The sequence below is a fragment of the Primulina tabacum genome, unplaced genomic scaffold, assembly GCF_025594145.1.
Source record: "Primulina tabacum isolate GXHZ01 unplaced genomic scaffold, ASM2559414v2 Contig587, whole genome shotgun sequence".
Taxonomy (NCBI): domain Eukaryota; kingdom Viridiplantae; phylum Streptophyta; class Magnoliopsida; order Lamiales; family Gesneriaceae; genus Primulina; species Primulina tabacum.
The window spans coordinates 4997-77085 of NW_027459795.1; the positions used below are offsets into that span (position 1 = coordinate 4997).

The window sequence follows — 72089 nt, forward strand, 5'->3', positions numbered from 1 at the left end:
ACATTGTGGATTTGAAATGACGTTCATTTTGGTTGTATTTCAAATCCATCATAATCCTCATCGCATCTAAATAAATTAAGAAAGAGATGAATTTGAGATCCACCTAATATAAATTCATCTTAAGTAATTTCTCTACTCAAAAGTCCTTGACTATTGCTTTAGGTTTGGAATGCTTGGCGCTCGGGTTCCCCATTCCGAAGTGGTATTTATCATAATATTTTAATAGTATGTTCATTAGAAGATCAATACGGTACAAACCTAATTTCCGAGGCTGTATTTGAATGAATGAATTTGATGTTAAATATTTCAAATTAATAACAATAATTTTATTAATTTGTTTTGGCAAATCCACTTGATCATGAATTTCAAATAAAAATAGTTATTTTTCGAGTAATTGTGTTTGATTTCAAATTCATCCCAATAAGCAATCATTTTAAATCATCTGCTCAAATATTCTCTCCAATCCAAATCTTTCAATCCAAACGCAATCTTAGAGAAATGACATGAGTGATTTAATTTGGGATGATTGAGAATAATGATATGCATACCTAAATATCAGTCACTTATTGTATGAGATTTTATGGAAAAACAAGATAATTTCGAAATTTTAAATAATCCTATTTAATTAAGTTTGAATAGATTTCTTATGAGACGGTCTCATGAATCTTTATTTGTCAGACGGGTCTGTTGACAGTGAGAACAAATATAGGAACTCGTGTTTTACAAAATGCGTTTTTACTTCTTTAGTGTAGTATAAATACCTGTACACATTGGACTCAAGATTTTCTCTCTGAGTTTCTGATATAAAATTTCTTCTTTCTGGAAGTTCGGCTATGGATGCTTCTTCTTTCCGCGAAATCCTAGCTCACTTTAACATGGTATCAGAGCCATCGATTGAGCTTCTGCCACTCCAATTTTGAACTTGTTGTATCGCGATTCAGTGCAGGAAAGTGGATCTGTACGTGAGCAACTTCAATTGAACTACTGGAGTTTTTTTTTTTTTAGCAGGTATGGCGGTTAATATTGGATTCAATGATCCACTCTACATTCATCCATCTGATACTCCTGGTATGTGTCTTGTTACTGATCATCTATCTGGAATTGACAATTACGGAGTATGGAGTCGAGCAATGCTCATTGCATTGCGTGCGAAGAACAAAACTGGTTTCATTGATGGAACGTGCAAAAGACCTCCCCTGGATCAGCCTACTTTTCATCAATGGGAGCGTTGCAATGCATTGGTGCTCTCATGGATTATGAATTCAGTCTCGAAGGAAATTTTTGGGGGAATTGTCTATGCACTTGATGCGTCTGTTGTTTGGACTGATCTCAAAGATCAATTTGATAAAGTCAATGGTTCGAGAATTTTTGCTCTTCACCGAGACATTGGAAGATTAACACAAGCTAACAACACGGTGTCGAGTTATTATTGTAAGTTGAAGCAATTATGGGACGAGTATTCATCGCTGGTTGTATTGCCTTCATGTGCATGTGATACGGCAAGGCAATATATTGCACATGATCAGCAGCAGAAACTTCTACAATTCTTAATGGGGCTCAATGACAGTTATGCCCAAATTCGAAGCCAAATATTGATGATGAGTCCTCTGCCCTCAGTTGGTCAAGCCTTTTCCATTATATCTCAAGAAGAGACACATAGGTCACTTTCTGTTGTGGAAATACCATCAAGAGCATTCTTCTCTACACAAGGCAAGTTTGGTAATCAAAAAAAAGATGTATTAACTTGCGATTATTTTCATTTGAATGGCCACAAAAAGGAATTTTGTTACAAACTTATTGGTTATCCTCTGGGTCACAAGCTATACAAAGTCAACAACAACAAGAAGGGAGGACAAAATGGCAGATTTTACAAGGACAAGGATTATTCAAAGAAACCATATGCTAACTTGACAGATACCACACAAGTTGAGATTTCCACTCTGCCATGCACAGAGGATTTTAATGCAGCCACTCCTTCAGTCTTCACACCTGCTCAATATGCCGAGATCTTGAAAATGCTGGGAACGCATAAGACTCTTTCTGTGGCAGAACCAGTGGTGAATATGGCAGGTATACCTGATAACACAGATCTCTCATCGCATTGGATAATTGACAGTGGTGCAAATGAACATATGGTTGGGAATTTAAAAATGTTGCTAGGCTCTAGATCTGTAGCAAATTCCCCTAGGTCCGTGAGGCTGCCAAATGGTGCCAAGGCTAATGTCAATAGAATAGGGTCTGTGTTGTTCACTAATTCCATTACTCTTGACCATGTATTACACATGCCAGACTTCAGCTTTAACCTACTTTCAATCTCTAAATTCACCAAAGATCACAATTGTTTTGTCACATTTTATCCCCATGTTTGCCTATTTTAGGACCTCAAGACTGGGAGATTAATGGGGATTGGTAAAGAATTCAATGGACTTTATCATCTTGACACAAGATCCTTCTCAAGCTCTAGCTCTAATCTAGTACCTTCTATTCCACTTCATAATTCTGTCTGTAATAGCATTGTTGATAATGTCAGCTCATTGGTTACTGCATCTGTTGATCATTCTGTTTGGCACAAACGTTTAGGACACATGTCCGTATCTAGAATGCAAATGCTGCCTTTTCTGCCGAATTCTGTATGTCTTCCTCACTGTTCTGTTTGTCCAATGTCTAAACAAACAAGAATTCATTTTCCTTCCAAAAGCTTATCTAAATCATCTTGTTGTTCTTCCTTAATTCATGTTGATATTTGGGGACCTTTTCATACCCCCACATATAATGGTGAGAGATATTTTCTCACCATCGTGGATGACTTTTCCAAAGCGACATGGGTTTACCTAATGCATTTTAAGATTGATGTGTTACAGATTCTGAAAAATTTCTTCCAAATGGTGCGTACTCAATTTTCTGTAATTGTGAAGATTATTAGAACTGATAATGCGAGTGATTTCTTTAAAAGCACTTGCACTTTGCTGTTAAACTCTTTAGGAATCATACATCAAAGTTCTTGTCCTTATACTCCACAACAAAATGGAGTGGTTGAACGCAAACATAGACACATACTAGACATAGCTAGAGCTCTCCGTTTTCAATCCTCATTGCCATTAAAATTCTGGGGAGATTGTGTCTTAACTTCATGTTATCTCATTAATCGTACCCCTAGTCCCTTAATCAAAAGCAAAACACCATATGAAATGTTGTTCCATAAATCTCCAACTTTTGATCATCTTCGTGTATTCGGGTGCTTGTGCTATGCCACCTCCCTAACCCTTAAGGACAAGTTCTCTGCTCGAGCAATTCCTTGTGTATTTTTGGGTTATTCCAGCACACAAAAAGGATATAGGGTCATGAGTTTGGGTGATAAAAGGTTTTCGGTGTCAAGAGATGTGGTTTTCTATGAAAATCTCTTTCCCTTTGCCACTTCTGATCCGCTTTTACCCATTTTCCCTTCTCGTAATGCAGACAATTCTCCTTCATTTCAGTCAGATTTTGTTGAAGATATGGCTCATGATCCTTTGGAATTTGTCCATCCTCCAACCGAACCTCCTGTTGTTCATGAGGTCCCATTGGTTTCTCAGCCTCAGAAAAGATCTTCACGTGTTTCTGTGCCTCCTGTTTGGACCAAAGACTATTCTTGTCCTACATTGTCTCATAGCCACTTAGCTACTTCCAAATATCCCATCACCCGGTATCTAAATTATGCCAAGTTTTCTAGACCTTATCTGTCTTTCTTGGCCCGAATTTCTGTTGACAAAGAGCCTACATCTTATCAGGAGGCTGTCTTGGACCCTAGATGGAAGGCCGCTATGGATCTAGAATTGGTAGCATTGGAATCTAATCATACGTGGGATTTGGTACAACTGCCTACTGGCAAACGAACCATTGGTTGTCGATGGGTTTATAAGATTAAACGTCACCCCGATGGTACGGTCGATCGTTTTAAGGCTCGTCTTGTAGCAAAAGGCTATACACAACAAGAAGGGGTGGATTATCATGACACCTTTTCTCCTACCGCTAAGATTGTTACCATCAGATGTTTGATAAGTGTTGCGGCTGCGAAACATTGGCCTCTTTACCAAATGGATGTGACCAATGCTTTCGTCCAGGGTGACTTGGATGAAGAAGTGTTTATGCAGGTACTACCTGGACATTCTCTTCAAGGGGAGCAGCGTGTTTGTCGACTTCTTAAGTCTCTCTATGGCCTCAAACAGGCTTCACGCCAATGGAATGCTAAATTTGCTAATGTCATGCGATTGGCAGGCTTTGTCCAATCACCCCATGACCATTCTCTTTTTACTAAATGTGACGATCTGCATATCACTCTATTGTTAGTCTATGTGGATGACATTGTGATCACTGGCAGTAATGAGCAGGCTATTTCAGATCTCAAAGTGTTTTTACATTGTCATATTCATATTAAGGACCTTGGGTACTTGCGTTTTTTTCTTGGCATTGAAGTGGCACGGTCCAGGGAGGGGATTTATCTGAATCAACGGAAGTATGTGTTAGATTTATTAGCAGACTCTGGGTTGACAGGTGCTAAGCCATGTGATACACCTGTTGTGCAACATCAGAAGTTCACCAGTCATGCCATGGATGAGTTTATTCGGCAGAGTTCTGCTCATGATCTTGATGATAGCTTACTGACCGATTCTTCTGCTTATAAAAGATTGGTTGGGAGACTCATTTACCTTACTATCACAAGACCTGACATTTGTTATGCCGTGCAAGTTCTTAGTCAATTCATGCATGCGCCAAAGAAATCACATATGGATGCTGCTTTACGTGTGCTTTGCTACCTGAAATCTGCACCAGGTTTAGGCATCATGTTGTCAGCGACTAATAATTTCACGTTGCATGCTTACTGTGATTCTGATTGGGCAGCGTGTCCGATGACACGTCGATCAGTTACGGGTTATTGCATCAAGTTAGGAAACTCTTTGATCTCCTGGAAATCTAAAAAGCAAAGCACAGTGTCACGTTCGTCGGCAGAAGCGGAATATCGAGCAATGGCGAGCACTACATGTGAAATAACTTGGATCCTCGGGTTATTAACAGATATGGGAGTGACATTATGCACAACACCAACCTTGAATTGTGATAACCAGGCGGCTTTACACATTGCGGCTAATCCGTTATACCATGAGCGCACCAAACATATAGAAATCGATTGCCATTTGATTAGGGAGAAGATCAAGAATGGTGTAATCAAAACGGAACACGTTTCTACTACCGAGCAACTTGCTGATATCCTTACAAAGGGTTTGAACCGAGAGCAACATTCTTATTTGTTGTCCAAGATTGGTGTCTTGAACCTACACCAATCTTGAAGGGGAGTGTTGACAGTGAGAATAAATATAGGAACTCGTGTTTTACAAAATGCGTTTTTACTTCTTTAGTGTAGTATAAATACCTGTACACATTGGACTCAAGATTTTCTCTCTGAGTTTCTGATATAAAATTTCTTCTTTCTGGAAGTTCGGCTATGGATGCTTCTTCTTTCCGCGAAATCCTAGCTCACTTTAACAGGGTCAACCCTATCGATATTCACAATAAAAAATAATACTCTTAGCATAAAATGTAATATTTTTTTATGGATGACCCAAATAAAATATCAGTATCACAAAATAGGATCTGTGAGACCGTCTCACACAAGTTTTGTCATTAAGTTTATAGCTAAAACACCACAATCTGACAAATATATTTATAACAGTATATACATTATACTTTTTATAGCATATTAAACATCCCAAATACATTTTAAACATATTTGGTGAAGTCAAAGAAAAAAACATACATAATGTTTTACATTTAAAATACTTTAATTTCGATATAATTTTGTGATTAGTTGCTTAAATATGCCTACCGCAAATAACATATTTGATTTAATAATTAGGAGTTTTAGTTTGTTAATTAACTAATAATCCATGAAGGCTTCAGCTTTTTAATTTGAAATTATGGAGGATTTTTAGCAAAATTTGAAAACTAAAAGAAATTTTTTTGTAGTTTAATTTTCCAAAATTCACCTGATATGATTTACAGTGTGTTTGGTTATTTCAAAAACGAGATTATATAAATTGATTGTCTTGATGTCTTCAATATTGAAATTTAGAATCACAAGGTTTCTTGAATTTTCCAAAAAAAAAAAAAAAAAAACGAGAGAGAGGCCTGGTGATGGAGCAAAGAAGTATATTAACAAACACATCGAAAGTGCAGTGAAGCTTGCGTGAATCATGCTGACTTCCCCAAATCAATTTCATTTGGATAAAAAAATAATTGTATGTTTTTAAAATCCAAATTCCACCAAATCTTATCAAATTTGATGGGATTTGGATATGCTCATTGAAATCTCATGAAATCCCATGAAATTCTAAACAGATCCGAATTCTTTTTTTGAATCACCTTGCCAAACAGTAAAAATAGGATTTTGAAATCCAAATCCCATGAAATCTTCTCAAATCCTGGTTGCCAAACACACTGTTAATCGAATTAAATATATATAGCAAAAATAAAACATATTTACGTAATTAATAAAAAAAAAGGAATATACGACATTTTGAAGTGACACAAACCGTTGGAACCCAAGTACCATTTTTAAAATTAAATAATATTGGATTTAGCACTTGAACTTGGTCAAAATCTCGGAGGCATATTAACTCAAGCTTTCATCTCTAAAAAAATTACAATAATTTCTTACGACAAAAAAATCGATAAATAATTTAGATATTATTAAATCATGTCAATTTACGTTTTCACTATTTTGTTGGGAACTAAAAATATATATTAAAAAACTATTATTTTGTCATAAAGAATAAAAACAAAGTATTTTTAATAATAAAAAAATAGTCCTACCAACCAAGGTGGTGGAAGTGGGCCTTCAATGGTGGAAAGAGCGTTAATAACGATTGGTACCCACTAACCACTTCGTATGGGCTGGCTCACTTCTACATTTTGCTTTTCTTTTTGTACGTATATTGATATTCAATGCTTCAAGGACAACTAACTTTTTGTATGTATAATATAATGTGTATATATATTGAGTAGGTCTCTGTCTCGCGAATCTTTATCTGTAAGACTGGCCAACCCTACCCATATTCACAATAAAAAATAATACTCTTAGCATTAAAAGTAATATTTTTTATGGATGAACCAAATAAGATATATGTTTCACAAATTACGATCCATGAGATCATCTCAGATAAGTTTTTGCCATATATATTTTGTTACTATCATTACATTTTTTCAAAAATATTTGCCATGATTATTCGAAATTTAGGTTTTTAACTTATGTCTTATTGCTGGAACATGTTTTTGAGTTCTGATTTGGTCGGATGTTGCACATTTACCTAATCTTCGATCACATTCTCAATGAAAAGCTAGCGTTGAGTAATTTTACTTCATTTGATCCAACCTCATGCACAAAGTTTTGTGCGATTCACATCTTTCTTCAAGTAAAGGTACTATTTCTTTACATTCTCGTGGTAAGCACAAATGCACAATCACATTGTTTACATTCCTCAAGCATACCTACTTAATTAAATAGTGAAATATATATTATCGAATTTCAGTCTTATATTTTTCTTTTCCCCTCTCAATTTTGGTTCATTTTCCGACATAACGTGGACTAGACGTTGACATGACATTCATATGTGCAGTGCCTCCACATCAGCACCCCGATTAAGGACAAAAATTGTGTTTAAAAAAACTAAAATACAAAACAAGAAATTATTTTTGACAAAACGGAAGACACAAATTACAAATTCAGAAACATATATATCATGGAAATTGTAATTTTCCCTAAATTTTACCTAGCTTCTACTTAGCTTAAATTGAATACAACCCACATTTTTCCATGAAAAACAATGAAACTCATTATTTTGTAACAATAATAAACCATAACAAAGTAAAAGAAAATGAGCAAACAATTGTAGTAAATGTTGGTTATTTGATGGCAATAAAAGTTAGGCCCAAAAATACAGGGACCAGTTCATTGGGATTCGAGTTATGATCAAAATATAACTTTCTTACATGTAAAATTGGACTCTTCTCAATCCACAACCAAAATATATATATTTTTAAATATCTTATTAAGTTAAAATTTGAAATTATTCACTTGAAAAATTTACAAACTTTTTTTTTAAAAGAATTATAGTTATATTTTTTAAAAATTAAAATTAGTATAGATATATCTTGCACGATATTAAGAATGGAACAAACTTGTATGTATCGACTAGAAAGGTATATTTGAATGAAATAAATGATTCAGATTAAAACTTCATGATCGATGATTGCCCTAATAAAGCGTGTGTATGCGTAAAAGAACTTTCAGGTAGGTTTATCAAAATTATGTCATATTTTGTACCAATTGGAACAAATAATTTTGTGATTTTATATATCGTGTCGAAATAAACTTTGTATTCTCATTGAAAGATTGCATAGAATTTATATTTCATAAAAATTTTATTGACATTTTTGTAATTGAAATTATATAAAACCAATCATATCGCGAGGAAAATGTTATATATATATATATATAATTTTGATATTCTGCTCAGTAATAGTCACTGAGGTCACACTCATCTATTGGACGTGATAAATCATATTAAAATCGTACATCTATTATGTGAGTGTCACATCAACTATTGACACAGAATTAGATACACTTAGTGAATAATATAGCAAAATGAGTAGGTCTTTTGTGAGACGGTCTCATGAATCTTTATCTGTTAGACGTGTCAACCCTACCGATATTCACAATAAAAAGTAATACTCTTAGCATAAAAAGTAATACATTTTCATGGATAACTCAAATAAGAGATCCGTCTCACAAAATACGACCCGTGAGACCGTCTCACACAAATTTTTCCTTATCAAAATTGTACATCTACTTAGAAAAAATGCTTTGGAATAAAAGAACAAGGAGAGAGGTGATGAATGGGCTTAAAAAGAGTGTGTATGTGAAAGAGAGAGAATTACAGGTAGGGATATGATTAGAGTAACATGTGCTAATTTGGACCACCCCATACTAATACTTGTGGGTTTACACTTTGCTTTAATGTGGTCCAACAAACGTATCATTCAGAAAATTCGAACATGACACAAGGGCGGGTTTCATCAGTACTTTGGTGTCGTCGTCATCGTCGTCGATAGGACGATGATTGATCGTTCAACTCACACTCAATCTATTCACCACATAAAAATATAATCAACGACAAAAAATAGATTATCGATATCTATCAGTCTTATTACATATATCTTTTCGTCCAAGTGCGTTTGATATCTTTGAATAACCATTGAGCAATCTTAAATTTGTTGTACAAGTCTCCAATTGGGCATTCTGTTATATTGTAACATGTACAAACGTAATTTTTACTCACTCCTTTTCTGGTGTTCTACTGTGGAAAAAAAATGTTTGTTATCCTTTTAGGCATAGTTTGGTACACATGATAGGATAAACATACGATATATAATATAAGGATAAGTTAAGGATAAATAAGATGTCGGATATTATATTTAATGTTTGGTATGATTTTAATAAGAGTGATTAAATTTATATATTAGATTGTAATGACAAAATTAAACTTATCATAATAAATTTTATAATTTCAAAATTATTGCTTGATTTCATATTTCTTATCTGTTCATGCGCCGACAGTGCTTGCATGATTTATTTATTTTTACCTAATTTTATATATTACATAAATATGATAATTGAGTCTTTGATTTTGATAATTTTATTGAGATTATAAAAATAATTTATATAATTATTTCGAGTTCATTTATATAATTATCATAATATATAATATATAAAAGTAAATAAAAATATTTGATAGGGTTTAGGATTTTTATATATTGATAGCAATTAAGTCATTTGTGGTGTTTTTAATCATTAAATTAAAATTATAACATCTCATAAAAGAGATATTTTATCCTTGTATAAAAGTATTTATCATCATGATATTATCATGGGCTTTCTAAAAAGGTACCAAACGTGAGATAAAGAATATTATTTATCAATATCTCTTTATACTGCCAAACTATACCTTATGGTACTGTGTATGTATAGATAGAATCTTAAAAAATAAGTGGTTTCAGATCAGGTGAAATTTGGGTTGGGCTTTGTTATAAAAACTAATCGACCAAGTCCAAAATATTATTGGACTTTTACTGTATCTTGTTCATTTTTTGAAGTTTATATACCACCAAACCAAAATTTAAGCTCGGGTTCGACTGGATCATATCCGTTATTCGAACAAGGTAGATCCATTATACTCGTCGGACAATTATATTTATAATATTTTTTGACATAATTACTCCACAAGAACCAAGGAACACCATATCACTAAAAATATTAACATATTATACATAACATATCAGTACTTGGAATCTATCATCCTTCTCAACTCATCCATTCGGTTACCCAAAAACAAACCTGAATGAATTCCAAACATACGCATCCTATGAGAGCTAGAAAATAACTCTTGATACTTCAATTTCTCCATTTCATTGAGGATCGTATATTCTAAAATAGCAAACAGCTTCCCGATCACCGGGAAAAGCAAAATGGTATCAAGCTACAGAATCTGGCCTTACGTTTCAAGATAACAAGAAAACTCAGATGGAAAGCGGAAGTCTCAGGGAAGTATAGTTCGCCTGCGGTTTGAAGAGCTAAAGTATAAAACTAAAATGGTTGGTTTTCAAATGATACACTTAGAAATTTGGTGTTACCATGTTAAATATACACATCTTTCACTAAGTTTTCTAAATGAATCAATAATCTATGATCAGGCGCATAAATGTATCTGACTGCCAAGAATTAAAGTTGAGGAGGCAAGAACCATCTAAAATATAAATAATCAAGTTCATCATGTAACTTTCAAGAGAATCACAGAATTTCAAACAAGTGTGCAGCTATATTCGTATTCCCTCATCAAAGTAATCAAGCAATGACCAAAAGAAAGTTCAAACAAGTTAACATAAACCAAAACCATTCTCTAAACTTGCACAGAAAATCTGGGAATAATCGATGGCTTCTCATAAAAAGCATGTAAGAAATAAAGAGTACCGCCACCCGTAGCTTAAAGAAAGGAATGAAGTGTGAAATGAGGAGAAAGCCTTGCAACTTTATAGATGAAAGACCCTATATACTTCCAATCGTTGTATAGTTCAAGACACAAAATATCCATGTGCATATTACATGAAGCTCATGTATTTTGTGGGTAATCCAATATTCAAACTTACACAAGGTATGCTTCATCTCGCATGGCTTCTCCAAACAAACTGATCAGAAAATTCGTTACCGATGTAATTTGAATCCCATCCACCACACATGATTCATCCTTGTGAAACAGAGATCACAAAAATTGAAACTTGAGTCGAACCTTTCTCTTATTCCACGTGACTATAAAACATGAAATGATTGTTTATGGTTTTCAACTTACACAGATGTATATTCACAAAGCTCAAGAGAGTAACTCTAATAAAAAGAAACTGTTCCATTAACGCAGAATAACAATTACAATACTATGCGTATCAAAACTCAAATCTGCAAACGAGATTTTGAAAACCCAGCCAGGCCAAAAGCTCAGAGCGAATCAAAATCAACCCACTTCCAGTAGTGTTTTTTACAAGAAACAGCATCACTACTTGTCCCATTAGAATCTCCATACTCGTTCACTTCCTCGGTAGAAAACTCGCCTGCTGGCAAGCCAGCTACCTCGGCATCTACTGTATGCAATAGGTAACAAGCTGGAAGCCCAGGATACGAGGCCGAAACTCTCTCCTCCACCTTCTTCACGTATGATCCAGGCAAAATTTTTATGATACCACTAAAATTGTTAGAATCTTGATCATCAACAAGATTTCCCATATTAGAATTTCCAGAATCCGTGGACTTTATGATGGAGCCCAGCTCCTCTTTCACTGCACGAAAAACAGCGGCCTCAACAGATTCTCCAGGCTTCATTTTCTCAGATAAGGGGCGGGATCGGTACCTGACGGCGCCGTTCGAAAGCTCTTGATGAGATTCAACGAGCATTTTATCGTCACTTCGGATGATGCGGACAATCACAACCTCAACCGTCCGAACCGGCGGGGTGGAATCAGCTAAAGAAGTCTCCCCTTCAGCAATTTCGAGCCAGAGGTTATGAACATTCTTAGTCCCCGGCTTGACACCCCAGGAAGCGAATGAATCGGAGGGTAGCCGCGGCCTGAGCCACTCGGATAGAGACTGCGGCGTGGCGAACGGCGGCGTGGGGTGGCGACTAGGGTTGGGGGGGTTACGCAAAGGGATGGACATGTTGTGTAATTTCAGATACTTGCGGGGGTTAAACGGGAAAGCGAGCTTGTTATTAGGGACGGAAAAAATCGAGGTTGGTTTGGGGGAAGTGGAGAAAAGGATAAAGAGAGAGAATGCAGCGAAGATGACGTCAGGCAGTGACGTCTGATTCTTCAGGTGGTGATGCACCGGATAAATTGGTTCATGAGGCGGCGGAGACGGCGGAGGGAGCATCCTCAATTACGGGTGACGAAGGTCGCAGGGAGTCGCATGTCGTATGGATGTCACCAATTTTTGTTTTTGGAATTGGAATAATAAGAGGTGAGAATTGGAGGTTTGTTTCTGATCAGATATGGGAGGTCTTGGATATTTCGAGACTACTAAGTCATTTTAAAGCATATTTCGAGTTGGGATATTAAGTGATCGAACAAATTGAAGAAAAATGATATTTGAAGAGAATAACTTTCGTCGTTATAAAAATGATTTTTGAGTATTTTCATATCATATACATTAGAATATGTGGTGACTAAATAATTTTGGCCCGTTTCACAATAAAATGCCGAGTATGTCTCTTGTGAGACGGTCTCACGAATATTTAATCTGTGAGATGAGTCAACTCTACCGATATTCACAATAAAAAATAATATTCTTAGCATAAAATGTAATACTTTTTCATGAATAAACCAAATAAAAACATGTCTCACAAAACACGACTCGTGAGACCGTCGCATACAAGTTTTTTTTTACATAATCCACACCTCAAACCTTGAGCATCTGCATCTTATTTTCCAGGGCAACAGCAATCCAGTCAGGCTGCGCCGCCGACCAGTGAAGCTGATTGATCTCCGAGCCTGCCGAGTACATATACATGGGATCAATCCCGTTCGTCCCAGAAAGAATCGGCAACTCCCAAAGAAAAGCCTGCCCATCATCCCCACCAGAACTTATGTGCCTACAACTCAGCGGGGCCCAAGCAATTGCATTTACACACCCCTGGTGCCTTTCTAATTCAGCGGCAGCCACTGTAGGATACCTCGTATCCAGTATCAAAATCTTATTGCTATTCATCAAGAACGTCGCCATGTACCTCAAATCTTGCTTATTCCAAGCCAGCCTCGATAGCGGCGTTTCCGGCTTCGGGCTTTCATAAAGAATTGTGGAGCGCTCCTTATGCCTTAGATCGAAAAGCCTGACCGATCCGTCTCCTGAAACTGATCCAAAAACTCCTGCCTCGCGCCAGGCAATATCGTACACTTCTTTATCGTGGGAAATCAGTTGGGTTTCCACAACGCCCTTTTCCACATCCCATATGGTGCAGGTAGTGTCGATGCTTGATGTTCCGATTCGATGGGGCTCCACCTCATTCCAATCGAATGAAGTTAGAGGAGCACAGTAGTCGCTAGTTTTGCTGTTGTCGAGCGTAGATATGGGTTCGATTGAAGCATCCCGGATTTCCCAGAGGCGTAGGTAGTCTCCGGAGGAAGCAAGGAGGTTGCCAGTAGCTGGTGAGGGGTGAAACATGAGTTTAGTTGCGGGGTAGGGGTGAGGGACCGATAGTGCAGGTATAGGCTTGATGGAATAGCATTCATCGTCGAAGCAGAGAATGTCGACGCGGTTGTCGAATTCTTCAACGAAACTCCCGACGGCGATATGGCGGCGGTCGGCGGCGGAAAACGCCATGGCGTAGATGGGAAAGGGTGAGTCATACGTGACGCAAGTTTCGGATCTGAGGTGGGATTCTTGGGTGGAACTACCCATCGGAATGGCTTCAAAAAATGATGAAATTAATTATGGGATCGCTGGGGACGAAGAATCTATTAATTATAACTATTTCACGAAGATTATTCTTCCCATGGAATTTCAAGTCTTCATCACACCATGCTCTGCAGCGGAATTCACACTCATCGAAATTATTCAATGCCGCGTTTCACACTTCAAGAATTTGGCCAGACGAATTTCTCGCATGCACACCATGCGAATTGATTGGAGTCAAACCATAATTGCCACTAACTGAATTTTTTAATTCATTTAAATTTGACTTAAACGAGTTTGATTAACTTGACCTTTAATCGGATAAACCCCTGCCAATCTTTATATTAACTAGTATTGCATGTTTGTGCTATAATTCATTTGCTTTATATTTAAACGTGGATCAAAATATAATTATAGAAATCCAGAACTTTAATCAGTGAGTCAGAGGCGACTTGATGTATGTTTTGGAGAGAGATTATATATTTTCAGAAAAAAAGGGTTCAAAATTTTCATTCGGATGAACCCTCACAGGTCAGCACACGTGCATTTCGTTAAAGAGTAAAAGCAGGAACCTGGATAAGATGGAGCATCTTCAACATGGGGCAAATCAAAATTGGTGCCCTTGAAAGGGAAAGGTGATATCTTCTAATGATTTTCTAGCCTAGTTTAAGCTCATATAAAATTTTATATCTTAGGCTTAATGGCATTATTTACCAACATGAGAGTTCTATCATATCATCCTGTGACAAGTTTTTCTTGGCAAAAGCCTGAGTGAGCTGGTCAAGGTTAAAGGATGGAGCGGGTATATCGAGAGTCTTTTCAGCTCTTGAAATACACCCATCTCGTCTCCCAGCTGGGACGTCCCACCCAAGCCCTTCTGGTTGTAGTAAAATAAGTCGATGCCACCGGATATAAATATTAAGTCATGTCATTCAATAGGAATTGAACCTAGCTAATAACCTATATTTACTTCTGGCAAATAGATGAATTTTTTTTGTCGGGTTTTAGAGGTTAAAGGTTCTAACATTGACAACAGAGTCCCTTGCTGCATATGCCAAAATATCAGCCCATGAAACCACCCCTCTTCATTCTAGTTCTAATCTGGCTTTAGCACTGTCAATCGCCTCAAAACCTCGAAGGGTACCCCCATTTGGAGGGCCATCCTCCTCTGCCTTTTTCCCCGGTGTCGTTTTTAAGGGGATGGATACATCACAGCCCTGATAATATAATCATAATTTATAAACAAATTAAGGAATAAAGTTTTAAGACACTGATGTTTTGCATAATTTGCATTACTATTACCCTAACAAAGCAGTCATGAAACTGCATTCTAAGTTCTAACTAGACCAGGAGCAATCCCTTCATCTCTGAAAAATGGCCCTTTAACTTCCTCCCATATAATTGATTCCGCATTTGGATACGTATTGTTATAGAAATCCACTCGAAGCTTAGCTTCAACTGGAAGCCACGCAGGGTATAACGATACCAAGATCAAAACTTTTGGTAACATTATATATAATTCTTTTTCTGGTTTTGTCTCCCAAAAAATCTCAAGCATGTATTTATAAGAAAAACATAATCTCGACGAAGCTTGAAACTGTCTATTTATATGGTTAAATGTTATGGCCTAGCACAAGTTGCAGTACTGAGGAAACCGATTTCTCCTCAAGACCTGCAGAAAAACTTGCAGAACATTATACCGTGCTAGGAATCTAAGAGATGAAATATTTTTAATGATACTATGGTCATATTTTTCAAAGAAATCCCAACTGAAAAGAAAGTTCGTTAAATTACAATAAAGAATAGTGCAGGTGAATTTAATTTTTTCCAAGTTATGGCCTAAATTTCAACCTCCAATGCCTGATGATCATTAGAGTTGTTTCAAAACTCGCTGACTCTTGATTTTATACCTACGTGCGTGGTCATGGCCGGAATGCTTGTGAGCGTAGATACAGGTATGAATCAAACGCAAATTCATTCAGGATATGCATATGCTTTAACTAATCCAGCTATTTTTAATATACAATAACATGACAATAATTAATTCCCGCATTATTCCCAAAGCACGCGCTTAGCTAGTCTTTCGTGTATATACGATGCTTTATTGAAATAAGGCAAAAATGAAATTCAGTTTGAAAGAAGTAAAAGTACATCATTTTTATTGTTGGTTTCACAGAGAATGAGAAGGTAATAGAATGACTCATCCCAACTTGATTACAAGTTTATGAATGGTAGTTCAAAAACAATGATAATAATGAAATTAAATAATTTTTAATGACCGTAAAGCAAATGAGAAAACCATAATGTCAGTCTAAATAATAACCATCAAAGAAAAATATATACAAACCAACTGCCGCAGAAGTCTCTGCAAGTATGCAAATATCACACACTATGTTACAGTAATCACAAAGAAAAGATCCTGATATGCAATATACACCGATATGTTATTATTTTTATTTTTTTGAAATGGTGTATACGCCAATATATTCTAATATCACACATAAAGATATTATCTTTAAAAAATATAAATAATGTTGTGCGGAAAGCTATCATGATGTCAACGCTCGATATCCTCTACGTGAAAAGTAGCTCAAGATCTCTAGTAAGTTGCCATCTGAAATTGGAAATATCCGAATATTCCAAGCAGTAGCGCAATAAGACTGAAGGCCACAAGCACCTTTTGCATGTAAAGAGAATATATAACTGAAGGTGTGGTCGTGTATTTAGAAGTGGAAGATGCAGTGTCTACAAAGATGTTTTTAGGTAAATTGATGGCACTCGTATGATGGGATAGCGAGCTGTTATTTGACTCGTCGCATGTGGACTCCTCCTCAACTAGTGTTTGTGCATTCGTAGCTGTGTCACCCTGGAAGTTCAAACCTCGGAAATTTAGAATCTTTGAGAGGCTCCTATCTTATATTATGCAAAAATCTTTTCAGGCAAAAATAACTCACCTTGGGCAATTGTGGACTCCCTTCATGAATGTCATCCTCATTTAAAATCTTGGGAAGATTACACTGAACTGATCCAACTCCACATTTAATCTGCAAACGAATTCTCTTAGGGGCGGTTCCATGTGCTTCATAGTGCTGGGTACTAAGTTGATATAATGGTTGGCGAGTCCTCATCTTGATTCCTGTTCCAATGGTTTCATTGCCCACTGCAGGGCTAACATACGAACGGGACACATCAACAGCTGCAACTTCAGAAGTAACTTCACTCTGGAAAGGAGATTCTTGTTTGTCATCATCCTCAAATAATTCACCTTCTGGAACACTTGGATATTTCTAGATTAAGATGAATAAGATCGGGTCAGTTCAATTGTAAATAAACAAGTAAATATATGCCGTACAAAGATATACTGCTCGAGCATAGAGTTGGGTAGCGACAACATTGTATTGTTAGGCTACCCAAGTGACATGGATAAAAAATTGGTATTTCGACTATTGTACAGGTTAAAAGATTTTCAGGTGTCTTGATGCTACTAAATAGAACTATTGGTTCAACCGGGAGGGGAGACTCTGATGCATTAGATAGGGTCGTTCAACTGTAAATAAACAAGTAAATATATGCCGCTCGAGCAGAGAGTTGGGCGGCGAGAATATTGTATTGTTTGGCTATCCAAGTGACCCGGAGAAAAATTGGTATTTGGACTATTGTACAGCTTAAAGGATTTTCAGGTGTCTTGTTACTACTAAATAGAGCTATTGTTTCAGCAGGGAGACTCGATCCTACGCCAAGTTCACTAATAGATCTCTGAAAGTGATGTAAACTCCATGTACCTGGCAAAGGGACATCTCAGCCTCCGATTCACTACTTGAGATGCAATCTTTATCTAATTTCAGCATGTTTACGTACTTAGTACTTTCAAGAGATGATACTTCATACAGACCACCAGATATCGAATTCAAGAAATCCTCCATCATTTCATCAGCAGTTGTCCCATATTGAAAAGGGGTATTACTTTGGACGTTGATGTCGTTATTGTAACCACTATAACAGTATGGATTCCCAAGCTCTGCTTGCACCTGTGAATGTAATGGAGAGAAAAGCGCCCCTTGCAGTGGGGAGGAATATAAATTTTCAATCAACTTTTCCAGTTCTGGGTCATGCTGCAATGAAAAGGAAAACAAAAACAAAATGCTGACAAATAAATATAAACATAGAGAAAGAAATTAAAATTTCGGAAAATGGCACAATGAGTTCAATTCTTTCATCTCACAGGAGGAGACACTGTTCCTGAAATATCATGTTCCAATTTGTCAGCAATGAGACCACATTCCTGCTGATAATTAGGCACAGGATTTTCCACCATATCTTTGTAGGAATTCAAAGTCGGAAAGCTTTCAACACTTGACTGTTGTATTTTTGAAGTTCCATTGTGCACCGGAGTAGGCGTTTCAAATAGGTCATCTTCAACAGAAGGGGGGTTAACGACAGTGGGAGATGATACAATCCCTTCAACTTCGTCAGAATTTGAACTCTCGGTGATTCCATCTTGTTTCAAATCAGTCTTCTTGAATAGACGGGAGAGAACAAAAGCAGTCTGGTTAAAAAAAAACCCATCACAACATTGTCAAAAAGGAACAAAATGAACTTCCAAAATTTGTACAACTCTCTGCGGATGAAAATAATTCAGTAAATAACCAATTTGCTACTTCTATACGGTCTCTAGATCATGTAAATTAAAGCCACTATATATTAAAATTAACTCGTCATCAATAAGAACAAGCATTCACATAAATACATAAATGAGGTAACTTTTGCCCAATCAATTCAAGTCTTACGGTTTCCAAAAAACAATAAATCAAACAATCCAACAAAAACCAACAAAACAAAATTACACAAAGATTGCGAAAATATTAGTTACAGAGATCCCAACCTGACCGGGATGGGTGCCATCCAGCGATTTATCAGTTGCACGATACTCATGGATGACCCAGTTAGTTCTCTTGCCATCCGGTGCACGGCCAGTGTAAAAAACTAAGGTTTTTTTCATCCCAATTTTCACACCCTTCCTCGAAGTAATATTTCGATCTTTACCAGTAGCTTTCCAGTAACCTCTCTGTGTTGCACGGTTCAATCTCTGGCCATTTTGATACTTCCGATCCTTGGGGCAGAAGAAGAACCATTCGTTGTCAGTCGATTCTACCGCTGACAAATCTGCGAAAAAGGGAAAAAAAAATACAACATTCAACACCCTTCACTTCAAAATCAATACATATTTCCCTAAAAATCGACTCTTTTTGGTGGGAAATATCAAAGGGAAACTCGATTTCAGATCATCGACAATAAATCAACTGAACGCAATCAATTACCAGGTAAATCCCAGGGCTCCCATTTACAAACATCGATTTCACGTATGACACTGACTTCTTTATCTTGTCTGTTGATCTTGTGTCTCAAATAGTGATCGATCAGCTCCTCATCTGTGGGGCGAAATCTATAACCCACCGGTAACGCGTTCACGGGGATCACAGCCATGGGAACAGTTTTCTTTAATTTATGAAAACAGAAAGGTAGGAAGAAAATTATGAATATAACAGAGAGCAACGGATAATGCAAAAGGGGGGTGCTAAAGTGCTGTATAAACCCTAGAGTGAAGATTCATGGAAATTCAGGTGGGGCTTGAGTTATGTTGGAAACTTCTTAGAATCTCTCTTTGCCACTTGCCGGGAAAACCACGGATGGTGGTGGTGGTACTATCCATTTAACTATGGGTAAATTAATTTATTTTAAATTTCACGAAAAAACTAAAATTCGTATTATTTGTGCATCCCAAAGAAAAATATATTTTGCATTTCCTAATCTTATATAACTTTTTCGGAAAAAAATCGACACGCAATATTAAAAATATAGTATTAATATATGATATTTGAGTGCCAATTATTTCATATCTGAAACATATATTAATAACATAACTAAAACAAATGATATTCAAATATCATATATTAGTACATATTTTAGTATTACGTACTGATATTCATTCATGAAAAGACATCTGAGTTCAAGAAGTTCAAATACATTTTTTCTAACACTGTTACATAAAGCAAATTTTTTTTTTATTTTTACGGATTTCTGAGCAATTTAACGTTAAAACAATATATAATTAATATATATCTTATGAGACAGTTTTGTTTCGTGAGTCTATATATGTGAGACGACTCATTCCGATCCGATCTATAATTTTAATGAAAAATAATATTTTTGGGTAATTTTATTTATCTACATTATTTTTGTATTTAAGTTTTTTGTTTTGTGGAAAAGAAATTGTAACAGTTGTCATATAATTGCAAAATTTATAGTTTTGGTTTTCCTGGTACTGACGCCGGATAACCTCTCAACTTCTTCTTTCCCTTGAGCTATGGGACCATCGAGAGTGTACGAGCTTTAATAATTGCAACAACTCATTTTAATATTTGCAATTGTTCTTTACCAAAAAAATTATGTATATTTGTTTTAAATATAAATATTATATTATTTTCATTTGCCTCAAATATATATTCTAATATCTATATTTAATATTATTTTATTTACTATTTACCAATTTATCTCTTTTCAATAATAATTTTAATTAATTTCATTATTTTTTATATCATATTAAATATTAAAACATTCACTAAAAAGAGAAATATTTTCAATAAAACTTATATTTTAATAATTTTCTTAAGACAAAAATTTGTGTGAGACGGTCTCGCGTGTCGTATTTTGTGAGACATATATCTTATTTGGGTCATTCATTATTGAAAAATAAGAGTACTAGTTTTTATTGTGAATAACGATAGAGTTAATATGTATCAGAGATAAAGATTCGTGATACCATCTCACAAGAAACCTACTTTTTTCTTAATACGCGTGAAATTTCAAAAAGTCTAAGCATATGAGACAAATGAGATAGTTATTAATAATAGTACCAATTTTTATTCGGTAAATGAAAATATTTCATGTTTGAAAGTGTTTCAAATTATCTGTATTAACTGATATATCATACTCGACTATGGCACATAATGAATGAGCCATACTGACACTGGATTTATTCCTCCCAACTTCCAAATATGTTTATGATGATGCCCTGGATTGCCCCGGGTCAGGGATAGGCCCTGGGACTTCCCGGGCCATGGAACATATCCATGGTTGGTGCCCGGGCCAGGATGGGATGCTCTCAGGCCAATAGCATGACAAAATGGATTAATGTCCCGATCCATTGGACCACCTGGGACATGATTTCTCCAAGATGTGGAATACCCGAGCTCTTCTGTAATTAACCTGAGAGGCATTCTGCTCGGTCACCTCGATATGAGTGAAGTATTTAATGCCGCCGATAAACAGTGTGTATAGCCGACCTATCTCCGACACTAATGCAAGTGGTCAATGAATCAAGTAGTCTGGATGTGACAAGTGTGCGATTTGACACGTCAGAACAATAGGGTATAATCAGCCACCCTATTATAATTAATGCTCACACACAAAAAACGAGGTCATCATTGCATCCTCTACTATAAATACCAGGTTCTTTACTTGCATTTACTCTGAATTCAGAAATTGAATACAAATTAAATACTCTCATTTATTGTTCCACACCAATTTCACAGCCATCACTTGGCTACATTGGTTTTATTGCTTGAGTACCCTGCTGACTTAAGCATCGGAGTGGTCACGCCGGACACCCCTCCGGCGCCCATTCACGTGGTCACTTTCTGTTTGCAAATCTCACAAATCGAACCGAGGAGTTGCGAGATTCAAGCCAGGCGTCCAACTCATATTTCCTTTGATATTTTGATAGTTTACCCGGCAGATTTCCCGACCCGACTTGTCCATTTCGCCCGGGTTGCATCATTGGCGCCGTCTGTGGGAAATTCTGAGTTCTAAGGCGTTGATATGGCCCCTACTAGAAGAGCAAACCAAGACACTTCTCGAGTCCAGGAGGAGAACAATACTCGTCTTTCTGGTGCAGGTGGCCCTCTCCCTAATGGTCCTCAACCCACCATTCATTTAACTCCCAAGGTGTCAAAAAAGATTATAAATGATGCTGTTAAGATGGCTACGGCAAAGAAGGCCACCACTCGTCATTCCAGTCATCCTGAGCAGCAACGTGAGCAGCCACAAGAATAAGAGAGAAGGGAGGAAGAGAGGGAATCAAGCGCGGGTTCTAAGTCCCCCACCGTTGCGGAATAATTAGGGGAATTGAAGAAGAAAGTCAAGATATTGGAGGGACAAGTTGGTTCTAAGGGCAGTGCTCCAGTTGTAAAAGGTTGCCCGTTCTCAGATATCATTGTCCGGGAACCACTACCCGGGCATTTCAAGTCAGCCAAAATCAAGGACTATGATGGGAGTTCCGATCCCGAGGAGCACCTCGCTCGTTTCGAAAACATGTCCATGTTGCATTGCTATGGATACCAAATTAAATGTAAAGTGTTCCTCACCACCTTAGTGGACTCCGCACAAAGACGGTTTGAAGGGTTGACGCCACAAAGCATCAATTGCTTTGAAGATTTCCAAAAGGTATTCTTGCATCAATTTAGCAGCAGCAAGAAGTACAAGAAGACTGCTTTCAGTTTATTTGAGGTAAAGCAGAGGCAAGATGAAAACCTAAGGGCGTATCTCAAAAGATTCAACCGAGTGGCCCTGGATGTGCCGACCTGTGCACCCGAGATGAAGACTACAGCGTTCATGCAAGGGCTGTGGGAAGGGGATTTATTCCGATCCTTAACTAAGAAATTGCCCGGGAACTTCGAAGATCTCTTATCCCGAGCAGAAAAATACATTAATATGGAAGAAGCGCAAAATCAGAAAAGAGAGGCCTTGAAGAGATCAAGAGGAGACCGGACTGTCAAACCCGAAGAAAGAGCTCCCAAGAAAAATGGCCCGGGACATTTCTCTCATGTACCTCTGAGAATTGCCCGGGACCGAGAGGTTCAAGAATGCAGCTCGGATGTAGCCCCGCTTCCCAGTCCTGTGGCGAGAGCGTCAAGGCCAGAGCAGAAAGGGTACTGCACCCTCCATAAAGATTGTTCCCATAACACCAATGAATGCCGGATCCTGAGGAAGAAATCCAGTATGCACCCTTATACCAGCATTCCATCCTCCTCGAGATAAGTCTAGACAGCCACCTTGGTTGTCTAGACGTCCCGGACCGAATGTTCCTCCAAAGTCAACAAACATCCCAAGCGAAAGTAGAAGGGGAGAAGTAAGTTCTCGGGAAGAAAGGGCCGACCAGTAGAGAGGAAGGACCCTTCCCAAGCCGAGGAGTAATAAAAATGATCTCGGGAGGGTCCACAGATGGTGATTCCAATCGAGCCCGGAAAGCAAGGAGTAGGAGGGAGTGTTTGGTGGTCGATGGAGGGAGGAAAGACGAGCCAGTCATAAGCTTTGGACTAGAGGACCTCAGAGGAGTTGGTCTACCTCACAATGACGCTCTTGTCACTCAGGCCCGAGTGGCTAACTATGATGTGTTGAGAGTATTTGTTGACAATGGCAGCTCGATCAATGTCATCTTTAAGGAGGTGCTGGTCCAAATGGATTTACAAGAATATCAATTAGAGGCGGTTGAGACTGCCTTGTTTGGTTTCGCTGGACATGCTGTGTACCCTGAGGGGGAAATCACTCTACCCCTGACCCTGGGCACAGGAGACCTGAGGAAGACAGTGATGAATGTTTTTACAGTGGTGGATGCCCCATCCTCGTACAATATCATATTGGGAAGGCCGGCCATGAATGAGATGAGAGCCGTGGCCTCCACTTATCACCAGAAAATCAAGTTCCCAGTGCGAGGACAGGTTGGAGAAGTTAAGAGAGATCAGCCCTCTTCTCGGAGGTGTTATGGGGAGACAGTCCGGGTAGATCAAAAGAAGGCAAAGAGGGAAGGGAAGGAGAAAGAATGTCAAGAGGGGGCCAAGGAGAGAGAAGTGCACTTTGACGCTGAGGAAGAACAAGAAGTGGTGGAAATCGAGCCAGGAAAGCACGTCCGGGTGTCCCGAGACATCCACCCGGGTAAGTCTCTTACAATGTTTGAAAACTAACATCAGTGTTTTTGCCTGGTCTCAACAGGAATTGGCCGGGATCTCGCCCCAAGTGGCCGAACATAAATTAAATATCCTCCCGGGATCCCGGCCCGTGAAGCAAAAGAAGAGGCATTTTGGCCCTGAAAAAGATAAAGTAATTGAAGAGCAAGTAGGAGAGTTGTTAAGGGCCGGGCATATCAGGGAAGTCCAATTCCCTAACTGGCTATCAAATGTGGTTCTCGTCCCAAAATCTACTAGGAAATGGAGAATGTGTGTGGATTTCAGGGACTTGAATAAAGCATGGCCCAAAATATTGTATCCACTCCCCCGAATTGATCAGCTGGTAGATTCACTTTTGGATGCGAGTTATTAGCTTTCTGGATGCATATCAGGGATATCACCAAATCCCCTTAGCTCTGGAAGACCAGGATAAAGCCAGTTTTATTACCTCCGGGGGCACCTTTTGCTATGTCGTTATGCCTTTTGGATTAAAAATGCGGGGGCTACGAACCAACGCTTGATGAATCTTGTCTTCCAAAAGCAAATAGGTCGGAATATTGAGGTGTATGTGGACGACATTCTAATCAAAACCCGGGAAGTCTCCCACTTCATTGATGATTTAGCTGAAACTTTCACCACTTTAAAACAATATGGAATAAAGCTCAACCCGGGCAAGTGTGTGTTCGGAGTCAGGAGTGGTAAATTTTTGGGTTCTTGGTAACTGACAGGGGAATCGAAGTTAACCCTGTGAAAATCAGAGCAATAATGGACATGCTTCTCCTCAGTCTGTCCGAGATGTGCAGAAATTAACCGGGAGGATTGCTGCCCTGTCGCGCTTCATTTCCCGATCTGCCCATCGGAGTTATCCATTCTTCCAAGTCCTAAGGAAAGCGCAGGAAATTTGGCTTGGGACAACAAATAGTGAACAAGATTTTTAGGACTTGAAGAAGCACCTGGCCGATTTGCCTATTTTAGCCAAGCCCGAGCCCGGGGAAAAATTATGGGTCTATCTCTCCGCCACTGAATTTGATGTTAGTTCTGTGCTCATCAAGGAAGAAGGAGCCGATCAGAAACCAATATATTATGTCAGTCATGCCCTTCGAGGGGCAGAATTAAAATACAGTGAATTGGAGAAGGTAGCATTAGCCCTGGTCATGACTGCTCGAAAGTTGAGGCCATATTTTCTCTCATATCCCATTGTGGTCCTCACCAATTCTCCCCTTCGAAGGATCATGACTCATGCCGAAGTCTCCGGAAGAATGGTCAAATAGACTGTGGAACTCGGGGAGTATGACATTGAATACAAACCCCGAGCTGCTATAAAAGCCCAGGCATTAACGGACTTCTTAACAGAAATGATTCAACCAGTCGAAGAAGAGGTATGGAGGGTGTTTGTTGATGGCGCATCAAACCTATCAGGGTGTGGAGTGGGGGTTGTCCTAATTGTCCCATCAGAAGAGAAAATCAAGTTGGCTCTGAGGATTGATTCTAGGGTCACAAATAACGAAGCAGAGTACGAAGCTGTTTTGGCAGGGTTACAGGCTGCCCGGGAAGTTGGGGCTTCCCGAGTCATTGTTTATTCCGACTCTCAGTTGGTCACACAGCAGGTCAAGGGAAGATATGAGGCCAAGAACGAAAAAATGCTTAAATATTTAGGGCTCATCACGGCCCGGGAAGCGTATCTGACCGATGGAGTATCGAACAAATTCCCCGGAGGAGAATGCAGAGGCCGATACCTTAGCCCAATTGGCTGCTTCCATGAACCGATATAGCTACCCGGGAGATTCTCTGCTTTACCCGGTTGGTGCTTTCTATTGATGAAGAAATACCTCCTGGTCCAGAAAAGTTCATGGATGACTCCTATCGTGGAATACATAGTACATGAAAGCTCCCAGAGGACCGAGCCCAAGGCTGCGAAAATCAAAAAACCAAGCTGCCCATGTTCGTCTTTTTGAATAAATGTTTGGTACCGGCGATTCCTATCAGGGCCCATTACTCAAGTGCTTGACAGAAGACTGAGATAGAGTATGTCCTCGGGAAATACACTGAAGGATGCTGGGTGAACCTCGGTGGAACAGCTCTGTCTCGGAAAACTATATTGGCCGGGTTCTGGTGGCCTCAGATGAATCAAGATGCTGTCCGACTTGTCCAAAAATGTCAGGGTTGCCAACACCATTCTAATTTTCACAACCGCCCAGCTGCAAGTATGCAACCAATCTCCGCATCATGCCCTTTTGACCAGTGGGGTTTGGATATTGTGGGTCCTTTCCCCATAGCCCGAGCACAGAAAAAGTTCCTTCTGGTGGCTGTCGATTATTACTCCAAGTGGATAGAGGCCGAGCCATTAGCCAAGATCACCGAGGATGAAGTCATGAAATTTCTTTGGAAGAACATGTTTGCAGATATGGCATCCCGAGGAAACTAATTTCAGATAATGGAAGGCAATTCCAGGGAAAGAAGATCACCTTCTGGTGTCAAAAATGAAGATTATTCAATCCTTCACCTCAGTAGCTTACCCTCAGGCTAATGGCCAGACTGAAGTGACTAACATGATCATTGTGCAAGCATTGAAAGCCCGGGCTCCACTGGGAAAGGAAAAGATTGGGTGGAAGAATTACCGAGTGTCTTATGGGACATACCGAACTACGCCTCGATCATCTACTCGGGAAACACCCTACAGCCTTGTCTATGGTTCGAAGCAGTCCTGCCGGTGAAAATTGGGCAATCTTCTACTCGGGTAGAATCTTACCCGAGCAACAATGATCAATCTCGGGCCATTGAACTTGATCTGGTTGAAGAAAGGAGAGACAGAGCTGTCATTCGAATGGAAGCTTATCGCAGCAGGGTAATGAAATCTTATAATAAGCATGTTCGGGCACGAGACTTTCAGATAGGGGACTTGGTCATGAAAAAGGTCAAACCAGTGGGTGATGTAGGGAAATTAAAAACCCGGTGGGAAGGACCCTTCAAAATAATTCGAAGAATCAGCTCAGGTGCGGCTTACTGTCTTGAAAATTCTCAGGGACACTCTCTCAAGAGGCCATGGAATGGTTTTCATTTAAAGAAATATTATGTTAAAAGCACGTGTATCTATTATTTCTTCATCAAATAAAGAAATGGTTCAGAGAAATGTCTACAAAGTCCAGGGACCCGCACCCTGGTTATCTACAAAGTCCAGGGACCCGTACCCTGGCCCAGGGACCCGCACCCTAGTTATCTACAAAGTCCAGGGACCCATACCCTGGCCCAGAGACCCGCACCCTGGTTATATACAAAGTCCAGGGACCCGCACCCTGGTTATCTACAAAGTCCAGGGACTCGTACCCTGGCCCAGGGACCCGCACCCTGGTTATCTACAAAGTCCAGGGACCCGTACCCTGGCTCAGGGACCCGCACCCTGGTTATCTACAAAGTCCAGGGACTCGTACCCTGGTTATCTACAAAGCCCAAGGACCCGTACCCTTGCCCAGGGACCCGTACACTGGTTATCCACCAAGTCCGGGGATCCGTACCCTGGTCGTCCACCCAGCTCAAGAACCATTCCAATGACTTGCACCCTTATTACCTGTCAAGACTAATTCCCTATTGCACCCATCGGTCTATGTTTTGTGAAGATAGATTGAGTAAAATCCGCAAAGTTATTACCAAATGCAACTATCCCAAAAAAGACCAAGTGGCAAGGCGATTTCCTGACCGGGCACACAAGACTAATCGTGACAGCGAGTATGACTCTAGCCCGACTAATTAGGAGGGAGTGATGATGCCCCGGAACGTCTCGGGTCAGGGATAGGCCCTGGAACTTCCCGGGCCATGGAGCATATCCATAGTTAGTGTCCGGGCCAGGATGGGATGCTCTCAGGTCAATAGCATGACAAAATGGATTAATGTCCCGAGCCATTGGACCACCCGGGACATGATTTCTCCAAGATGTGGAATACCCGAGCCCTTCTGTAAATTAACCTGAGAGGCATTCTGCTCGGTCACCTCGATATGATTGAAGTATTTAATGCCGTCGATAAACAGTGTGTATAGCCGACCTATCTCCGACACTAATGCAAGTGGTCAATGAATCAAGTAGTCTGGATGTGACAAGTGTGCGAATTGACATGTCAGAATGCATAGGGTATAATCAGCCACCCTATTATAATTAATGTTCACACACAAAAAACGAGGTCATCATTGCATCATCTACTATAAATACCAGGTTCTTTACTTACATTTACTCTCAATTCAGAAATTGAATACACATTAAATACTCTCATTTATTGTTTCACACCAATTTCATAGCCATCACTTGGCTACATTGGTTTTATTGCTTGAGTATCCTGCTGACTTAAGCATCGGAGTGGTCACGCCGGACACCCCTCCGGCGCCCATTCACGTGGTCACTTTCTGTTTGCAGATCTCACGAATCGGACCGAGGAGTTGCGAGATTCAAGCCAGGCGTCCAACTCATATTTTCTTTGATATTTTGATAGTTTACCCGGCAGAGTTCCCGACCCGACTCGTCCATTTCGCCGGGTTGCATCAAAGGGTTTAATTAGTTCGATTTTAGATAAAAATTCGATGTAAATCATATATTACAGTTTTTATAAAATTTCGAATCAATCCAAACCATGAAATTTTTATAACCAAACCAACGCAAACCACGAATTTAGATTTGGTCTAGTTTGAATGATTATTTTTAAGTTTTTTTCATAGATAATTAGTACATGAGATACTTGATTTGAAAAAATTAGCAATTTACACTTGTTGCTTTTTAATTAGTCATATCTTGTTGGAGCTTTGACGTGATGTCAGAAAATGCTACCATGACACTGAAAATACGCTGATGTGTCTGGAGTTACGTTAGCATTCCAATGAAATAGAAATAAAACTAACGAAAAATAAAATTAAGAGATGAAAACAGAACATGACAACTAAACAAAAATTAAATATTTTCAAGCATGCAACACATCATCGACTAATGTATTGACAATTTGAAAAGATGTAAATGTCAAGAAACTAATATATATCCAAGGCCTGCAACCTACCATCGGTGAATCCGTCTGAATTTTTCCCAGATTGTGGGTTGACACCTCAATTACGTTTTCTGTAATACAGTTGTTTTAATTAGTTGAAATGAATAAAAGGTTTGACAAATATAAATTTCTTACCATCTTAATGGCATGCTCGGGATTTGCTATTAGGGTTTCTTCTTCCGAGTAGGTCTCTTGTGAGACGGTCTCACGAATCTTTATATGTAAGATTGGTCAACACTACCGATATTCACAATAAAAAGTAATACTCTTAGCATAAAAAGTAATTTTTTTTAATGGATGACCAAAATAGAGATCCATCTCACAAAATACGATATGTGATACCGTCTCAAGCAAGTTTTCGCCTTTTCTTGCTATCTTTGATTTTTTTTTCTTCTAGTCAATATTTAAGCCTGGTGGTTGACTTTTCAGCTCGATGGGTTTTGGAAGCCCAACATGTGACCGGCTGGCCAATCGAGGGGTCGCTACGGGTTACACCCATCGAACTGGTTGATCGGCCTATTGTCCTGGCTGGTTCAGGTTCAATCTTGACTCTTGGCTAGGTCTACATCCAAATCTCTGAATGCGAAGACACCTATCGAATGAAAATTAACCCCTCAATCTTTGAAGGAACCTCTCAAAAAGGTTCCCTTCATTGTGTAACATGCATTGGGAAATGTATTTTTACATTGTGTGACATGCCTAAGTTATTTTGAATTCGTACTAACAAATACATTGATTTTTTGGACAAATTCACTTCATAAATGATTTCAAATTTAAAATGGTTATTTTTTTAATCATTTTATTGGATTTCAAATTCATCATCTCAAACACATCTTCAAATTCAATCTTTCAATTCAAACGCAACCTCAAATCCTCGTTTGACTTAACTTCGTCCTTGGTATGGCCAGGAATATTCTGATCATATTACCAAAGAGAATTTTTTTCAATGTGCATCAAATCGAGATTTTGTCTAATAATAAAAGATTTTCAATAATGCAAATCCCACAAGTACTATGTTTTTTTTTAATCATATCTGACAATTTCGGTATTAACCTCTTTAGCTAGCTCCCACTTCATACCATGACCCAAAATCGCAAGAGTCCATCTATTTATCATTGATTTGAGTAAGTATTTGTGTGACAGTTTCACGAATCTATATCTGTGATACGGGTCGACTTGATTCATATTTAGAGTGAAAAATAATATTTTTGATATAAAAACTAATATTTTTTCATGGGTTGAGTCAAGTAAAAAAAAAAAACCATCTCATAAAATTGATCCGTGAGATGATATCATTCAAATTTAGTGAACTGATTTCTTCCCATGTTTTGTCAGAGGTGGTCTTTTGGTATCCGATTAAGATTTGATGTTTATCTTTCCTTAATTTATTGACTAATTAATCAAAATGCAACTCCTCCACAATTTCATCACAATTGCTGAGTTTTTTCAATCACAAAGTGAAGGCACGATTAATCAATATCAACTTATGCATTTTCAATAATGATTGTGATGGATTTAAAATAAAATTTGGGTGTCATTTGAAATTCATCTCTTAAATAATTCTCCGAATCAAATCCCTCCCTCGATCGAAAAAATTAGACGCAACTCAATAGTTTATGTGGGGATTTGTAGTATATGGCTTGTTGCCCACTTTAAATTTGGTAGACAAATTTTATAAAAACCAGAACAAAATTTAAAAAGCAACTAATAAAATTTTTTTTTGAAAAAAAAAAAAATTGTTCTTTTGATTGACTTGTCGACTTACTATACATAGTAGTTGGATTCTTTTGCTCTCACTCGTACATTTTTTTATTGTCTTACATATATAATATTAGTATAGGTCAAAATAAGCGAATGTTATCTGTCAAAGTCTTCCTTTTTTATTTTATAATAATTATAATATATTATATTTCTCATCAATTTTGGTCTGATTCTATTTCCACGACTAAAATTTAATTAAAGTCAACTTTAAGGTGCAATCTCACCGGCATGCAATGCGCTAAGGTTTCCTGTGGTTTGATCACTTCCATACTCTAAATTGTCATAATCTAAAATTTAAAAAATTAAGGAAAATTTTCTTAGGATGAGTGAAAATTTATATTTTTAATTGAAAGATATATTAAACCAATCTCTTCGTCGAAATATCCAAAACTCGAGCGACGGAGAAATTTTTGAGTATCTTGAAATCGTCACGTAATAACGGGAAAAATAATACTTTTAAAACGTTATCTAGTTTTGAGTAAATGATTGTATGATTGAGAAATAGTTAGAAGAATATTGAAATTAAATATATTTTACATAAAATATTATTTCTTTTGTTTTTCGGGCCGAAGTTTGGGGACTTTGTAACATTAATATTTTTTTGAATTTGTTCGCAAATCGGTGAAATTTTTTGCTCATATGTAAGTTCGAAGAAGAAAGCTCCTTAGTTTTTTGTAGTTCATGTGGATCAAATATTTGTCTCTTTGGTAATATGAGTTATAATTTATGCTAATGGTATAATTCAGCATTTGTGTTAACGATGAAACTCAAATCATTTAATTATATGGTAGTATGTCATATATGAGGACCACTCTCGTCTTTTGTCGCAAATTCTCCAAATAAAAGGCATTCAAATAATAATTTTTTTAAAATAAATTTGTTTGTGCCACACCAATTTATTTATGAAAATTGTAATACTTTGTTATTGTTAACATGAGTTCTGATACCATATTAAGATTGTGACTTGGACCTAACTCGACCCCAAAAGCTAGCTAAAAGGGGGAGAATTATTCAAGCCCATATATACAACTCTCAGAAATTTTATCCAACCGATGTGGTACAACTGGCACACCCACCTCACACCCAAGTATGAACATTTGGACTGTGAAGTTTACGAATAACCGAACTATGGGTAGAACGGGTGGCCCAATTTTAGACAGTCTAACACATAACGATGGAACCTAGACTCTGATAATCATGTTAAGATTGGAACTTGGACATAACTCAACCTCAAAAGCTAGCTCAAGGGGGATTGTCCAAGCTCATATATGCAAAACTCATGAATTTTATCCAACCGATGTGTGTTGTTAATTGTACCAATATTAACAATAATCACATCATACAGTTATTAAGTCAGGTGTAGCTACAGTTAGACTTGGTGTTGCTAGCGACATTCAACGACTTTAGTGTGCAACATGGAATGTATTCAGCGATTTTCGAGTCCCATTTTCAACAATATATAACTTGGTTTGGTAGCCGCCATTTTACGAGGATATGTCATATACTTTAAAGCTTGTTGTTTTCACATGCAGGTATTAATTTCTGTTGGCTATCGTGTGATACAGGATTGACCCAAGAATAAGAACAAAGAGACAAAGTTAAAAAGATCGAAATTTAAAAAATAAAAATAAAAATAAAAACCAGGGTTCAACTTGTTCAAATTTGGATTTTGATTTATTATATTTTTAAATTTTGGTTTTAGTAATAAATTTTCCAATGACCGACGTGACATTAGACAAATCAATAATTTCCTATGCCGCATCAGTATTCCTCGATTTCATATCATCATTTTTCAGTGAACATCAGTACTTTGATGAAATAAGATTGACAACAAGAAAAAATCGAAGTTAATGTTTCAAAACCAAGTTTTGAAATTTTAGTGGATCAAACCCAATGCCTATTGTTTGGACCCTTTTAGGTGATTTTTATTTACCTTCAACTTTAAGAATATAAAATTTTAATTTAATTTTGAGCATAATTTAATAAAAATATTTATAATTCGGGCCAGATATATATGAAATAAAAAACTATGAAAGCAAATTAATTATTACGTACTCGCCAAAAAATTTATGATCCTACGGGCCAGCAGAGAAAAATTAAAAACGAACATTTAATTTGACATATCGATCCATTTTGTGATGAAAACTTGACAATCGTGGCGATGATGAAGCACAAAAGAGTCGTGAGATTTAAGTTATTTGTCAAATTCCAGCCTAATTAAAGGACAACTTTTCAAACAAAAAAAAAAAATACTATAATTCATGTCAGATTTCGACATACGTATTATACATTTATATGTACATCTGTCTGTAGCCGATAAATAATCTGAACGGAAACTTTTTCAAGTGAGAAAATTTGTAATAGTGTTTCTGTGACTAAGTTTCTGTCTATGGTTAAATTTTATTCTTAGTTTATTATTTTTGTTTCAGAGCAAATTTAATTCTTTTGTGTGGTAATCCGATTATCTAGTGTTGACGTGAAACTGATGTATTCAATGTGGCATGTACACTTTTATTGAAAGAAGTAAACTTGCGAAACAAATGACCAAAATTGCTATAAAAATATATGATATTATGCCTTATATTAGACCACATAGCATATCAAAATTATAGAAAAGATAAACATAGAAAATGAAACAAAAAAAAATTATAAAATAATATCGTGTATTCAATATATATATTTTTTCGTTTATGTGGGTTTGTTTTTAAAAAAAAACTACAAATATAAAAAAATAAAAATAAATTTATCAAAATATTTGTAATGTGAACAAATAATAAATTAAAATATTCAAAAATACCCACTTAAATAGTATTCGCCATGCCGTTTTGGAGGAAAAACTATTGATTGAATTTGTATAGTCAAGTTGCTTTACACAATTGATAACATAGTTGATTCGATCATTCTTGTGACATACTAATTGATTGCAAATAAGTATTTGCGCAACTCGAACTTGAAGAAGTTTCTTTCTTTTGCGTCTATGTTGACATTACGTTGGAATCAAATGTTTACAAAATGACGGGCGGGTAGAAATGTTTGGTCCATGAGATCAGAGATGATGTGTCTCATTGTTAATGTTGTTTCATATCATCTTTGAGATAAAATTTATCATTTTCTTGCCGTCACCCTTTCATTAGCAGAGATAATAATCTTATTCGTTAAGATCTGGCGTTCTTTTTTTACACGCGAAAGCTTTTCACCAGGTTACTGATCACCCAGTATTATTATTTCACTCATACACATTTAACCAAAGACATTGATTCGAAGCCCAAACTAAATTTACTATAAAATTTGATTAAATATCGCATTTTTAAAGTTCCCTCAAAATTGGGTTTGAAGGGGGTGTCTCTCTTGCCTCACTTAGGTTCTGGCCCAATGAATAATCTGCATCTATGAAATTTAAGTAACGATTGAGTAAAATAATTTTGGATAGGGATGTAATCGAGTCGAGCCGAGCCGAACTCTTGAATGTTTGAGGTTAGCTTGTTTATAATCGAGCCGAGCTCGAGCTTTATTTAACGAATATATTCATTGCACACGAGCTTATTCAAGCTTTTATCGAACCTAAACGAACTCAATAAATATGAATTGTACATTTAAATATTCATTAAATTCATTAAAAAATAAATTATACATTTAGAAAAAAATATAATATTCTTATTAAAATTTGTCAATTTATTATAATAAATAAATTTAATAGATTTTTCTATATATTTCATAATTAATGTGTTAAATCAATAAATTAAATATCAAAATTATTATTTTTCATCTTAGATATTACTTATGAATTTACTAACGAACATGTTCACGAGCTAACGAGCCGAATATCGTAGAGCTTGAGCTTGGTTAGTTTATCTTAACGAGCCTCATTAAACGAGCTCAATTACGAGCTTTTATCGAATCGAGCTTCGAATAGCTCACAAACGGTTTGGTTCATTTACATCCCTAGATACATGCACCCATAGCTCAAACTAAAAAAGAAATAAAAAAAAAAATATATAATTTTTTAAATTATGATATGTTTGGATTAGTCTCTTTGGATTTATTTTTTCAAAAAAAAAAATAATTTCTTGCCTAAGTCTACTATAATGGCTTGGACAAAAAACATGTAATTTGAAATTTAAGAGCTTTGACTCATGGATTTCAAGTATAATTTGGATTAGTGCGTGGTAAGCCACTTCTACAATTGAAAATTTGTATTTTTTATTAATTAAATGTTAAATATTTCACTTATTTAATAAATATTTTTTGGGGGAATATACTCTGTCCTAATTAATCATATAAGATGTAAACTCTATGTTATTTTTCCCAAAAAAAAAAAATGTTTTAATCTCAAATTGCATGTGTAACATTAGAGAAGCTTGTTTATAATTTGAAATCATTCAAGTTTTCAACCAAGAAATGTATTTCAAATTAGCAGATTTAAAAACCATTTTCAAAGTCATGCTTCCAAACGAATAATTTCACAAAAATTAAAATTCAAATATATGATTAAATGATACTTTATATATTTATCACAAATATTTAAATAGGATTTTGAATGGGTGGGCTCCTCATGGGGCTCCTAAGATGTTCGCGAGAACAAAGGTGCAATTCCAATTATTCAAATTGTATATCAATTCAAACGACACATTTCGATCGATATCCTAACAAAGCACTGTGTTTCAACATAATCAATAAAAACCAAAGCATATATACGTAAAACTTACGAAAAATAAACAGTATATACTCGATGTGCTATGAGCAAATGGATAGTCTTCATCATAAATGGCATAAAAAAATTCGATAAAATGGGACATTTTAATAGATAAAATTGACAAAATAATTTCAGGTAGATATCAATAATTTAAAAAGGACAATTCATTTATTTTATGAATATATAATTGGATTATCAAATAAAATTTTTATCCAAAAATATTATTCAATTTTTACATAAATCAGATATTTTTTTTGCCTGATAACCTTAAGAATTTACTCATAAAACAAATTAAAATAAACATAAAATTTTGTATATATTGACTAAAAGTATTATAAGATGGAACAATGTTAGACTTAATTTAATTGTGGTGATGAGAGTTAAAATCAGTAGGTCGCGATAGCTATAATCAGAAGACAATATAAAAGCAGAAGCTCTCGTATCGCTTTAACAAAAGCAGTACTCTTCCGAGTACTTAAATGGCTTAGAAAATCAGAATCAACACTTAACTTTATAAGCAGAACTTAGCTTAAGCAAAAGTAACTTAACGTCTTTTAATTGATCGTTACAATCTTAAATGTTACCGTTATTTTACCTAGTACTAGCATTAATTGCACCATTAATCTTCGACAAAGACATTTAACGCTCCTTACTAGTTTTGGTATGAAACAAGACTGATTACTTTTAAGCTTTCTGCAGGACTTTTTTTAGGTATTAAAGCTGATCTTACTCAGGAGCTTCAGAAGCTGTTTTTGCTATAGATGTTGGACTCAAAGTTTTCCATATATATTGTGGGGACCCGGACGCTAATTGTACTCTTGATCATCGTTGGGACAATTTAATCAATTACAATAAACAGGGTCTAAATTTTTTATATATATACATATATCTAGTGCGGAACATAATGGGATTCATTCGATTATATGCATCAAAAACCAAGTACAAATCATGTACCATATACAATCTTTTAAAACTAAGGTTTAACAACTACCATTCAAGTGTTCAAACCCTATCTAAGTCCAAGTTCGTAGTCTCTATTCTAATCACGATCTTTCTTTATCTTCTCGACCCTGAACCTGTCCCACCTGTTGCCATGCACACATACAAACACGACAACAGCCGGATAACTCCGGTGAGAATAAAATCCCAGTATAAATCAACGAACATGCAATCATATAAACAATGTAAGAGCATGTAACAAATATCAGTGACATGTATTAAATCTGAAACATAATCAATATGAAATCGTAAATCAGACTCGTGACTTCACGTCTCAGACTAGACTCACTCCTAGTCTAGGGATGTCGGTTTTCATATGTTGGTATTCCTATATCGAACATCAGTAATAGAAGAAAATCCAATTCTATCCACTTCGATATAACCAAACATCCGGTTTCTTGACCTATCCGTCACAGACTGTGGCACTATCGCCAATTCAACTATCTTGTGACAACGTGCAATGTGCCAGTGACGATTCCACCACTATCGGCACTGATGTCACAAGATCACTCGACTAATACCTGCTTTCTATACATTCATAGAACAAGCATATCAAATCCAATCAATGAACATAATAATAATAAGTATGTGATTTAGGGAAACTCAAGTATATCCTACTTGAGTCGATCTCCCAACACCACATTGACTTATAACTTTGTCTTCTCGATCTGACGAAGTCGAAGTCTCGAAGTCAAATCTGTCCATATCAAATCTGAAATGACAATATCGAATAGACTGTGTCAATATACAACTCAATTCAAGACCTGTTCAGATCAATACGTAAATCAAGACATAATCTGATCAATGTCAACGATATCCTGATATAATCTCAATCAATACTAAATCTGATCAAAATCCATCTACTGATGTTCCGACGGCATAACAATACAATCTCAACAACCCCGTCAATCTCAACATCACAGATATAATCACATAGCTCATAATCAATATCAGTACGAATCATAATCTCAAATCTGTACAAGCTCGCAATACCGGCAATACAATATCAGTATATACGAATCAACAACCCATCTGATCCAATTCTGAATAATATCAATATACCCAGCAATATAATATCAATCAAATATCAATCCCCACACCTCATAATCAATAACAACACAAATCTGATATCAATTCAATCTAATCATAATCAAATCAACTCTGAAATTCATAATAATTTCATATGGTATCTGTTCTTCGATCCGGTTTCGATTATACGATGTCTGATATCGCAAGAACAACATATATGAACTCTATCTGATTCTGGCAATACCATAATTTCAAGACGTATCAAAACGTAGTAAAACTTACGTCCAGTGGAAGCCTGCGTCGATAGGAACACCGTACTGAAGTCGGATTCAAAATCAGACGGACGGATCGAAATATAAAGGCGTAAGGATTTCAGAAATCCTTTCTCGGTTCCTTTCTCTGATTCTTCTTTCAATTTGAAAGAATGAATTGTATATATATATATATATATATATACCTCTCGTGCATGCCCAAGCCAAGTGGCTAATTTTTCAAACTGCACGTCTCGTGCTCGGGCGGACATAAAGTTCTGCCCGGGCGCGGAACTCTCGGCCCTCTCATTTTTGACAATCGTGCTCGGGCGGACATAAAGTTCCGCCCGGGCGCAAATCTTCGGCCCTCCTTTCTTTAAAACAGGGGCGCTCGGGCGGATAAAAACTTCCGCCCGGGCGTGTGGCATTCGGCTCAAATTCCTCCCTTCTTCTTTTTAATTCCTATACTTTGTCCATTCTGATCTCGGATTGGCCCGGCTATAATCACATCAATTTATAATCAATAATCTCAGATTAACATAATCAAAATCTCGGGCCTTACATATATAGAGGTCAATACTTTATAGATAAAACGTTATTATCATTATCAACGCAATGATTATTCCAACGTAAGTTTTGAGCTATCATCAACTACTTATCTTCAAGTTCAATATACAGAAAAACAACACACGCTTTATTATCTATATCCGATCTTCTGAGATTTTGTGCTGCTGACTGTTTCGTAAATCTCTTCAAGATAAACACTTTACTATATTTTATTGAGAAGAGTTTGTAATCTGGAAAAGAGTCTTTTCCAGAACTTTGTTGTATTCGTTTTACCGAGTTGTGTAACTAAGAGTTTCAGTAGGCTAAGGGTAAGTCCTACTGAAGTGGGTGTGTACAAGTGTTGTATTATAATTTCCAAAGTCTTTTATGATACTTTCTGGAAACAGAAGAAGGGGAGACGTAGAAGATTTTATTTTCGAACTTCCAGAAACAATCACTGTTCAACTGTCTACTGTTGTATTATTTATCACCGTACTCCATCGGATCGTTTCCGCACTTATTATTGCGATCTGCTGGACTTACATTTGAACAAGATCAGCTACAATCTCTAACATGATTTTAGCACCCTTTGCAAAATCATCCAACAAAGAAAAGATTTTATTCACCCCCCTTAAATTATATATCGATCCCCAACAAACAATTTACTTTGCTATTTTCGTTTCATTTTCTTTTAATTTTACAGGATAAAAAGATGGTGGTCGTGTTTTTTAAAAAATTATTATTACTAATTATAATACATAAAAAAAATTTTGAAATCGTATCATATTATAGACATATACACAACAAAAAATTAATAAATTCATTTTCTATTTGAATTTATCGAATTAATCAAAACTTTTGCTTCGTTTTCACTTTGTTTCAGACTAGTAATGTTACTAGTATATTTCTTTTGATTCATCATTAGTACCCCTCTCACATTCCAAAAATAAAATAAAAATCTAATTTATTAATATCAAACTTTAACTATTTATTCCTAAAAGCCAAAATCAACCAAACCCGCATGATTATTTTTATAATTTTCCCTATAAATAATTAATATAATGTGATAAAATATGATGTATTCGATATGATTTTAATGTGAAAGATCAAGTGTATTGATTTTGACCAAAATAAATATATTACTCAATCGCACCAAGGCTTACCCACCTATGAGAAACGAGGAAAAATGTGAGAATCAACCACCAATAAATCCACAAGAGAAAAGGCACTCAAATACATCATAATTGGGTTAAGCCAATCTCATAAAAATAAATCCACAAGAGAAAAGGCAACTAATTCGAATATCAGTTCTATTCTCCTCGGTTCGATGCAAATAAAATGACCAAACTTGCTAGAAAAACATGGAAAAACTAAAGGAATTCTTCGAACAACATGAACACTTGGCTAAGTCACTAAGAATCGAACCAACATTATTACAAACATGAAAATGAAAATGAACGTTGGAAACTAGAAATTTAAATGCTAAAATATGAATAAGATGTTGAAAATAAAGGTTGAAATTTGCAGGTGTTTGCTTGAGTTGCGATAGACTTGAGTTGTCCCCTTTTCTCGGTCCATTGTTTCTGATTTTGTTCGATTCTCTCGCGCTTTGGTTGATCGTGGCTTTGTGCTCAGTTGTAAGCCCACGTGAATATCTTGGGGCTTTCCTTCTATCTTGTATCTGGGCCTAACTTATATTTCCCGGCCAACAGTTGTCTATTAGGGTTGGCCACAAATACATACATACATATATATATATATATATATATATATACATACATACACACACTTGTAGTAACACCAGGGACGGAGCCACCACAAAGGCTGGGGTGGGCTAGCCCAGGCTATTTTTTGGGCCAATCTAATAATATGGATTGGGTTTTTATATATTAAATCTTAGCCTTATATTTTCAACTTGGTAAATTTTTTAGCCCATATTTTTAGCCCATCTCTTTGAGCATATTTCATAGTGTCTCACAGGGGCTTCTCTCTACACAAAAAGCTTCGTCTCCAACAAATGGATACTGAGGGGAGTGAGATTCATATGGCAGATCTTGGTTGTTTATCGATTCATTCAGCCCAATATCAAAATATTTCTTTGCTACGTCCCTGAGTAACATTTAGTTTCCACCTTGATATCCATGTTCGAATTGTTATAAATGTCATTCGGTATTTCAAGCTAAACCAAATTAACTTTCAACAAACATCGACAAATTTTATTCCTCATCCAAAAAGATTTGGTTGTCGACCGGTTATCATCCTCTGTCCTTTTTAGAATACAATCCAAGCCTTAGAGCAACTCCAATCATTCTCCATTTTGGAGAACCATTCTTCATTTTGGAGAAAATGGAGAATCAACCATGCTCCAACCATTCTTTATCATCTCCATTTTGAAGCCATGTATAGTAATTCTCCAAAAGTGCCGAATCCTAGCTGCATCTCCATATATTTTGGAGAATGGCATTATTTACGAAAATATCATTCTCCAAAATTGCAAATACACCCTTTTAAAAAAAAATTTCTCTTTTATTCATTTCATATATTTAAATGTTTATTTCATTACTTTTATTAACTTTTAATGCTTTTTTGGTATTATTTAATTTATTTCAAGTTTTCTCTTTTTTATTGTTTATTTATTTATTGTAATTGAATTATTTTGATGAAAAAAACAAATGAAAATAACAATTAAATAAGATTGTGAAAAAAGACATTACATATTTTTTTTGAACACAAATCGAATTAGTTAACTTGAGATAAATTAAACATGCATTCACATTAAAGCATAAAAAACAGTTCACATTAAAACATATAAAATGGACGATCATAAAAAAATACACATTGACATATTTTTATTCCACTGCAATGATGAGTAAACACTAGTACTCTCCTAGATCGGACCCGGATAGATAAGTTCTGCCGAAGAACTGGCCAAACAGATTAGAAGATCTGTCGGCTCCATCCCCTTTTGCTGCTCTTTTCTGCCAAATGTTTTGTTGTTCTTTGAGCAAGTATGCACAGAATAATTCATCAACAGATATATGGTTCAGCCGTAATATTTTATTTTCTTCTTTCCAAGCCAATAGAGCGTTCCTTTCTTTCTGAACATCAATGAGTTGTTGTCGATGTGCCTCGGCATTCTCCATTGCAATCATCATTTTCTCACTGCATTTGGCCATGGTGGAAATATCCTTCGAGTAATCTTCAGTGGCTTTTCTTTTAGCTTTTGCTTTTTTCATGTCGATTGGTCGTTGAGTACTCCCTGATGGGCTATCTTCATCTAGGTTTACATCAAACCCAGATAGTCCGAAAAATCTGGTGTTGGGGATTATGTGTTGGGTGAGTAGTCAGACTAGAAGGAGTTCCTACGGTTTGATATGAAACTAGGTAAGGTAGCGTTGGATGACCTAAACTTCTCCTGGTCTTTTAGTAAAGACCAAACATGATCCAATCTCCAAGTTGACCGCTTCATCAAGCTTTAAGCATGTGTTAGTTGTATGTTATTTACACACTAAAAATTAAAATATTTAAAGAATATTTGAACTTTTGTACTCACAATGTCTTTATCTGAAGCACCACTTGGGTGCCTAAGTTCCATTTGACGAATATATCCACTAAAACTTTGGACAGCCCTACTTATGTTGGACCATCGACATTGAAGGGCCTTCACAGTACGATGCTCTGTTGACGGACTAGTGAGTTGCTCGTTGTAACTGGCTGCCACTCGAGACCACAAACTATCATTTGACTGGTTTATGCCAATAATAGGATTTTTGGAGATGTCGAGATAAATTGTCACAAGAAGTTTGTTGTAACGTCCTGGAAATTTAAGAGTCCATGCGAACCACATGCATGCAATTATTAAAATCCTTGTGTATTTTAATTAATTGTTTTAATTGCATTAATTAATTATGTTGTGTATATTGACATGTTTAAAATATATTTTTCTACATGGTTGCATTAAAATGTATTTTTAAAGGATATTCGAGTTGCGATCGAGGAACGGAGACCGATGGCTGAAAAATAGAAATATTTTTATCGGTTAATTATTTTTAATTATTTAAATTAGGGGTGATTTTTTATTATTTTTGAAAATAAGGGGTTTTGAGGTGATTTTATACGCCGGGACGTAATTTTTATCGGTGTTGGATTTTCAACAAAAATATGAACGTTTTGACAACCCAGCTAATAAATTCACAAAGTTATTTAAGCAAAATTATTTTAATATTTTTAATTAAACACTAATGGGCTAATGAGTCTAAATTAACTTGTTAATGGGCCTAAGCTAACAGTTAGTGTTTTAATTAACTATTTAAAACCAAAAACCTACCCCATAACAAAACAATTCACACGCCCCACCTCCCCTACAATTTACAAATTCTCTCCCAACTCATATCACATGGCACACACAAAGAATTTGGGAGAAAAGCTTCAAGATCTTCTTAACTGTTCAAGCAAAGGTCTTCCTCGTCGTCGTTCTTCGATTTGTCAACGTAAAATCGTGCGTTTAAAACGCAAAGGCACGCCATAATTATTTCCTTCAAACATCATCACACCATATTATGATTTATTGCATGTTTTGAATAAAAAATCAAGGGCCATGATAATTATTTTCGAAATTTCATGCACATGGGTTCTAAACTTGAGTTTTGTTTATCAAAATCATGTATTTGTATTGTGTAAGGGGCTGCCATGATATAGGGTATGATCAAACAATGTTTTTCATGATTTTAGAGCCTTAGAATATCACTAACAACGCTGCAACGAAAACACGCAAGCTGGTATGAAATCCACCCGAGAGCTTCAATGGGGGCAGCGCAGGTTTCTGTTGTGCAGGGAAGAGGGGCTTGGCCTGGGGGTTCTGGGCTGGGCTAGGTCGACTGTTTAGGGTCCTAGGAGGGTGCTTAAGGGCCTGGGCAAGGGCTGTGGCGGCTTGGTTGGCTGCTGGTTCAAGAAGACGTGAGATATGCATGGCAGCAAGTGCTGCGCATGATGTTGCTGTCACGTTTCAGTGCTGCGTGCGTGGGTTCTGGTGGCTGGGCTGGTCTGGGTTGGGTCTGGGCATGGTCCAGGGAAGGTTAGGGTCATGGGTGGTCGGTGGTTAAGGGCTGGTAGAGTCCTAGGCGGCTAGGAGTCCCAGTGCAACAAGGACACTACAAACACACACACGTGCAGAATTTTAGGTCGACTTCCAGGAAGTTTTTTGTCGGGCTAGGGCAGGTTGTTTGGGCTGGGCTTTGTCAGTAGGATCTTTAGGTGGGTTGGCTAGGTTTTGGTTCAAGGTGGCTCGGGTGCGGCTCGAGTAAATTGGGAGATGGCTCGGCGTGTTCGTCGATGTGTCAAAAACGAGATTTTAAAGACAAAAATTGAATCCATGGGTCCACGGGGGTGGTTCATGACTTGGAAGGGTAGAATAATATTAAAAATGGTATATTTAAAATTTGGGATCAAAATAACGAGTTTTGGATTTAATCGGGATTTAATCGCCGCACGAAACGCTAACAAACGAGTTAATTGAAACGCCTAGTTTTAAGCTTTATAAAATTATGGAAAATTAGGTTTAAGCTTAATTAATTATCAAAAGCCTAAGTTTTTAATTTGGTAATTTTATATTAAGGTTTGGTTTAATTCGGGATCAAAAGCCTAAGTTTTACGTCCAGGGGTAAAACGGTCTTTTTACACTTAGAAATTAGTAAACGTCATGGCAGTGTCCTAAATGCTATTTTATATACTAATATGATTATTTTCAATGATTATGGATGTTTATGAATTTTTATATGTTAAATTATGATTTTTAAATGTCTATGATTTTTATGACTTTAAATTGTACATTTAAAAGATATGTTGCATGCTTGGTTTCAAAAATAAAATGATATTATATGCATGTTTTTATTAAGTGATGGGAATATGGCATGTTGAAGGATGTGAAGGATTGTAACTAAATATGTTGGAAATATCGTGAGGGTTATGGTCCCAGTGGGAGCCCGACGATCGTGTTTCCTTGGATACGGATACAAATATGTGATACGAATACGAATACGTGATACGAATACGAATATGTTAATACGTTGGCCAAGGCCCAGTTGACGGGTGAGAGTGTAGCCGGTGTCCCCGCCGCCCAGTACTGTGGTTACATGTAGATGGATCCATCGCCCAATACGATTAAGAATACGAGTCACAATCACGATCTGAATTCAACAAACACGAGCATGAACATGAACATGAATATGGATACGAATATGGACATGAACACGTATATGGATATGATATGAATATGTTTATGTGATATGTTTAAGATTTTGAAAATGTTTAAGTTTAAAGTTTATGCATTGTCAAGAAAATGATATTTTAAGTACAAGTATTTTTCACTGTTATATGTTAACTGTATTATGTATTACTTGTTATCAAGAATATGACATGTTGAGTCTTTAGACTCACTAGATGTGTATGATGCAGGTGATTATGATGATTATGTTTATGGAGGTCTTGATGGTTGATCTGACTGGACTGAAGGTGCACATAACCCGAGGACCGACGCTAGTTTTCCGCACTAGATATGATTTATGATTTTAAAGATATTTTACGACAATTTATTCAGGAGTGGTTTTTGAGAGGTTATAGTATGGGCTATACTTTTCAAATAATGTTTTTGAGTTGATAAAATAGTTGGTTGATTTATTTTAAAATGATGTCAAAAATATTTTATGATTCGGCCGAATGCTATGTGAGGTTTGAAAAAAAAAATTACTAGTACTTTTTAAGAAAACAAATAGCATACGTTTCATTTGTCCTCCTCAACTGAGAAACCAGGACCACGTCGAGATGAATTCATTATGCTGGGAGTGAATGAATTAGGGGTGGAAGAGTATTTTATAGAAGGATAGATGTTAGTAGTAATGGTCTACTATAAGATCACAATGGTAGTGGGATAGTGGGTAGTGTGAATGTCATTCAAAGGCTTTATCATTTACTATAAAATGACAATGGTAATGGGATAGTAGGTAGTACTGGGATAGTGGGATGGTGGGATGTGACAATTCGATAGTGGGATGGTGAGATGTGACAACTCGATAGTAGGATGGTGGGATAAAGCTTATCTTTTACTGAATTGATGACATGACAATTCAGTGCCTTTACTTATATGATGGTGGGATGTACCTTTATTTATGGGATAGTGGGAGTGGGATTTGACAATTCGATAGTGTGATATTTGGATGTGACAATTCAGTTCCTTTATTTATAGGATAGTCTGATGTGTATTTATTGGATATGGGATAGTGGGAGTGGGATGTGACAATTCGATAGTGGGATTGTGGGATGTACCTTTATTTATTGGATAGTGGGATGCGACACTGATAGTATTTAATACTAGTGAATGGTGATAGAACTGTTATCTCACCATTTCGTAATCCAACTCAATATGAATTTTCATGAGGGAGGTCCTTCAAATTTTTCTTTCCTTGCATCATCTTCCTCATCTGATGGAGACAAGGAGTCCGATACCATGATAAACAATGAGCTTCAACTCATTGACCAACAACAACAAATGATAACTGCTGCAATGCGGATATTGGCATACGGTGTGGGGGCAGATGCGACAGATGAGTATATTAAAATCGAGGAGTCCACTGCGATTGAAAGTGTAAAGAGATTTTGTCGAGCTACGATAGAGGTGTTTGGCGACTTGTATCTTCGCTCTCCTAACTCCGAGGACATTGAAAGACTTCTCCATATTGGAAAACAACGTGGATTTCCCGGAATGCTTGGAAGCCTCGATTGTATGCATTGGATGTGGAAAAACTGTCCAACGGCTTGGGCAGGAGAATATACCGGTCGGAGTGGAAGACCAACAATCATTTTGGAGGCTGTAGCTGATTACGACATGTGGATATGGCATACATACTTTGGTTTGTCAGGTTCGAACAACGACATTAATGTGTTGTCAAAATCACATCTCTATGCTAATCTGGCCAATTTAGTGGCTCCTCCTGCTAATTATATCATCCAAGGAAAAGAATACAACATGGGATACTATCTAGCTGATGGTATATATCCAAAGTGGGCCACTTTAGTTCAAACAATTCACAATCCACAAGGTCCAAAGAAGAAATACTTTGCAGCACGACAAGAGAGTTGTAGAAAAGATGTGGAACGAGCATTTGGTCTATTGCAATCAAAATGGGCGATAATCACTGGCCCTGCACGATTCTGGAGCAGACATGTGTTGCATGATATATTGACAACGTGCATTATACTGCATAATATGATTATTGAAGATGAGCGGGATGAGCAGATGCCAATCACATATTATCGCGAAGCACCCATCCTAGAAGTTGAAATGGTGCGTGATGAACACGTCCGATTCCAAGAGTTTCTTGCACGTCATCGTCAAATCAAAGACAAATCGGCTCACTATGCACTCCGAGATGCTCTTATTGACTATTTGTGGGAGGAATACTCTAATTCGGAATATTAATCTTTAAATCATGTGTAGTTTATTATATCGATCTATGTATGTGTTTTAATGTTGTATGCGGCTTGAAATTTGATGTCAAAATAAATGAATTATTTTTTTAAAAAAATGAGTCACATTTAATTTAATTTGTTTAATATCATATTACGTAATTAATATTTTTATGTTAAATAATTTGAAATAAAAATATAAAAATAAAGAATTTACAAAATTTAGAGAATATGGGTTGGAGAAGATTTTTGAAATAGAGAATTCAATACTCCATTTTGGAGAATAGAGAATGAAAAAATGGAGAATAGGGTTGGACATGCCCTTAGCATTGACCTAGTTGGCAAGTTGTAACTACTAACACATGTTCAATGTATCAATATCATAAAATGTGTTGGGTTTATAGTTTTCTCGTGTCCAAATCGCAGAGGATGTTTAAAAATTTTATTTTATTTTGACAATCAAAATGATTGGACACTCGTATGATTTAAATTGAATAAATATACATAGGATGTTTAGTAATATACTTTTAGTGAGTTTTCACTTGGCTCCATCTACGCCGGTATAAGTGGACGTAGCTCTTGTTGTAAATCCCTACGTACATTCTTCAAGTCTCATTTCTTCAATCTCTTAATCCAGTCCATGACTGAAAGATTAGTTTCTCTTCAAAATTGCACTAGTAATTTTGCAGAGCTTTTAACTTATGAGAGCAAAAATCAAAAGACGGCTCAAGAACTTAATGTCTTGGAGTTGGTCGAATTTTGAGACAAAATTAGAGAGGATTTTTTGAAAATTTGAACCTGAATGGAGGCTAGTGTTAATCACCTCCTTTACTTAGTTGTGTAAGCTTGACCTAATTTACATAAAAATATATTTAGGTTCCATAATTAACATTAATGGGCTTGATTAATTAATTGAAATAGTCCAACTAGTTTAATTAATTAATCAAAGTCCATTAAGAACTTTAATTATTTAATATGTTGGGCTTGTATATCTACAAACCCATCAAACATATCTCCTACTATATATTTAATAAACTCAACTTTTGAGTTTAATAAATTAAATTTTCAAATTTTATAAATTCAACTTCTTAAATTTACTATCTCATAAATTCAACTCCTTGAATTTATTTTTTCAAAATTTAATTATCATAAATTCAACTCCTTGAATTTTCTCTATCATAATTATATATAAATTCAACTCCTTGAACTTATTCTCTTAATGGAAACAAATGATCCAGTGCTTGTGTGACCCTCTATGGTTCAGGGATACAGCTAGCCGTGGGTTCACAACTCTTTATGATTCAGGACACTTTTCCTTTATTCGGGCTAACCATAATTCGCTCACATTCTATGCACCAATATTTGATAATGAGAATGTCAAAAACTATTTTTCTGATTAAACCCATCGAATCATGGTAAGAGCGTCTAGTAGCATCGTCCCATGATTCGTTAGTTATCATTGATAGTGCCTGCAAGAACCAGTCAGTTATGATTAACATAGTACAGTCCCTTCAACTAATATATCTCAATTGATCAATCTGCAATCATTGGTTCATCGAATGTTGCATATTAGATTCGATAGCTATGTGATACGATCATGAAATATTCATATTGTCATAACATGCACAACTAGAGAACTCTTTCTCTAATGTACTTCTCACACGATCTGGCCAGATATTTCATGTACTATTATTTCGTTAGATCACATAGGATATCAACACCCGTAGGTGAGCGGTGAATTTCCGACTACAATGCACTGGCTCCTACATATTTCACAATTGCACCCAACTTCTCCACCTTGTGATCATCCTGACGGAGTCAATAAACGAGTCAAATTACAATCCTAGTATGTAGGGCCTCAGTGTTGTCCCATGTCGTAAACGTACAATCACAACAACATACTTTTCCTCTCGACGAATGATAACCATTTGGAAAGTTCGAGGGAGGGTTGTTCAGTACAATCATTGTATGACTACCCATCTGCATAATTGAACATCTCTATGCCCTTACCATGAAGTTCAATACACAACATCACATATGCTAGTCTCAGCGACCTTTATCCTTATTTTTAGGTGGCTGAATCGATTATGAATGAATTTAGAATATACAATGTTTACAAATGAGTTTCAAGATCGAATTACGATTCATTTGTATTAAAGTATAATCATGGACTTATCTATGATGATTGCAAGGGTATACATAGGGGTGATCACGGTGCGGTTTTGCGTTTTTTTTTAAAAAAATTCAAACCAAATTGCCATATGCGGTCGGTTAGTATTTTGAAAAATTAATCGCATTTTTACATGAAAAATTATCCTTGCGGTTTTGAGCGGTTTCAAGCTGTTGCGATCGGTTTACGGTTTTTTTAATGAAAAATATTAGCATATATTCTAATTTATTTGAAAACAACAACAATATATTGTCTTCAAATATAAAATATAATTGAAAGCATATAAAAATCAAAATAGATAAAACAATAATTTCAAAACTAAGTTAACAATTTAATAACGCAATACATTCACAACAAATGACATTTACATTATTTTATACTTTTTTTAAATTTCAAACTTCAAACAAAATATTGTAGCAAAAGAAATAAATATTTTAATAAAAGACTAATATGAAGAATAGTTAATAAAAAGATAAGTTTTATTTGTAAGAATAATAATTTTGAAGAGAGTTGAGATATAATGAATGATGACTTCTTTATTTGAATATCTTGTTTACAAATTATTATAATTCTAGGCCCAATATTATGGCAAGCAATTTAGGCGGTGCGGTTTAGTGTGTTCTCGACAAAAAAATAACCGTTATGATTAATATTTTTAATCGTGGTTTTTATAAAATATTATGAAAAACAGTGTGGTGCAATTCGGTTCGGGCGGTTCGGACGATTAATAAAAAAATTTGATCACCTCTAGGTATACAAATAAAGCAGAATGAACCCATAAAAAATTAAATTATATTAAAATAAAGATAGTTTATTACACTTGAGTCTATAAATTTCCTAGCCAACTTTTAGCTTGCAGAGCATTTACTCTAACAAAATGCACATCCCATAGGTTTCTTTAAACTGAATAATGAAAATTAGAAGAAGTATGCAAGACATTCACAAACCAAATAATTTGTGAGAACCCGAATTTCCATCATTTCCAGCATTTCAGTAGCAATGCAAAATTTTCAGCAGGAGATAATATTTCAGAAGCTGGTACTTTTCCAGCAGAGTAGAATCCAGCAGCAGACAGCAGATAAAAATCCAGTAGCAGAAGATTAGAATCCAGCAGACAGTTACTGATTCAGCTTAGACTTGTAACTGAAGCATTAACATGGAATAAAAGCTGTTAATGGCAGATTATGATCATTAATAGGGAGGCTAACCGTCAGAATTTGACCTATAAATAACACCCTCAAGTCTCTGAGATTGTTGTTACACAATTCTTGAGTTATCACTTGAAAATTTAGCTAAGAGAGGGTATTTTAGAGCTGTAAAAACCAGTAGCGAGGCAACCAAATTTCCAGTAGACTTCAACCGAAACTCTAGCAAATTACGGTAAGTGAGCTTATGTATAAATATCTTGAATCCAGTTTGATGATTTATGTTTTAAAGCAAAGTTTCTGTATGATCGATTTCTGATATCTGATTTTGAAGCATTGAAACTTAGTTAACTAATGGTAGGAATATATATTCTGAACATTACTGATTACTGGCCTCACCCCTTAGAGGAGAGAACATATAGGGGACTGATATCAGTTTAGCCATAAAATTCACGAACGTGTTCAGTGCTTACTTGTTAAATTCCTGATTTCTGATTACTGATTACTGATTTCTGAATACTGAATACTGATTCCTGTTTCTGAAAATTAGAATTTCTGTATATTATTCGTATTATTGTTTCTGTATGAAAATGATTTCGAAAACTGAGAGTTACTCCCGCCCCCGCTTACTGAGTAACAATCATATCACTCACCCACTAAATTCATCTCAGATAAGAGCGAGGAAGAATTACTAGATGAAGAAGAACAACATCAGTTTTGGGGCTGGTGAAGAAGATTGTTATTTTTCTCAGTTCTGAATTATGTAATTAGATTCCCCTGCATATGTTAAGACAGTATTATGTTCGGTTTTACATTTTCGCTGTTGAACATTTGAGTTTGTATCAGACATTGAGATATTCAGTATTTATGAATTAAAAGACTGGTTTTTGAATTTTGTACTTCTGAGGCTTGTTGTTTTCGAATGAAAATTTGAAGAGCAACGCCGGTGTCAACCAACCCCCGTCCCGGGGCGTGACATAATTCATCTCAATCACAGACAAAAGACACGAACTCGAATATGACGTAATTTTTAGTAAATCGACAAGTGTTCAATCTTATATATACGTTGTTTTTTGAAAAATTAACTAATATCGGTTTTATTGACTAATCAAATAAATTTCACCGAATAAACAAGCAAAAATAGAATATCAATACTATATTAAATTTCAAGAAAAACAAACAACAATATAATCATATTTTATTAAATCACCCTAGTAATGCATGTAATTCTAAAGAATTACTAATTTATGGAAATATATATTTCTATAAGGATCATCTGAAAAGTTATTATCTTATTAATTTAGTAAACTGACTCAAGTCCGTCATGACCGAGAAAAAATATTATTTTAGATATATTATTAATTTATAGAGCGTTAAATTATAGATATTTTACTATCACTTAAATAAGTTGTATTCCCTATAGATTTTACATTGAGAGATAAGGTTTTTTTTGTTAAATACAGTAGTTTCGCCCCTAATTTTCAAAATGTAATAAATAAGATGAATTTTAAAATTATAAGAATCTGCTGACACGGACCAGGGCCGGACCTAATTTGAGGGCTCCGCCTCAGGTCCATCCGAGAAAGGAGCCCTCAATTTTTTATTATGTTAGGTTAGGTGTAACTTACTACTTCAAATTAGTTTTATCTTTTTAATCATAACCAACTTATAACCCACTTATATAAAATGCACAAAACTATTTGTTGGTCTTTTTTAAATCTCTAATATATTAAAAAGCGTGTATTATATGAGACGATCTCATAGATTTGTAAGACGGGTCGATCCGACTCATATACGTAATGAAAAATAATAATTTTAATATAATATATTATATTTTTCATGATTCGGATACAAAAATTTGAATTGTGAAACTGTCTCATATGAATTTTTGTGAATATTAAATGGGCTTTCAAATTTTCCTAATGGAGAAGAATTCTCAACACAGAGAACGAGAAGGAATGGAGAAAAGTACAAAGAATTTAATAACGCACAGAAGAACGATAGAAGAACAAGAAGCAAAGAAGAACGAGACACCATTAATTCTCGAAAACGGAGATATATTTCCAATATTGAACAAAAAAAGGTATGCATCCAATACACATAAGAAGTTTGCAAATATGAAAATAGTCTATGCAGATTTTATTGATTAAGTGCGTAGTTATTACATGCAAGAGTTGATTTCTATGATAGAACATGTTTTGATTTATTTGGTTGTGATTGATGTTTGGTCTTTGTTAATAAATAGGTATTTTAATTTTATGAATTGTGATGTTGTATTATTTGTGACTTATCTTGAATTTTTATCGCTGGGGAATTCTTTTGTTGGTGGAAGTATTATAATGTAATGATGCTCAAATTTAATTGAGATAGATTATTTAATTTGGAAAATGGATGGGTTTATTTCTCCACAAATATTTTTGAAAAATTGATGGTCATATATTCAACAACACCACCAACACCAACGACAACAAAATATCAATTCATTCTGATATATTTTTAATATTTTTTAGATATAAATTAGTAAACATTTGGTTTACTAATTTTAAAAAAATTTCTCGAATTTTTTATTGAATAACTTCACAAAAAGATTAAAAAAAACTTTACAAAATTCACACACCCAACAAAAATCCTGACTAAAATTATTGTCCCATGGTGAAAATTACAATTTTACTCTTGTAAATTAATTTATTTTTGGGATTTTAGGAACTTGTTAAATTTGGTTTGGATTTTATCTTTTTTTCCCCACTCGAAATGATTTTGTTTATACTTCAGACCGTCAGAGAATTCAGAACGAGGGTTTGAAGTAAACTTATCATATGGTCCCATATCAATGCATGAAGACCGTTGAGTAAACTTATCATATGATCTCATATCAAGCTTGACATATACCTAATCGGAACATTATATCAGAACGAGGGTTGCAGCATCATGCGATATGAACATTGGTCTCCTGTTAGATAGTTCATCCACAAGAAATAACTTTAGATATTTAAAATACCTAAAAAAATGTATTTCATGTTTGCCAACTATTGTGCAACCTCAATTGACATAAATTATAGTGATCTCAAAGTTTGAATCTATTCAAAACATGGTAAATACAGTGGTGTCAATATAAAACTATCATGAAATAAATAAAGAATATTTTACAGAAAAAATTTTGAGTAGGTCTCTTGTGTGACGGTCTCACGAATCTTTATCTGTGAGATGGGTTAACCCTATCGATATTCACAATAAAAAGTAACACTCTTAGCATAAAAAGTAAAACTTTTTAATGGATGACACAAATAAGAGATTCGTCTCACAAAATACGACCCGTGAGACCGTCTCACACAAGTTTTTGCCAAAAAATATATAGTGTTACAATCATGTTTCTTGTACATTTATTCTAATAAAAAGGTTGTCACACAAAAACATGGAAAGAACCACTTTATATGATTTGTAACTTGACCAATTGTATGCAAATTTTACAAGAATCTCGGCATCCAATTTCACACCTCAATCCATTGTGCATAATGAAGCAAGAACCAAAAATATCGATTGACTCAAATCTTGATAGGTTTATTTTTCACCCTAAATTATCAAAGCAAAAGAAAACCTCTCAAATATCTTAAAGTTCATATGTTTTAGGGTGAAATATATTTTACTACGGTTAAAAATGTATAAATTCAAATATTTATATGATTTCTTAGCCTGCTTGGCTTATTCAATATAAACAAGTTCAAAACATCCTTTTATAAACGGGTCTCGTAATAATCCAAAAATAAAATAAACTAATGGTACTAAATACAGTAATACATATAATAAGTATACAAAAATGTAACTCTAGAATATATTTACATTTTATTCTAATTTTGTGTAAGACTTGCCACTTTACCGAAAGCTATAACTGATGAAAATTGTGTAAGTTAAATCTTTAAACTGTATTATAACACAAGCGTCATGGTTCGATCATTCTGCTAACAAAAATAATTATTTCACTCAACATTCCGATATTCGACCTTTTAATATGTACAATTACAAAATATTTACCTTTATTATCCAATATTATTTAAGGAATGGGCTCAGATTAATTTGGGCTGATTTTGGTTTAATTTCACCCGCCGGTTCATTGTGCTTTAATATAAGACACTATAAAATGAGCCTTTTGTTTTATATGTTGTTTCAATTTTTTTTATTACAGACTTTTTGGATGAAATTAAAAAATAATATATTTATATGGTACCTATAATTTTGGTTTTGATTTTAACAATAATTTTTTGGGGGGCGGCGGCGGCGGCGGCGGCGGTCGTTAAGATTGAACATTTGTTATTTTACCAAAAATATATTTGATGATAATAATACAATTCAATTATTTTAAATCATACAGTATCACAAAAAAAATCATGTTTCAATTTTTATACCCAATATAGACAATCATTGTCCTCCAACAATCTCTCTCTCAATATTGCAGGTCTTGCATCCATGTGAGTTGAATCTATGATATTGGCTCTGATATCAATTTTAAGAACGAGCTTTTGCTGCTTTAAAACAAATAACAACTTGTGGTAATAATACAATTCAAACATTTTACAATTTGCCACAGTATAATGCAATTGATCTTTTGATTGTTTGAGTATGCAATCACGTCATTCACTGTATCTCACATGCACTACTCACATTGTATTCCACTCCAAGCAATGATTTTTCTTGCACTCCCCATTACTCGAACCTAGTACATTCATGCCAAATACACAAGTTATTAGATGTGAGTGAAACCACTGTGAGAAGTGGAATAACACTATGAGTTATACACATGAGATATCGTGATGAATGTGATTGCATACACAAAATATCAATAGGTGTGTGCCATTACAAACTATCCAAGTGTCGCTTTTCGATTGTTCTACTCAGTATGAACAATTATTTCACCTCAATATCATTAATAAAAGACAAATTTGTACAACAAAAAGAAAAAATAAAAGATAAATTTTGGAAAAATTATCTAATGAACCTAAGAGCATGTGCAACGGCCTATGAAGCCGGGAGAATCATCGTCCATTGCAATTCCTCAATCTCCAAGGGCCGAAGACCTCGCACGCGGATGTTTCCACGTGCGAAGATGTAGGTGGGTCCAACACAGAGTCTCTGTTCTGTGAAGAGCCCACCTTTTTTTAAAAAACTTTAAAAAAGCTGGACGACCAAATTGTTATGATTGTTTGAGATCCAATATAAAGACAAATGAGATCGGGTTTGTATTTCAATGGTCTCACCTCTTGCCGAATTAGTCGGTTCCCTGGCTTCGATCCTCCTCCCCACGTGTGTTATAATAAAAAAAAATAGCAAGACAAATATGGCCGTTATTAATTTTTAATAAATAAAAGTTTATTTAAAATTTAAAATATATTAAAAATTATAAAAAAATCTTAAAAAATAATAATAAATCATGAAAAATATAGAAAATTTTATATAAAAAAAATCATAACAACTATAATTTACAAACATGCACGGAGTGTGTCACCGTTGTGCTTCAATCAAGAGATTCAAGCCGTGCACATGGATATAAACGAAAAGAAAAAAATCGAGAATGTGTTGTCAAAATTGAAAGATTATATAAAAATTACTTCACCAATAGTCCCGTCCATATGCGAGCAAGATTATCGAAGACGATTCCGAACGAAGAGATCTTTCTTTTTGAGAATTGTGGAAGATTTACAAACCGATGTTTGTTAATTTTTCTAACTGAGAGACGTAACCAATAAGCTCAGGTTGTCATCACTTCATAATGTCACAGTTGTGGTATGATTGCTTGCAATTTTAATCCATGCCGTCATCTCGGTATATGTCAGTAAATTTGATTTTAAATAATTTTGTATAAAAAAATATAGACACTGTGAAAATTAAAAATTCTAGAAATCATTTTTTATATACATATTATATATATATGGCCATCTTTCCTAATCATGTATGTCGCTAATAACCAATCAGCAGCTTTTGACTGAGTACCCAATAATGGAATTTTGCACGTGAAAAAACTGAGTTAATTTAATTTAATAACAATATTTAAATTGAGGTAGTGATGTTATGATCACGTACTTTCAAATAAAACAAGAGAAGAAATTAAATAATATATTTCTTGCATATGATTTCGATTGTAACCTAATACTTCATGTTTTCGGGAATTTAATATGTAATTATTATGATTTTAAAAAAATAATAATATGAAGGATTATGTTATAATCAGTCGGCCATATGAATACAATAATCGTACGAGAAAATAAATTAAATAACTATAGTATAAACTAAAATAGGATTTTGACCTTCTACTTAATCAAAATTTTGTTTTTATATAATACAACGGTTTTTTTTTACTCGTTGAATTTGATTTTCGATGTATCATTGATATGACACAGAATATTGCTGATATATATGTTTAAATTGAGAACTTAAGAGAATTAAACTAAATAATTTTTTAAAAAAAAACAATTTTTTACACTAACACCAAAATTTGACATTCAGGACAACAAAATTTAATATAGATCAACTTATATGACTATTAGAATTCTCTGTTCACGTGTGACTATTGTTAAGATTGGAACTTAGACATAACTCAACCCCAAAAGCTAGCTCAAGGGGAGAGCATTGTCCAAAACTATATAAACAACTCCGATGTATTTTATCCAACCGATGTGAGGACAACTAACACACCTTCTTCACGCCCATGAATGAACATTTGGAGCGTGAAGTTTACAAATGACCCAATTATGAACAGACCAACACATAATGATGGAACATGAGCTCTGATACCATATTAGGATTGGAACTTAGACCCAACTCAACCCAAAAACTAGCTCAAGGGGGGAGGATTGTTCAAGACCATATATACAACTTTCAGGTATTTTATCCAACCGATTTGAGACAACTAACACCTATATACTTTAAAACAGTTTTGATATCATGCACACCTACCGTGCACACAGGGACGGATCCAGGAATAAAAGTTGGGGGGGGCTTGAAGTCAATATGATAAGTTATATATTATTAAAAAAAAATTTACATTATATCGTTCAACGAAGTTGTGCCCTACGAGATTTTAAAACATAAAATTCATCAATAATAGAATTTACATCAATATGTTTAGCTAAATCTCGTTCAATATAGAGTGTCAAACAATCGGCAAGAAAGTCATCCTCCATTTTATTGCGAAGTGCCGTCTTCACATGCTTCATTGCTGAAAAAGCCCGCTCAGTAGTGGCAGTAGACACATGTAATGTCAAAACAAGATGAATCAATCTAGTCAACATAACATAAACACTTGACCGTCCACTCTCGGTCAATTGCTGACACAACTCAACAAGTGTAGAAACCTTTAAATTCTGCATCACATCAAGTTTATAATGTATCAATTCATACTTCAAAGCAACAATTTCTTGATCTGTGAAATCTCCAGGATAAAACTTCTTCGCAAGCTTGCAAATATCATCACTGTTAAATGAGTCAAATGAATTTTTAGGATCTAAAGCTGTACTAAGAGAAAGAAGTTCCACCGATGACTCATTGAACCGAGTATTTAACTCCATCAAAATGAAATCTATTGCTGCATTAAAAACATCAAAGTGGTAATGATGTTCTATTGTAGTTTGCCGACAGGAACGTCCAATCTTATATAGACAATCAAGGTCAGGTACATCAATTTCATTTCTTGAGCAAAAAACTTTAACTTCCTGAAGAAATTCATTCCACCCACATTCTCTAAATTCTTGAAGGCAAGTTTTGGTAGTAGTGACAAATGTAATAGCAGTCAAAATGTCTTGAGATTTTCTTTGAAGAATTTGACAAAGAGTATCTGTTGTTCTCATAATTTTATGCATTAAGTGCAAAATAAACACAAATTCAAAGCTTTCCATGTTTCTGTAAATCCCCCGAACTTCAGCCTTAACTCTTCCATTTGGAGAATAATCACTGAGAACTTCAAAAACTTTGCAAGTAGCAGTGTACATACCTATCAAGCTTTTTACCGAATCATAGTGAGAACTCCAACGAGTAGCTCCTGCTCGTTGCAAATTACCAATCTGGTTTGCACCACTTCCAGAATCACGATCTCCAATTGACAACATATACTCAATTTCATTTCTCTGTGCAGTATGTAATTCAGCAATGCGCTTAGTAGAAGAAGTGACAATATTAACAATATTGTCCAAATGAGAAAAGAATTCCCAAATAACACTAACATCCTTAGCTGCAGAAACCAATGTCAGTTGTAAACGATGTGCAAAACAGTGGACATAGTATGCATAGGGACAATCTTTGAGAAATAATGCTTGAAGTCCATTCCACTCTCCACGCATATTGCTAGTATCATCATATCCTTGGCCTCTGATTTTCTTAACATGGAGATCATGATGAACAAGAACATTTGATATCTCATTTTTCAAATTCATTGAGGTAGTGTCACTAACACTTTTGATGGCAAAAAATCTTTCTGTCAAAATCCCATGATTGTTCACAAACCTCAATATAATGGCCATTTGCTCTCGTTTAGATATATCTCGGGCTTCATCAACAAGAATACAGAAGTATTTATCTCCAACTTCTTCACGAACCATCTGTCGTACTCTATTGGCCATAATATGTAAAATCTCTTTCTGAATTTGTGGAGAGATATATTGGGCATTTTTTGGAGCATTCTCAAGCACAACTTCATCAATTTCTATATTCATTTTTGCAAAAGCCTTCACCAATTCAAGAAAATTTCCACGATTAGATGAAGATAGAGATTCATCGTTACCTCTAAAAGCACAACCTTGAAGTGCTAGCCAACGAACAGCTACAATTGAGGTGCTCAAACGCAGACGATTTTTCTCTTTTTCCTCTTTATATTGTGCATGCATCACTTTATCAATATGTTGTGAGGGCCTCATCAAATTTTCAGCCCTTCTCTCACACATAGTATGAGGTGAAGAAGCTGCAGAACCAATATGGGCAAGAAAAGCACATGTTTTTCCTTGGTTTACCCTTTTCCAATTGTCAAATCCTTCATTGACCAATGCCGAGATATTAGATGAATTAACATCATTTAGGAAAAGAAAACAATAGAAACAATATGCCTTATTTGTTGAAGGCGAATACTCCAACCAATAAAATTTCTGAAACCATTTTTTCTGAAAACGACGATTCTGGCTTCCAAATTTTGTACCTGGATACTCCAACATATCTGGTTTAAGGCCCCATATTTAGATATGAACGTCTTATCTCATCTCGTACATTAACATGATATTCACATATCTGTTTTCTTTTTCCTGGATCTCGTTCAGTAAAAGTAGACGAAGACTGATGATCGTCTCTAGGAGAGGAACATGAAGGAATTTGGATATTGGGAAATAGAAGACTTTCACTGGATTGATGTTGCATTGTAAGGACCGTAGGAATTGAAGTATCTTCACTAGCTTGACGATCTCTCTTCTTAAAAAAAGAGGATATCAATGTTTTTCCTTTCTTTGCAGCAGATTGATATTCCATTTTGAAATAGTTCAATTTATAATCATAAACAAGAATAAAATAATTATTAACAAAATAAACAAGTAATAGTCACTCAACAACTCAACAACAAACAATCAAGAAACCACAAATCACACACAGAGAAGCTATAAAAAACAAAATAAAAAATGTATAGTCGATTCTTACCTGGATTGTTGCCTTGCCGATGAGCAATTCGATTTCTTCGGGAGTCCGCAATTCTATTCTGTCGCTAAAGGGCTTGGGACTTGGGAGAGAAATTTTGTAGAATTGAGGTGGGGTGAATCAGAGGATAAATTTGGTCTCATCCTTGTAAATGGACGGGACTTGATTGGACTAAGACATTGATGTACGACGGTTTTTGAAACAATAGCGACGGTTTTTCAAAAAACAGTCGCTAATAGCGACTGTTATTAGCGACTGTTTGAATAAACCGTCACTAGTAGAGACGGTGCAATTAAAACCGTCGCCGATCCAGATCGGCGGCGGTTTTACTAAAACCGTCGCAAATATTAGCGACGGTTTTTCAAAAACCGTCGCTAAATTATTAAAAAAGTGGGCTGGGCTACAGCCCAGTACAGCCCTAGAATACATCCGTCTCTGCGTGCACATCTTTGTGAGCACCGATGAGGTGTCACTCGCCTATTGGATGTGCAATTTTTCTATATTTCATCACATCCAATAGGTGAATGACACATCATCGGTGCTCACAAATGTGTGCACGGTAGGTGTGCAGGATATCAAAACTGTACTTTAAAAATATTTTTTCTAATTCATAAAACTTGATATTTTAAATATAAAATTATAAAACAAAAAAATTATATACTCAAATCCTTGATATTAGGACAAATATTTGTGTGAAAATGATATATATATATATTTATTGAGACGAATTAATAAGTCTAAGTCTAAGCTTCATGTAATAATTAATTTATTTTTATTGATGATAATTAAACCAAGTTGCCCTACTGTCTATTATTATACAAAGAATAATTATCTGTCTATCAGATTGTCATATCTTTAAGTTAATCATTGGCCAAAAACAAAAAGAAAGAGCGACGTGACCTATTGATCTATACACACATTAATTACATTATTATTTAATTATCAAACTGAGATATAATGTAATTAATGAGGAAAAAATATAAATATATATCCAATCGTCTAGGGTTGGTTACACATTTGAGACTGATGAATTAATTAATTAATTTTTTTTGTATGGAAAATGCAATTTTGTTCGTTTGTGGTAGTTACTCTAGGATTTTGATACTTCAAGTGATCGAATCTCAATCTTTATTCGTTGTCTCCGCCTCTTTTTTTGTTTTTGTAATTTATTCTTTTATTTTACAATTTCAATTTTTTATGTGGGAATCCTGATATGATGGTTATATGCAAATATTATAAATGATTAATTGAAAGTAGTACAACGGTAGCGGGGCAAACTTATAATCTACATGTAAAATTCAAATTCAATTAATTATTTAATTCACGACGAAATTCTTAAAATAGTTTATTAAATGATTTCTCGAATTAATAAACCTAATTAAATCTAACAATCCAATTGTTGCTAACTGAATTTAATTAGATTCAATTGCATTAAGTCGCTGTCAAATTTCAGTTTTTCACCCTAAAGTCGCACACTGAAACTGAATGCTATCTCTAGTCAGTTTAACTATGTGTTGATTGATACTGAAACAAATATTAATCTATTGCGTTCCGATTTTAAATTAACTAACAAATATTCACTTTAATTAGTCAGATTTAAAGAACACATGATAAACGACATCAATTGTTGAAACTTTTCAAGTTCGCAATCTTGATTTTGATGATAAAAAAACTTGTTAATTGTGTTGCTAATAATCTACCTTAGTGTGCAGCATCTAGGATCACTCACGAGCTGTTTACATCGCAAACTAAAGACCCAACTGATCACTCGAAATGAATCAGTCTAACTGTTACGTCAATTGAGCAGTCCAGCTGATTGTCCAGTTGAGAGGTGGTTCAGCAGGAGAACCTCAAGAACCTGGCCAGCCGAAGGAGTGTTCAACTGATGAAGAAACCCAGCTGATCAGTCCAACTGAACAAGAGTGAAATCAGTTCAACTGACGAGTCAACTGATTTCACCAGTCCAACTGAAGATCAGTTCAACTGACCAGTTCGAAACATCAGTCAGAATCTTTCAGTTATGGATGAAGACAAACTTTTTCAGCGAAATTCAGCTGTACATGAAGGTACAAAGCCATTGTCCAGTCAAAGGACAATAATGGACGTTGCATCAGAGTATTAAAGACAAAACGTTTCAGAAGGTCAGTCAAAAAGTCGAGACACAAAGTCCAAGAATTGAATTCAAGATGCAACAGATACAACAAATGAGTCTCACTGTACGTTCAGTTCTCCCGCCTATATAAAGAGAAGATCAGTAAAGACTCAACAAGCAGAGCAACAACAAGAAAAAGAGTGAGCAAAAAGAAGCTTTTAAGCATATACAAGAGAAAAGAAAGGGCACGCTCATTGCACATCAGCTTTCAGAAGCAATCAGCCCAGAGAGAACTCTTCACAGTTATATCAGGTTAGATTAGAAGTTTATTTCCCTCAGTGTGTGAGAACATACTTGTTCAGTTCTCACACACAAATACTCTCAATCACTCAAATACAGTCTTGCACAAAGACGTTAAACTTGTGTATGTAGTCTTTCTCACATAGACATTAAAGAAGTGTTGACTGGAAGGTGCTGCCTTCATTCTAGTCTAGGAGTTCAGTTTAGCCAGTGGTGTAAGTCCTAGTTAAGCGGGTTTGTACAAGGTGTTGTATAAATCAAAGTCTTCTAGTGGATCCTACCCGAGGCGGTAGAAGGGGTGACGTAGGAGCAGTTGAAGTCTCCGAACATCCATAAACATATCTTGTGTATTTAACTGTTTAGCTATTGTTTTCAAACTGTTTATATCATTTAGAGTATCCGTCAGTTCAGTAGTCACCATAACTGAACTGATGAATGCAAAAACTAATATACCCTTTTTCGGTTATTCAGTTTACATAAGATAAAATATTTTTTAATATAACAGTCTTCTTCACGAAGGATTACTTCGAGTTTCTTCCGCTTGGTTTTAAACCAAACTCGATTTAATTCATCAGTGTTAATATTCTTAGAACACGAGCTATTGCAGCTCATTAGAGAATATTTTGTTTGAAGCATCCGAAAGATGCTCAGCAAACGATCCTTCATCAATCAATGAATAAAAATAAATAATAAAATCAAATCAAACTCAAAACATCAAAAATAACTTGTCTCGGCCCTACCGTGACCTTAGTCTATAAAAGTCTACTCCATAAATTTAAAACAAAAGTGAAAACTCATGTTTAAATTCATATGAGAAAACATAATCGAGAATGAATTTATAAGAGAAATTCTCAGTCATTTTGGCATGTTGAGATCTTCCTCCATGTTCTTATTTTGCCTCTATCTTACCACGTGTTCTTCTCTCTCTCTTGTTTTTTTCTTCACTTTTTCTCACCTCCCTTCTGTTCTCTCCCTTCTTTAACGTATCTACCTAGTTTTCTCTTCTTTATTCACGCTTCTTTCATGCCTCACTTCTCTCTTTTTATCTCTACTTCATGAGCCTAATCCTACAAATCTTTAAAACTCATGTCCAATTCAAAAATTGTTGATAAGATTGTATATACGTTATTATCTATGAATATTAATTCAAATAAGCACATAACTAGGTATAACAATTACATATAAGAACAAATATTATAAAATTAAATCTCTATAAAATTTGAGTTTATCATATACCTTTTTTTAGGATCGGTAGAGGTGTTTAGAGGGATGTAGATAAACAACTCACAAATTTTTCTTCTCAAATCTGAGTAGCATTGATATCAACTGGTGTTAGCAGCTGAAATAGAATCTCAACCTTCAAAGTTCAATAGATAACTGAAAAGATAGTGTCGAAAGAGTCCAGCCAAACTTTGTGAACCAAAGTGAAAATAATTAAACCACGAGCAATAGATCGACAAATTAAAATGCAACTGAAAGTAAATCAAACAAAAATTGTTTATGGAAGTTTGAAGGAAACAATCTTTATATGTCTATCATTTTTTGTTTTTAGAAGGTTTTCACTAAAGATTTTGGTTTTATAAATCTTGTAAACACCTACTTCAATAGAACTTATACAATGCATACTGAAACTCTTAGCAACAATTTTTCTTAACAAAATAAGTTCTATATAGAAAATATCTTTATGTCAATTGCATAACTTACATAAAATCCAGTACATACTTTGAAATAATTGTGAGTAATGGTTCAACACATATGATCTCTGAAATAGATGTAATTTATCTTTATGCGAATGCTTGAATATGTTTCAGCATAGCTTTGAATCTCTCAAAGAATAGATAGCAGATTGTATATAGAGTTTGTTGAAACTTGAAATGACCTTTTATAGATGATTTGCAACGTTCATAATCGCATCAAGACCATATCAGAATTTGTATTTGATGTCACGTCATAAGTAGTATTCCAAAAATAGTAAGTAGAAATAAATGTTTGTGACACCAGCATTCATCGACCATGATGTTTGTTGTATTCTCTAAACATTCTCTTGATATTTGGAATTTGTCGATAAATGTATTCAATAGATAAGAAAACAAATATGATGTAATATATATTTTCGTTAGTACTTGTTGATAATCCAATGAATACTTTTTTTTTGGGTATTGCAGAACTAATCAGAATGGCTGAAATACGTGCGAGGGGTCTGCTGAATCGCAGACTACTTATATACTTTACTATATTATTATTACTAGCATCTTTTGACGAGCGATACCTGCATACACAAAAAATTAGTGTAAAAAATTAATTAAAATAAAAGTTATCTAGATTATTTTAAAACCATTTTGATTTAAATAATAATTTGTAAATGAGAGATAATATGATAATTTGAGTTTATATAAAAATAAGATAGCATTCAAATAGATTTGTGTGTTTATAAAAATCACGATAATATAATGTTTTTAATAGTGAATATTAAATAAAATAAGGGTAAATTTGGTATTGACAAAAAGAAAGATCAAGACACCAAATATTTTTTAGCATAAGATCCTCAAATTTAATAATAACTAGCTATCAATGTATACGCATTTCGTGAGCATGATCGTTATATACATAAAATAAAATTTTGTTATTATAATTTTTTAATCATATATATTTAATTTAATTTGAAATGAAATAAAAATAATATAAATATACATATTTATCAATATGTTAAATATTTAATTATTTATATAGAACGGGGGGTTGAAGAGAGAAAATTATGGAGAGTCGAAGTGATGAAAGTTATAAAGATATTCATAGAGGCTTCATCAACAAACCGCATATATATACAGATTATTTTTATGTAAAAATTTAAAAACTAACTAAAAAAAATTATACATATTATTTTTATATGATTTTGGTTTCTATAATAATTTTTAAATTTAATATATTTCGATAATCTGAATTTGGATAAAATTTATATCTAATTCAAATAGATATGTATGCAGATAAATTTACGATAATAAACTTTTTAATAATTAATATTATTTAAGTTGAGTCGATGAAACATTATTTAAAATTACAATTATGCACTCACTGTATCACATTATTGATGAATTATTTTTGTTTATCCTAAAGCAATTCTTTTAAAAATTAAAAAAAAAAATCTTTCAATCGTATTTTTAAGGAGATAAGATAGATAATTATTTAAAATTATTTATAAATAATTAATTATCTATTAAATGTGTTTAAATTTATTTATATACATCTACACGTACGTATAATTTAGATAGTGTCTTGGATAAATCAAGAAGCAAATGGTTTTATCTATAAATACAAGGTTTGCACGGACTTTTATTTATTCGTTTTCTCTATATTTCTTGAGCTTTATTTTGATTTGAGCTTCAAGGTTGGCCACATCTTATACTTAGGAACTCTCACTTGGAAAAATAACACAGACCCTCTATTTTTTCAGGTATTATCGATCATTTATATTTTTCATACCCTGTGTGAGTGCAAAGTCGTAGTTAATCATGCATGTCCCAACTTCTTCTTAAAAAGTTGGTTCTTATTGTGCAGTTTAGCCAGGAAAAACGACAAAAAGTTAAGTCTCCGCATCTTTCTTGACAGAATGGATTAGTCATTAATCACGACATTTGATATTTTAATCCTATAACCACACGGTCAACTTAGGCTAGAAATTTTTAGGGTACTCATTGTACAAGTGATGATATAAATAAATGATTGATTATGCTATAGATAACAAGATTGATATATTATTAATCAAACATTACGTGATGCTATTAAGATTGTTTGATTCGACATTTTGAATATGTGATTAGCTTTTAAATATTAATAAATTTACTATTATACCCTTGCTAAGTTTACTTATTTGTTGTGCACATCTGGAAGCAATACATAATATTAGATGATGATAATAATAATGTTAATAATAAAGATATTAATAATATTTGAATTAATAAGTGTAAATATCATAAAATTAAATATAATAAAAATAAAAATATTATTGATAAGCATAACCAACATTAAAATTTAGTTTTTATTATTTTATTAAAATATATACAAATAAATTATTTTTCCAAAATAAAAATATATCTTTATATTTTTTAAAGTTTAAATCAAATTAAATAATAATGATATATATTAAATATCAGGATCGACATCTAACGTACAACACTCTAAAATAAAGTTTTTATTCAATAAATAACTTTAGCACTTTAAGAAATAAGAGGAGAAAAATGTAATTTATTCAATTTTGATAGTGTATCCCACTTGATTTGTTAGATTAATAATCAAATAGTTATCCATAAAATTGGATCTTAAATTAACCGGGTCAAAATGATTATTAAAACATCTTAAATTTTAACAAAACATTGGATAAGTGTTTGACTATTAATCTATCATTGTTTAATCCGCTCAACCAAATACACTCTTGTAATATTAAGATAAGAAAAACATAGCATTTTCAAAATAAATATCTATCCAAATATATATGTGGATAAAAGGATTATATATCTTCAAAATATGTGTGGATAAAAGTAATATATATCATCACAATTTATATCATACTAATCTATTGAATGGAATTATGTGTGTAGATATATTTATGTATTTGAATAGAATATCTGTCTTATCTGATAGTTGCTAACTATTTTGATATGATTTAAGTTTTTATAAAAAAATATTCTTCTTAATTCGACTACTCGATATAAACATAAATGAGACTTACATTCACTTAAAGAGTAGGTCTCTTGTGAAACGGTCTCATGAATCTTTATCTGTGAGACGCGTTAACCCTACCTATATTTACAACAAAAAGTAATATTCTTAGCATAAAAAGTAATACTTTTTCATGTATGACCCAAATAAGATATCTGTATAACAAAATACGACCCGTGAGACCGTCTCACACAACTTTTTGCCTCACTTAAATTCAATAATTGCCTTTGTTAGATGACCAATCAAAACATAATATTTAGGTCGTGGTTAAATAATTTAACTCACAATTCTTTCTGCAATATTTTTGTAAGTCTTATGTATATTTTCTTACCATTCACATATTTGAGTAGGTCTTGTGCAAGACGGTTTTACGGATCTTTATTTATGAGACAAGTCAAATCTGTCCATATCTACAATAAAAGGTAATATTTTTGACGTACAAAGTAATATTTTTTATGTATGATCTAAATAGAATATCAATATCATAAATTTGACCCAGAAGACCGTCTCACAAGAATCTTTGTGCACATATTTTTACGACCATCATTTATGAGATTAGTCAACATAGTATTACACACTCATGGGGTATATAAAATAATTGCTAGTTAATTATTAATCTATTTTAATAGAATCGCTCAAGATCGAGAAGAAATTCTACAAAAATGATATCAGTACCAAGAAAATAATATGTAGACAAGGGGGTATTAAATATAATTTTCGAAGATTGTAATCTTTGGTAGGGACAAAAAATGTCTTAATTTAATTGTTTCCCACGATTATGACTGTACTTTAGACGGCGACGATAATGACAAGATTTCCTATTGGAACTGGCAATGCATTTTCTAAGGAATTTATAATTTCTGACTATTGAATTAATTCATGTGAAGTTTTCTTTAGTAATATTAAATTACATGCCATAAAAAGAATATTCTCTTCAGGGGAATTGATTAAAAAAAATAGTATATTATAAAATAAGGAGCTCATTTGATCCCAAAATTTAGAGGGGATTGGCATATGGTTCGTGTAATGTTTCGAAAATCTGAAGGTTCACGTGAACCACATACATGCAAGTTATTAAATTTCTTTGATATTTTATTAAATTGTTTTAAAGCATTAAATGCTTGTTTAATTAATTAAATTGTGTTTAAAGCATTAAATGCTTGTTTATTTAATTAAATTGTGTTTAATTATTTTTATGCATTTTATACATAATCATTGTTTTATAGTCAATTTTATAAAACTGAATTAATTTATAAAAAAAATATTATTTTTTATATTGATTTATTTCACGAATATAGATTCATATCAGACCTGATATTGTGTAAGTAAAGGTATGCAAGACATCTAACCAAAACCTCCCAAAATATGGAAACGGAAAGCTACTGCAAGTTGACCTAAGAGCCAGATATGAGTGTACACCTGGAAAAAAGTTTTAATTGGTATCATTTTTTCCATATGCAAATCTCACAATTTCAACGCCCAAAAAGTCTAAATTTCAAATTAAGACAATCAATTTAGCCGCCCACCAACATTTTTTATACCAAACAACATGTTCATATTATTAATGATGAAAGAGATGTTCAAATTTCCAGTGGCCAGTTCACATCAGCTTGAAGTAACTGAGAAAATGTTGAGAAAATTATACATAAATTTTCTATACGCGTGAGCTTTTATTATAAAACTTTAGGTTATAAAAAAATAAAAACATAATTATTGGGTCTGTTCATTTCTATATAAGAAGTTTACCATATTTGTTGGACCAATAAATTCAGAGAGCAACCTCCTTAATTGCAAGGACTTTTGAGGAGAAAAGTGAGGCTTTTTTCACAAAAATTTGATATTGTAAGTTTAAAATTTTCATTCAAGATTAACATGTTTTGGCCTTTCGTGCAGGTTGAAATTGATGGAGATCTCATGTTTCAGAAGCTTGGCTGAATTGGTAAGATAATAAAGATTCATGTTTAATTAAGGTTGATTTTTTCAGACAAGAAGTGTTGTTATTTTTGGCCATTGGGTGGCAAAATCTTGTGGAAGTCGCATATTTATAAAAAAAAACATTTGATTTGTTTCTCCATTTATAGGGAATGGATGATCCTCTTTTCTTCCAGCAATGGCCTGTTAATTCACTTGAAGAACTCGGTTCCATGCCGATTGCCTCGGCGTTTTGTCATGAAGATATGCATCAGCCTTACTCACTACCGTCCATACCGGACTTCAAACGTGAGGCGGAGTCGACTGATCAATCTTCGGCAAACAGACCATTGAAGCAGCTCAAGACGAGCCCATGGAGTACTCCAAATAATTATGCCAATCATGATCGAGCAGGAACTCTTGTACCGAGGCCCAAAGAGGAGACAATGTCTCCTTTCAGTATTCTAAATTTTCCCTCCGAATCTGTTGTCTCGCAATCTTCATCGATGAACGAGAATCATGTGCTGAAACCTTGTCAAGGTGCTAAAAGAATCAGCAGTAATACAAGGGTACTTACTCAGGCGCAGGATCATATTTTAGCTGAGAGGAGACGGAGGGAGAAGCTCAGCCAAAGATTCATAGCTTTGTCTGCTCTTGTCCCCGGATTGAAAAAGGTATCCCTCTTTGTTTCCTAGTTTCATACCACTCATATAAACACATATTTTCGCAACCGGAAACGATAGTTTCCTGAAACGAATTGTTTAATTGGCTGGCCACAAGTCTCTATTATCTTGAAATCAATTATGACACCGAAAATTTTCTTGGTGATGTTTTCTTAAAGATGGACAAGGCTTCTGTTCTTGGAGATGCTATCAAGTACATGAAACAACTGCAAGAAAAACTCAAGTTTCTGGAGGACAAAGACAAGAAGAAACCCTCTGAATCTGTTGTGTATGTGAAGAAATACGTGCATTATACAAACAGCGCTGATGAGGGTTCGACGTCTGATGAAAGATTTTCTAGTGGCCCCATGATTTCTGAATCACTCCCAGAAATTAAGCTTAGATTTTGCGATAAGGATGTCTTGATCAGCATTCACTGCGAGAAAAGGAAAGGGTTGCTTGAAAAAACAGTCGCTGAGGTTGAGAAGCTCCATTTATCCGTTGTTAGCAGCAGTTTGATATCCTTCGGAGATTCTGCTCTGGATTTCACAATACTCGCACAGGTACTATTTAGTGGTTGATCAAGAACAAAATTTCTTTCTATTAGATGTACAAGTTTATTGATTTTTTAGCGAAACTGAATCTAATTTATGTTCAGCTAAACCTTAATATTTTTTTAACCCCTTAAAATTTGGTGTGAGGCTGGTACTGCCGCTTGAACATCGCCTCAGGTCGGATTTATTCGTGGCAGATTATGTTCATCTTCGTCCGAGCGGGGTAGCCTCAAGCTCACCCTCTAAACTAAAGGCAGGTTTCCAATGGTGTTTGTTTCATCAGGAGTATCGGTAGTATTAGCCCAACAGAAAACACATTTTTTCCTCAAATACGAGTTCTTGCACATTAAAATCTTATACATATAATTTAGCTTTCATTGTTCCCTTGAGATTTCCAGATCTGTCCCAATACCTACCTTACATAAACGTGTTATTTCATGCAGAAGGATGAAGAATTCACCATGACATGAAGGAACTAGTAAATAATCTATGCAGTGCCGTCAAGACATTCCTTTGAAACGATGGAAGTTCCCACCATAATCGTTCTTGGAAATAATCAATAACCGTAGTTTTTTAGCGAAAGATTCTATGCTTCACCTGGTGCAGCCCGTACCGTAGCATGGGGTGAAGCCCCCCTTCCGAAAAATGGGGCGGATGACGACCAAATGTTTTATGGTATGGGCCGTTGATTGCCCACCTGGTGATATACGAATGCCCCGTTTTTAGTATATAATAATCTTTGTTTTGCCAATTTTCTAGCTATGAAGTCCGCGAGCCCTCCACCATTTCAAGCCATTGCAGACCTCCTAAACCGAATCTTGTTTTGCTATGTGGTACATTTTTAAGAAGGGTTTTTTCCCCACTATTTTTACATGGTTGAAGCCATGTTATAGCCTACCCTTCTGTCTCAAAGTGAGCTTACCTCGTACTTACATCAAGGCTTAAGTTTTTTTTTTTATGGGAGATTAAATGTTGTTTTTGGTGGATGTATGGCAGACATTTGTAGCAGAAAATTAGGTTGTAATTGGTCTGTTGTGTTTTAGAAGTGTTTTCTTCTAGGACTCTTTTCTCTATGTTGGATGTTTGTACAAAGAACTCGTGAATCTTTCCACTATTGTGTTTTTAGCTTTCCTAATAAAATTTATTTTACTTTTTTTTTATATGTATTTTAAATATTGATTGAATTATTTATTTGTTGATTTAAGGGTTATGAGGTTTTGAAGTTTGATAAGGGTAACTGATCAAATACGCTTGATAAATAGAGTAAGCCTCTTGTGAGATGATCTCACAAATCTTTATATGTGAGACTAGTCAACCCTATTGATATTCACAATAAAAAGTAACTACTTTTCACATAAAAAAGTAATATTTTTTCATGGATGACTCAAATAAGAGATCTGTCCCGTGAGATCGTCTCACACAAGTTTTTACCTAATAAATATTAGTGTTACTTACACAAAATGCTGTGCGCGCGCACACGGTTGTAAGGTAATTGATCAAATACGCTTAATAAATGTTAGTGTTACTTGCGTGCGCGCACACACACATATATAAATCTGACTTATTAGAGAGAAAATTTGAAGGTTTATGATTTTAGATTTATTCCATGTATTGTTAAGAATTAGGTAAACTGAATGAATTATATTCGAGTTTAGAGCTCTAGACCGAATTTCCAAATAATAAATCAAGAATATAATCAACACACATTAATTGTGATAGTATAATCATACAATGGGACTTACATTGTACCAAATAAAAATATACAACATGAAAACATTTTACTACAATGTTACAGTTCACAAGTTATGATCGACACTAACCTTATATTTTATGTGAAGAAGAATAAATTCTCACAACCCACACAATTTTCTCTAAGAGTTTTCTTTTTCTAAAAAAAATAAAATAAATTTTCGACGTTGTTTTCTGCATTATCCTCCATTATTTATGAATATAACTTTTCATTATTGTTTTTTTTAGGTATTTATTGTTTTGGAGTTTACATAATTTTTATGCAATGCTATATATGAACACTAATAGTATTGAAACTAGTTGTGATTGTTTTGCTAAAGTTTGCAACTATTAATTTTTGGTTGGGTGT

At 34.8% G+C, this 72089-nt stretch overlaps 5 protein-coding genes and 2 pseudogenes across 5 annotated transcripts; 2 read left to right on the forward strand and 5 right to left on the reverse strand.

Annotated features, from left to right (window-relative positions):
• Positions 1 to 11355: 11355 nt before the first annotated feature.
• LOC142534556 (uncharacterized) lies at positions 11356 to 12678 on the reverse strand. The gene has a single exon (XM_075641429.1). It carries the CDS (start codon positions 12503 to 12505, stop codon positions 11579 to 11581), a length of 927 nt encoding a protein of 308 aa, XP_075497544.1. The 5' UTR covers positions 12506 to 12678; the 3' UTR covers positions 11356 to 11578.
• A 254-nt stretch (positions 12679 to 12932) lies between these two features.
• Positions 12933 to 14250, reverse strand: LOC142534553 (protein TRANSPARENT TESTA GLABRA 1-like). Its single transcript, XM_075641427.1, has one exon. The coding sequence runs from the start codon at positions 14027 to 14029 to the stop codon at positions 13031 to 13033; it is 999 nt and encodes a 332-aa protein (XP_075497542.1). The 5' UTR covers positions 14030 to 14250; the 3' UTR covers positions 12933 to 13030.
• Positions 14251 to 14720: 470 nt separating this feature from the next.
• On the reverse strand, positions 14721 to 15533 carry LOC142534550 (peroxidase 5-like; annotated as a pseudogene).
• Positions 15534 to 16318: 785 nt separating this feature from the next.
• Positions 16319 to 19714, reverse strand: LOC142534552 (NAC domain-containing protein 91-like). The gene is made up of 6 exons (XM_075641426.1): positions 19342 to 19714; positions 18906 to 19186; positions 18246 to 18569; positions 17806 to 18135; positions 16978 to 17310; positions 16319 to 16889 (listed from the first exon to the last, which is right to left on the reverse strand). The coding sequence occupies exons 1-6, from the start codon at positions 19505 to 19507 to the stop codon at positions 16623 to 16625; spliced, it is 1701 nt and encodes a 566-aa protein (XP_075497541.1). The 5' UTR covers positions 19508 to 19714; the 3' UTR covers positions 16319 to 16622.
• Positions 19715 to 45408: 25694 nt separating this feature from the next.
• Positions 45409 to 46804, forward strand: LOC142534555 (protein ANTAGONIST OF LIKE HETEROCHROMATIN PROTEIN 1-like). The gene has a single exon (XM_075641428.1). The coding sequence runs from the start codon at positions 45697 to 45699 to the stop codon at positions 46795 to 46797; it is 1101 nt and encodes a 366-aa protein (XP_075497543.1). The 5' UTR covers positions 45409 to 45696; the 3' UTR covers positions 46798 to 46804.
• Positions 46805 to 48530: 1726 nt separating this feature from the next.
• Positions 48531 to 59287, reverse strand: LOC142534551 (uncharacterized). The gene is made up of 3 exons (XM_075641425.1): positions 59272 to 59287; positions 57203 to 59109; positions 48531 to 48593 (listed from the first exon to the last, which is right to left on the reverse strand). Exons 1-3 carry the CDS (start codon positions 59285 to 59287, stop codon positions 48531 to 48533), a joined length of 1986 nt encoding a protein of 661 aa, XP_075497540.1.
• A 9383-nt stretch (positions 59288 to 68670) lies between these two features.
• Positions 68671 to 70705, forward strand: LOC142534554 (transcription factor bHLH18-like; annotated as a pseudogene).
• The last annotated feature ends 1384 nt before the right edge of the window (positions 70706 to 72089 follow it).

Excerpts from the sequence above, each read along its gene's own strand:
- LOC142534556 (XM_075641429.1), bottom strand. The coding sequence starts at position 12,505 with ATGCTCCCTCCGCCGTCTCCGCCGCCTCATGAACCAATTTATCCGGTG.
- LOC142534555 (XM_075641428.1), top strand. The coding sequence starts at position 45,697 with ATGGTGATAGAACTGTTATCTCACCATTTCGTAATCCAACTCAATATG.
- LOC142534553 (XM_075641427.1), bottom strand. The coding sequence starts at position 14,029 with ATGGGTAGTTCCACCCAAGAATCCCACCTCAGATCCGAAACTTGCGTC.
- LOC142534552 (XM_075641426.1), bottom strand. The coding sequence starts at position 19,507 with ATGGCTGTGATCCCCGTGAACGCGTTACCGGTGGGTTATAGATTTCGC. Across the intron at positions 18,570-18,905 it reads ATGGCACCCATCCCGGTCAG|ACTGCTTTTGTTCTCTCCCG; the intron begins GTTGGGATCTCT and ends TTTTTTAACCAG. Across the intron at positions 17,311-17,805 it reads CTGAGATGTCCCTTTGCCAG|AAATATCCAAGTGTTCCAGA; the intron begins GTACATGGAGTT and ends ATCTTAATCTAG.
- LOC142534551 (XM_075641425.1), bottom strand. Across the intron at positions 48,594-57,202 it reads ATTTAGCTAAACATATTGAT|GATGATCACAAGGTGGAGAA; the intron begins GTAAATTCTATT and ends TGACTCCGTCAG.